The sequence below is a fragment of the Triturus cristatus genome, chromosome 1_1 (genome assembly GCF_964204655.1).
Source record: "Triturus cristatus chromosome 1_1, aTriCri1.1, whole genome shotgun sequence".
In the NCBI taxonomy this organism is placed as follows: Eukaryota; Metazoa; Chordata; class Amphibia; order Caudata; family Salamandridae; genus Triturus; species Triturus cristatus.
Window position 1 is genome coordinate 44,769,631 of NC_140579.1, and position 72,089 is coordinate 44,841,719.

Here is a 72,089-nt window from a genome sequence, read left to right on the forward strand (position 1 = left end):
CTCTAATCTCTTTTCGTCGTTTCAGGTGTAAACCAAGGTTTTGTCCTTAATGAGGCGAATCCTTCTTGAGTCCGACCTCGCACACCTTTGACCTACATCTTTGGCTTCAAATGTGAACTCAGGACACTCACACTGCCATAGCAACGCACCGCACTGACGCCTACTAAGTGTGAGGCATTATTTATACACTAGCCGACCTGTCTCTGGGACCGGTGCGCTGCTTCCACATGCGAGCCAACCCCCAGCGGGAGATCGGCTCGCAATACCACCTTTTCTGTGACCAGTGAACGCATTGTGCAGCAGCGCTTCCCAGGTCAAAGCCCAATTGATTTCTAACATTAAGCTGGCGAGTTTAATGTTAGCGTTGTCAAGCAGCATCTTGCCGCCAGAAAGAGGTAATTCATCGGACTCCCAAACCAACGAGCATGCGCTAAGAGGCAGCACCTGGTCGGGAGCATTAATCAACTGAACAATTCACTTGTAAACAGAAAATAACTCCTATACAATTTAAAATAAAGAGTAACCAGGGAAAAATAACCCATACAAACACAATAAAGACTCACCTGTTAAGAAGAGGCAACAATGCTACTTGGTTGTCCAAAACAATAAACAAAACAAAAGGGATGACGAAGGTTTAAAGGAAATAGAGGTAGGACTTTAGAGGGAAAGTCCTAGGGAACCCCCTGTAGCCATCTTATATGGTTGGACTGATACTATTAATTAGCATAAAACCTCCATTTTGTTAGTCTGGGAGACCAAATTAATTTTGGCAATTGTAGTCTAACCAACTGTCACAACCACCCCTTCAAGAAACGCTGATAGCTACTTACCTGCCGGTGCATCTCTTGAAGCCTCAGTGAGTATTATGGAGGAAAAAATGAAAGGCCTTATAAACAAAGCCATCAATAAAGTTATTGGGTCACTAGAAGACACAATAAATAAAAAATTGAAAGCCCTCTCCCAAACAAACTGGTCAATCACTGCCTGAAGACACCCTGAAGGGAAAGACAGGGCAAATAAGGCCCCAAGGAAAAGGAGCCCTGGGGAGAATACTTCAAAGAGTAAAAAAACAAACAAACGCTCAATCCCTTTAACTTCACACACTTGCGGGGAACTTGACAGTGCCCAGGAAACCTCTGATGAGCAAGAAAAAGGCCCAATTCTTATCCCCATCAACAGTGAAAAGGAGATGGGGGAGGAATTAGAGCTGTCCTGCTCCTCTAAGCTAGATTCGGACATTCAAGAAGAGGAGAGGACACTGAAGTCAATGACGAGGCACAAGGGGCCTCTAGGTCAACGATGGGCATTATTGACCCTCTCTTAATTAAACATACCCTGTCGCCAGAGTGGACCCCTACCGAACACATTGAGGATTACCTCTCCTTTTGGCTCCGCAAATACCCAAGGATGTCAGATCACGTCTGAGATATGATCATGTCCACTTCCTTCCCTACCAGACAAAATAACTGCAACCCCAGAACTTGAGCCCAAAGTTGTAATGTTTATCGCCAAAGGGGAAAAAGACCCAAGAAAAGGCATTGACAAAGGCCTTAAATCATGCCAACATCGACTACTCAATCTATCTGGTCCATTCACCAAAAAGTTTGAAATGGCAGAAGAGGCCTACATGGATGACTCCTTAATCGATCCAATCGAGGTACGCCAATGGGCGCAGAGAGCAATCTGCCTCCTGGGAAATGCCAGCATGGCGCTCTCAAACGAGAGAAGGAAGAGCGTCTTCCTAAAAGTCGACCCAAAACTCGTGGAATTGGCTTCCAAAGAAGGTGGAGCTTCTGCCAAGGGCTCCTTGTCGGGGATGATTTCATCCGAGACATGGCAAAGTATGTGGGGGCTTTCCGCTCCATTCAAAAAATCCCAGAAGGATATTAAAAGAGTTTTTCAGGACAGAATTTTTGGAAGGGACGGGAGAACACAGTGTCAGTTCCCCGGCCGTGGACAAGGTAATTCAAGGCCCTTTTAAGGACGAGGTCAAAGATTCCAGTCAAACTTTGGTTTGTACTCATCCTTCTATACGCAAAGGCAGAGAGCTTGTGGTAGAGGATTCAGAGGAGAAAGGAGACAGAGAGGTTTCTCAGCAGATAAGACTTACCAAAGACCTATCACATACCCTTCTAAAAGTGGAAGGGAGATTAGCCCAATTCTCTGGGAACCGGAATATGGTGAAGGAAGACCCTTGGGTCTTAGAAACAGTGAGGGGATACAAAATAGATTTCACTGGTACCCCAGTACAAAGAAGACTACCCTAAGAAATGTTCTTTTCTCACAAGGACTCAACACTAGTATCACAAGAGGTAAAAAATCTATTGGACAAAGGTTTAATACAAGAAGGGACACAATATGGTTTCATAAGCAATATCTTCCTAGTTAAAAAAAAGACAAAGGACTAAGACCTGTGATAAACCTAAAAGAGTTAAATGAATGGGTGGTCTACAACCACTTAAAAATGGAGGCAATACATATTTTAAGGGATGTGTTAAGGAAAGGGGACTGGCTAACCCGTCTAGACCTCAAAGATGCCTACCTTTCAATCCCAATTTGGCCACCTCATCTAAAATTCCTGTAATTCACCTGGGGCGGGAAACTTTGGCAGTTCTCCAGCCTCCCATTCGGGTTGTCCTCAGCCCCTTGGTGTTTCACTAAAGTTCTTCACCCAGTAGTGGGATGGCTCAGATCAAGGGGAATAAGAATGATTATATATCTAGACAACATTCTTATAATGGCCCAATCCAAAGAGAAAGTTGTTCTTCACACAGACCTGACAACAAAACTACTAGAGCACTTAGGCTTCATCAAAAACAAGAACAGATCCTGCACAATCTCAAGGCAGGAAAAACAGTTCCTGGGTTTTGTTGTAAACACGAGACAAAGAAAACCCTGCAAAGAACTGAGGAAATTATTAGGAAAAAAGACTGCCGTCTGAGAACCTTAGCAAGGATTCTAGGCCTTCTGTCCTCTACATTCCAAGCTATTTACCCAGGCCCCCTATATTACCAAGCTCTTCAAAGACAGAAAGCCAAAGCTCTGAGAACAGACCAATCCCACTCCCAAATTGTAACTCTAGACCACAGGTCTTCAAACTGTGGGGCGCGCCCCCCTGGGGGGCGTGGATGGGTTCCCAGAGGGGCGCAAAGGCCTCTGTCAGCACATGTAAATGAAGACGCCTGGAAGTGCAGCAATGTTTATTCACTGCATTTCCAGGCTGTCTTCATTTACTCCGAAGCCCTAAGAGTGCCGTGGGGCAAGAGGTCAGTGTGTGTGCTGCTGGGGGCTTGGCTGGGCAGTGTCTGGAGTCTTATTAAGACTCCAGCACGCCCACGTTTTTCACCGGTCTTTAAAGACCATTTGCATACCTTAGGAAACAGGTTATGGAGGCCTTGTTTTTTTTCTTTTTCCAGTACCTCCTGGGCCCCAACTCTGCCTATTCCTTACATTTGTATTGCAATTTTACTGCTGTAGTGTGAAAATGCATTTCATGAAATGGAATATAAAAAAGGATTGCCAATGGAAAAAATGTCAGCCATGTATGTTTAAAGAACCTGCAAAGACCTTGCTTTGACACCAAATAGGGTCTTAAATAAAAAAGTATGTATTCATTTGTAATTGGACTTTCTGTCTGTTCCTTTTATTTTCAGTCATGAAACATTCAGGCAGCCCTAGAACACATTTAAAAGTGCTTTATATTTGCTTTTCGAAGTACGCACAGATAAGTGCTGAAAATAGGGCTTTAGGTGACTGTTTATTTTTGTACCGTCTGGGACATCAAAATAATGAGCTGGCAATCCTAATCATAAAACTGGAAGTGTGTTGCAGGATCAGAACATTATTTATTTCCTTCACCCTCGATTCCCTGATTAATGCCATAATAGCAATAGTATAACATATCTGAAACCCTACACCCCGTCAATAACATGCTGATTAACTTCAAGTGTCTGAGAATTCAATCTGCATTCAGACAACTCACTCCTCATTCTCACCTTTCACTTTCACGCTCACCCTGCACTTACAGCGCATAGTTATGGTTTTCCCGCATTTGCCATATAATCCATCGTCTGCTGCATAATTTGCAGATTAAAAAATGCAGCAACACGTTACCTCACAGTGGAAGGCTCTTTCTAAAGACTGACTGGTCACCTTTCTGTTGCTTATTGCTATATGTGGGTGTTAATGTGGTACTTATGAAGGGCAATTAAGGCCAGGACAATGTTAACAAGTGTAAAAATAGCAAAATAGTGCAGTAATGCCATCACAAAATATGCAGCATAATTCGCCATTGCTTGCTGCAAAATGTTGTCAACCATGCTGCATAATTTGGCCTTCTCCTGCCGCATAATTCCAATGGCCCTGTTTTTAGTGCTATGAGGTCCCAGCCTGTGGCAGAAAGCACCGTGAATATGTAAGTCATTATTTTAAAACAGTATTTACATACTCTAAGCTAGGCTGCTGCAAAATGATGCAGTGATTGAGATAAACACGTTCTTACAAAACATACTTTTTAGTAATAAGTAATCAAACTGTATCTAATGCAGACATTTTTGTAAGTGTCTCCACTATTCCAGATCCCAGCTGATAACTCCTTTACATTACATCTTAAAAGAATAGATCTTTGCCACCATAAAGCTTTAAGCAGATCCACTGGAATTATTCAGCAGAAGAGGACAACATTATGCGGGAGGTTTGACTAAATTATGCAGCAAGAAAAGGTAAATTATGCGGCACAATGCACCACATTTTGTGGTTAGCATTACTTCATTATTTTGTCATTTTAACTCACAGGAACGCTGTCAGGGGAAATATTTCACCTCATTAGTACCAGTGTAGCACCCAAATACAGAAGTAAGCAACTAAAAGATTACCAGTCAATCTTTGCAAAAGGCCTTCCAGTGCTCCGGAACACTTAGTCACGCTTAAAGTAACTTTTGTTCCGTTTGAACTTGAATCAAGATTTTTTTGTTGTAATCTGCAGATTATGTAGCAAATGCAGTACACTGATTATTATGTGGAAAACGCTGCTGCAGAAACTCCTAATTCCATGGTTTCTTTTTAATTTTCTGCACTACCACCCACACTTTGATTTCAGGCAGAGGTATCTCAAAGTCAGTATTAAACATTTAGGGGCAGTTTTTTTGTGAAAGCTGAGTCCAAGGGGTGGCAGGTGGAATGCCAGCAGGGATGCATTCAGATGCAGAGCCCTAATGCTCTCTATCCTTGGGGCCTCACAGTAATGTTCTAGGACAGTGGTTCCCAAACTTTTTCAACCCACGGCTCCCTTGACCTATTGGCCGTTGGCCACGGCTCCCCATTATTTTACTTTTTTTGTGGGTCAAGGGATGTAAGCCCAGCTTTGTAACTACTTCCATTTTCCACCCTGAAAATAATTGGGATGAAGCAGATGGATATATAATCATAGATGTAACAAAATAAAAATATGACAGCTGTTTAATGAAAAACTTGAATTGGTTAAGAAAGGCAGAAACAATAATCTGAGGTCTGCATATGGAATTTTTAAAAACTATCTTTTGTTTTAAAAAATTGCCTCTAGAGGCGCTCATTCCAGGGAGCCAAGTGGAACAGGTGATGGACGGGGGAAAAATTAAATATTTCTCATTTACACCTTTTGCAAGATTGCGTTAATGTGCCAATGCAAGCCAGCAGCAGTAGAGTGAATGTAGAGTAGTATACTTATCACATTATTTGTCATCCATTTCAATGCAAGCACTAAAGTGGACATGAATAGATCTACCCAAAAAGCCAATGATGAACACTCCACTGGGCATTCGTTGGCATCTCAGCACGCCGGAGCTAATCGGAACTGTAATTTGAGCTTAAAGTTTACTCGAGACTTTGACTTGGAGGACATACATTTATTAATATTTACAGCATCTGTTCGCGGCGCCCCTGTTTAGTTTTCAAGGCGCACCAGGGTGCCGCGGCTCACAGATTGGGAACCTCTGGTCTAGGAGACAGAGGAAAGGAGCGAGATTCATAGATATTGTCAAAGAGAAGGCCAAGAATAGGGAGCACTGTATGCGGACTCATTTTTATGTTTACAAATGGCCAGAGACAACTTCTTCAGAGAGATACCCCAAAGGAGACAATATAAGTGTTTTTTTTTTTTTTAAAGGGACATTCATTAGTGAAGCTGGTACTGCTGCCAAGTGTGTAAGTGGCCACTGCTGGTTATCATAAAGGAGCAGATGCAGCAGGACTGGGGTCCAGGGATTTGGGGTGCCCACTACATCACAGTTATTTATGACTGTCTACCTTTTAAAAAGGGGCATCAGTGCTTATTGTCCTTTCAAGCATGAGGACAGAGGTGATGATCCATCCTGGAGGGGAAGAGGTAAAAAAGGCAAAGGAGATAGCCTGCTAGTCAGGACTGCAGTTATCATTAGTGCAGCAGGTATAGTTGCATTGGGGTCAAAGAGTGTGAGGGGCTAACAACACCCCAATTATGGGGAGCAGTTTGTTTGTGATATGTGTTTTTGTTTGATGCATTTGCTTTTTTATAAGTCTCATATTTGGTGCAATTCATAAGCTATAGAAAAAGTATTCCTGAAATCATCTCATAAACCCCGCTCCCTGCACGCAGCCATGTCCCTCCCGCTCCCACAATCCTTGTCATAAAGTTTTGGAGGGGGGCCCGACCTCAAAACATTTTGCTTAGGGGGGGCTCAGAGTGAAAAATTTTGAAGACCTCTGCTCTAGACTAAGATTTGGGGAAAGAAATACAATGGTGGTTAAGGAATGCAGAAGCATGGAATGGGAGAGCGATTTTCAGGGAAGAACCAGAGATATTGATATACTCAGATGCGAGCTTGAAGGGACGGGGGGCCAGATGCAGGAACTCAACAACTGGGGGCCGCTGGACAGATCAAGAGAAGGGATTACACATCAACTGTTCAGAGTTACTAGCAGTTACGAGCAGGCTCCTTTGCAATCCGTTGTTTCACCAAAGATTTAATGAAATACTCTGTCATGTTACGAATGGACAAAGTTTCTGCAATTAGATATGTCAACAAGATGGAGGGACCACTGCCTAAGCACGGACATCTCAGTAATAGCAGAACATATTCCAGGCCTGAGCAATGGGGTCGCGGATTAGTTTTCCAGGAATTGTGAATCTTTCTTTCCATCCAATCAATGTGGGGACCTTTCAAGGTAGACCTGTTTGCAGACAGATTGAACACTCAGTTACCCAATTTTTTCAGCTGGAAGCCGGACCCTCAAGCACTGGGAGTGGATGCCTTCCTTCAGACTACTAGTACACACTCGCAGGAACAAAGACATTTTAGTAACAGTAACCCACCTGTGGAGATCCTAGGCATGGTTCTCAATCCTACTAGAAATGAGTATAGACCTTCCAGTTCTAATGCCAACATTCAAAGGAAAATTAACAGGCCCAGAGGGAGAACCACACCCTCTAGAGCAAGGCCTTTTAACACTGAAGGCTTAGAGGATTTCAGGCGACAGTGGCAGATCGCAGGCCTTTCAACAGATGCCCTCCAACTCATATCAGAGTCATGGGCACCAGGCACAAGAAAAGCATATAGACTGGCAAGAGAGAAATGGGTTCGCTTGTGTCTTCAACGGAATTACAATCACGTTTCAACTAATTTAGTTCATATATTAAACTACTTATCCAAGCTTTTCACATCAGGTTTCTCTTACAGAACAGTTAATGTTTATAGGTCTGCCACCGCAGCGGGCCACTGCCTCACAGAGGGAGTATCTGTAGGACAAAACGTACTAACCAAACACATTATGCAAAGTATAGGGTCTTAAACCCTCCTTCCGCAAAATACGCCGCTCTGTGGGACGTAAAGATGTTCTTCAAGTTCTAGTGAATGGGGGTGAGAACTCTAAGTTAGCCCTTAAATAGTTATCCTACAAACTCACTGTCTTACTCTGCCTGGTGTCTTTTAGACGAACCTCAGATGTAAAAGTCTTAGACATTAACAATAGGGCCTACCAACCAGAAGGGGTTTGTTTCTACCTAAAAAGAAGGACAAAAACAAGGTCAACCCACTAACTTTTCATCCTTTTTTCCCTCAAAATGACACTTCTTTGCCTGGTGAGATGCTTGCAAGAATACGAGAGAAAGACTGCACCACTGAGAGGAAACACAAACCAACTGCTTTTATCCTATAGATCACCTCCTAAGGCTGTTTCATCCCCCACTCTAGCTAGATGGTTCAAAGAGGTAATGAAAGAAGTGTGCATAGACTTTACTATATTTGGTGCACACTCTCTAAGGGGGGCCTCAGCATCCAAAGCTTCTTTTCTAGGGGGAGGCCTACAAAATATCCTTAGAACTGCAGATTTGCCCAATTAAACAATGTTTAAAAGCTGTTATTTTAGACCTTTTAGTAGTGCTATTGATAATGTATTAAATGCACTTTAAACTTACATAATGTTAGCCTCCGTGTCATGCAATGAAATGTAGATTTTTCACAGCCTGGTGGGAAGAAAATCTGGATTTTATTAAAGACACAAAGGCTAAGATTATCCCATCGCTGAAACCTTCCCTGGTGGGGAAAAGTTTTTTTCTGACAGCTTTTAATTTTTCTTTCAGAATAGAAAATACTACACTTGGAAAACTAAAGTTCCAGAAGTTTTTTCGGTGCACAACTTCAACAAAGATGGGAGAATGCTTCGTGCTGATGGACTTTATATGTTACTTGAATGTTATTGAAGTTCTAGATTTACGTAATCTTATCCTCCGTGTCTTTAAAAAAATCCAGACTTTCTGCCCTCCACACTGTGAAAAATCTACATTTTCTCCAGCTACATAGTGCTGGAGATGGGCAGCCCTATACCTTTGATCTGGTCTAATCATTTTTTAGTTCCTTTCTCCCTTTCAGGAATCATTACGCTCGCACAAAACTGCAAGCCAAAAGTCATCTCTAATTCCTTTGCCCACTGTTCAATCTCCTTAGAAGGAAACTTGGTAAAAGACACTTCTTCATTCAAGGATAACCTTCTTAGGGCCTTAAACAAAATTGCCCAGAAGAAGGAGCCCGATACGGAGAATGAAACAATCTTCCCCTTGGTTCTAAGAACAGGCAAATAAAACAGCAAATGGTTAGAAATGCGCGCCGGAGGAAAATGATGACTATAAGGCAAAAAATTATATAAAGAGGCTTTGAAGGGCTTCAGGAAGTCCCTTTTGAAAGTCCACGTCGTGGCTTTCTCTGTACAAATTGCATGACCCAAAATAGTGAAAATCTTTCTCACCCTTGTTGCCTGCCAACAGAAAGTGCCTCCAACTAAAGCACTATGAAATAGTTTTGCGGATTACCTTCATGAGAAAGTAGAACATATCTATGGTCCCTTTCGTAACACTCAGAAATATACACAATTGGAGAGGCAAATGATGAGGGTGAAATTAGGCAATCAGCCTCAGTGTTTTTGAAAACAAAATCGCTAAAAGATTATGTCCTGGCAGTATTATCTTATAGCTTTGGTTCTATTATCCTCCCCTTGATCCTAAAATTTGCGGCATCCACTATCAACCCTACGGTTAACACATTAATTAATCAATCTCTAGAAACAGACTGAGGACACAGTTTCTGCTCTTCTTAAAGAGGCTTGATGCTGACCCACAGAATCTAAACAATCTCAGGCTGCCAGGTCTTTCCAAAAGGCTGGAGAAGCTAGTGAAAAGCAGCTGCAGTAATACTTAGAAGACAACTGACTTTTCCATAGGCCTCAGTCAAGTGTCTGTCCAGGTTTTGGAACAGAGGTTACCATGCTGAAAGCAGCTGAATTCATAAACACTAATCTAGACCAGGTCCATAAAGTTATGGTAATCCTTTTGGACCTGTTGGAGGCCTTCATCACCGTGTCTCATTCCATCTTCTTAGAATTTTTGGACAAAGTGGGAGTGAGAGATATGGTTAGACAATGGCTGAAAAGATTTCTGTAAGGCAGACATCAATATGTACTCCTCCCCTTATTACTCTTCCTACAGGGAGTTGAGATTCAGTGCCCCTCAGGGTTTTGCCTTTAGCCCTACCCTATTCAACATCTATTTAGCCCCAAAGGCACAAGTTGCAGAACTTTGAGGTTTCAACATTTTATCATACAAGGATGACACTCAGCTGATGCCGGCTGGCTGGCTAACAAGCAGACAAAATCATAGAATAGATTCCAGAGCTGTAAAAGTGCAGTTGCTAAGTACATGCAGAACAGCTGCTTGCAGCTGAATGCTGGGAAAAAGCTTCTGGTCCCTGAGAATTCACATCCACTAAATTTAAATAGACGGTCTAGTATGGTTGCTGCGATGTCACATGCTGATAGTGCCAGGATGCTTATTTGGGAGCAGCAGATCGCTCCAATCAAATGTAAATTTATTCATTCTGTAGCCCCCATTTTGTGTAAAGGTGCAAATCAGTCAACAATACACTCTCCTGCATTTAAAACCCTCACAAGGCACAACTCTAGACTCTAAAATAGTCTCAATAATAGAGATGAGCCAAAGCAATTGTTTTTCAGTACACTGTTGAAAAATGGTGGATTGTAATAGGTCGCAGACTACTGACTTTTACAGCGGAACAAAGTGATAGAGTGACAGAGTGATAGAGTGACAGAGTGACAGAGTGACAGAGTGATAGAGTGACAGAGTGATACAGTGACAGAATGATAGAGTGACTCAGTATATAGAACCCAATAACTCCAAATTAGCTCCAAACATGTCGCTGGTTCTCTCTAATTCAGTCCAGCATGCACACAACTTAATCCAATAGCATGACTCCTCCCCGGGAAATCTGTGTGCATAAGTGCTCTGAATTAGCAGCAAGTAGACATCTGATTACTCCATGTCAGCATGAAGGCATGTTTCATTTTTGGGGGATTTTCTACAAAAATATACTACAATCTGGAATTGGTAGTTTTTTGTTTTAATTTCCTCAATTGGTCTAATTGGTGTAGGTATTAAGGTAATATTTATTTTCAGAAAAGAAAATCTCATGACTGAAAACATAGTATTCTACCGACATGTCGCAATCTGGCAATTGGCAACTGAGCTATTTTATAAAGTCGTGTAATACAATATACAGAAATATAGAGAAGCTGCAAATTCTCCTATAAAACATCCTATGCCAGTCTGGAACATTGTTATTAGCATAGTGGATAGCCCAATAGAAAAATAAGAATTCCAGCTTTGTTAACAACATAAAGTTTTGTGTTAGGTTTACAAGTTCAGTAAATCCACTTTAGTCCATTCCCGGTACTTGCGCTACAGGTCATTTAAACTGAGTAGATTTCTGCATCAGGTAAACAAGGAAAAGAGCGATTATTCGCTATTTTGGAAACCAGCTCAACAAGGGACTAAGCAATCTAGCTTTACCACAATTAAAATATGAAATTGGGACTAAGGGCTTCATTAGGAAAGTCCGCCCGCCATCCCGGCGTAAAAAGGGACCGCCCGCCATAAGTGCGGCGGTCCCATGGGGGTGATTAGGATGCACCCGCCACACTGGCGAGCGCATCCTGCATTTTTAACATTGCGGCGGGCGGTGTTTTCAGCACCACCCGCCGCAATGCCAAAAATGCATGTTCTGCATTTGCATGCACAACGTGGCAGGCACTGTGCGGTGCCTGCCATGTTGTGCGTGCAAATGCAGGGGGTTCCAATGTAGGTACCCCTCATGTGACCCTTCCCAAAATTCCTGGGGGCCTGCTACGGGCCCCCAATGGCAAGGGCCGCATGCCTTTCCGTGGCGGCAACGAAGCCACGGAAAGGCAAATCCCCGCGTGTATCGTAATATGGATGGCGGTGTCTAACAGACACCGCCACCATATTAAAACCTTTTCCACCCAGTCGACTCATCGCCCGGGCGGAAAACCGGCAGACGGGCTTTCCGTCCGCTGGGGTTCCCCCACCATAGTAATATGGCGGGGGAAATAGCATGCGAGTGGGAGAGAATATCGGGCGGATCGCCACCGCCATGCGGGTGGTGGTGATCCGTCCGACATTCTAATTGACCCCATAGTTGGAGACACAAACACAATGGAAAAAACTTAGGGCCGCATCAAAAATCAATTCAGCATTCCATTACAAAGCTAATTTTAGGTAATCGCTATGTAAGGAATGCAAACTGATATGTAAGAAAATAGCGATTGCTAAAGATCACAATCGCAATTAGGTAATCACTATTAGATAATACTACTGCATTCGCTACTACAAGGCCCATAGATGCAAATAGTTTTGCATTAGCTAATTAGCGATTACCAAATTGGTAATCGCAAATTAGTTAATGCAAAACCAAGTTTGCCCAGGGGCCTGAGATCCCGCTGAAGCACCCCAAAGAGACATGTGTACCTGCAAGTGCACTTATGCTGCAAGGCACTATGAAAAATGCAGTTTTGTGCATTTTCAAATATTGCATATGGTTACCATTGACTCGGATTCGATGGTAATAGCATATCCTAAATCCACAGTTTGCATTTAGAAAATGCTTGCCACATGTGCTTACTGAATCGCGAATTGTGATTCTCTCTTTGCATTCGCTATTTTAAGTAATTGCAAAAAATTGCGATTACCTAAGATTGCGACTGCAAAGCCTTTCATAAATCTTTGATGAGTGTTTGGCATTTGCAAACAGTCAATTTTAGCAATTTGCACGGTTTGCAAAAGCAAAATGGTTTCACTCCAAAGTTTAACTTGTTACTGAAGTGCACTGATTTAGCAATATAAATTGATGACTAGTGGTGACATAATCTGAATTACACTTGAAAATGGATTTACTTTACACCATTGCTGTCCATTTTTGGTGCCAATTGGTGTAAATGTTTATGAATGAGAAAATCTTCTTAAACAAAAGAAAGTAGCATCAGGGCCAGCAAGGCTTTTTAACCGTTTTCCCCCCTACTGAGGTGTGGCGGTGCCCCCTACCTCCCTCTGGATAGGAGGAGGTTAAAAAATACTTGGTCCCAGTTTGGACTGGAGTTTTCGCAACAACTTTGGTGTGCTTACCGATCCTGGGGACAGGACGGCCCTCCTTTTTTTTTTTTTTTGGCTCTCTACAGTGGCCCAAACTGTTCTTTTCAGACCCCCAGAAGATGTTATCACGGGGCGCCTTTTAGGGGCGGCCTTTGCCATTTTACATTACTGTCGGGCATGGAAATAAAGTGATTGCCTAATACTCAAGTGATTTTTCACAAATTTGATAAGGTGAGCACACAGGACGCCTGACTTCAAGGTCCGCAAATTGGCTGCTAGGCACTAGGGGCAGATTTACAAGAACTGACACATCACTGCATATTAGCAGAGATGCGTCAGTTAATTTGCGTCACACAAAAAAACTCTTGCGCCACCATAGATGCGTCACGTTTACAATGCGGCGCACCGTGGCGCAAGGATTGACAGATGCGTGACGCATCTATTGGCATAAAGGCAACGCATTTCTGGAGTCGTGTCGCAAGCACGATGCAACTCCAGCAATGCTTCGGAAGGCCTATTTCAAACATACTGTGCCACTCCTTACGTCTGCTTCAAGCAAGCGTAAGGTTTTGACGCAGTGGTGTCGTAAAAGTGACTCAGGGAAATCTTGTAGATTTCACTGAGTCACTTTTACGAGGCTTTCTTGAGTCGGAACGCCCACCTTGCATACCTGCATCAGGTATAATGTGACACGGGGCTTTACAACGTGACGCATCTCCATAGATGCTTCACGTTGTAAACGTGTCACAACGGGGGGCATTGTTTACGACGCTGCTGCGTCATAAAAGTGACACAACAGCAGCGTAAAAGTGTCGCAGGTGGCTTGTAAATCTGCCCCTAGATACCTATAGCCTTGAGACTAAACCTCGCCCCCTTTATTAACTGTGATTGTTGAGAGGCTATTGAGAACTGGTTCTTAAATGGACAAGAGCCTATACCACCAAGTGTTACAAACTGATTGAATATACGTTTATGTATTCTCTCATTAGTTGGTCTTACATAGTGCTACAAGCCTGCTTTCTGTTACTTCAGAGCACCAACTTGTCATCAACTACAGCACAAAAACTGCAAGAATCTTTCAGCACCCCGGGATGCCTCAATTCAGGGCACTTGTTCTAGATTGATGTGTTAATCTTTTCTAACGCATTTGTCACAACGTGTACACTTGAAAGAGGCTGTTGCCAAGTTCATGTTATTACTCCAGGCGTACAACTGAAGCTATAAGAAATGAGGGGTGCGTAATCCTTAAAAAAAATGTTTATAAAATTACCTAATTAAAGTAAATGCTTACCGTTGCCCCACCCGCTTTGTCTCGTGGGGATGATAGCATGTACCCTGAGGCTTTTCGCAATTTGATGAGAAATGGATCTGCCAAACAAGACTTGAATATTAATTAATTGCACCTATGGTGATGAGAGGGAGAGTCTGGTCTGGAAACAAAACTGTTGATTTAGCAGTTTACTCATAGAAATGAAACACCCACCAGGGTTTGTATATAAAGGCTCAGAAATCCAGCCATTGCACCAGCACCTTCTACTCTCCTCCTCTGTGGCAATTTGAAGGGCAGCAGTTCTTCGGGAGCATCATGTCTTACCTCCATCATAGTGCTAGTTCTAGTCGGGTTTCAATAGGTGGTGGCGGTGGAGCCAGCTTTGGTGGCTTCCAAGGCAGTATTGGAGCAGGCGGAGGTTTCCAAGAGGGCTATGGTGGTGGCTTCGGTGGTGGACCTGGCGGGGGCTATCTCAGCAACGAGGGCCTCCTCTCTGCTGGGGAGAAGCAGACCATGCAAAACCTTAATGACCGCCTTGCTACCTATCTGGAGAAAGTCAAACAATTGGAAAGTGCCAACGTGGAGCTTGAGAACAAAATCAAGGAATGGTATGAAAAGCACCGTGCAGGATTAGTACCTCAAGACTACAGCAGATATTATCCAATAATTGCAGATCTTCAAAAAAAGGTAGGAAAGTCCTGCTAGGCCAGCCATTCTGCCCACCTGCTTTCCACCCATGCAGTCATTAAAACCATTAAAAACTTGGAATAAGGATAAACCCGATTAAATCATTGCTTGGTAGTGCTGCATTGCAGTTGTTAATGCAGAAATTCATATTTACTTTTTAGGTTATTTACTTTTTAAATATGCGGGGGAGTCGTCTCTCATAGTTTCCAGATAGGGCTTTTTCTAGAGTACAGACACTTTCTTCTCCAGATGTGTATAACATGTCACTCTCACTCTTTATTGCGTCACTGCAACTCATGTCAACCACACACCATATGTATGGACCCACACGTTCCTGCAATGAACCTGCGACTAAACGCTGGTAAAGACCGGATTATTAAGATCTTTCCTGCTGTTTGTATAGGGCTGAGCCAAAAGTCTAACGTTATCATATTAATTTGTACATTTGCAGTTATTGTAATTTTTTTTTTAAAATGCAGATACAGTTCCATTGGATTGAGGGTAGGGGGCAGTGCAGTGTAGTTCATTGCATGATTATCTGAGATAAATAGCAAGCAAATGTGTGCGACTGCCTGGCTGTGAGACCATTGAGCCGTTCATTTGCTTCCAGGTGGCTCCATGCATCACTATGTTTAAAGTCCCGGGCTGTCATTTAACACGTTCATGGAATCCACTCTTTCAGTTGTAGTCTTGGTTTTCTTCAATAGAGTCAGTGTCACTGACATTATGTAAAGGGAAGACGAAACACAAATTCCTAGATTTACGAGTCCGCATTGTTTCTACTGATACTGCATGGTGGTGCTTATATTATTAAACAAAAAAAGGAGCGAGGGAACTGGGTACTATGTGCTTGCTCCAAATATCTGCAAAGATACTCCTTGTCATGAACACGTAATCAAAAAATGTAACTCCACTTTCATTATTTTCCAGGAAGATTATTGCATATTTTTTTCTGAAGGTCAAATTCATTGTCCTTTTTGAAATGACCCTTCACCTGATGCTCCATGACCTTCCACTGTGACCATCTATTGTCTTCCAGATCATTGCCGCATCTACTGATAATGCCAGGATTGTCCTGCAGATCGACAATGCCAGACTGGCTGCGGACGACTTCAAACTGAAGTAAGTCTATCAATTCCGAATTCCACAGACAGAGCTGTCCGAGTTGCATCGTATTCTTGCCTGTCCTCACCTCCCTTTCCGCAGCGCCATCCATTATCATAGCCTTATCTACAGTAGATGTGTTTACTGTAACAGCCTTTCGATTGTTGTGTCACAATATGTGTTCTCCCCTTGAGAAGATTATTACCGCTGCCACATGGGCGCTTTCTAACCTTGCCAGACACACCCAGACCTCCCCTTGTCTGGTAACCATGAATAACCGATCCCTGGAAACCTGAGGGCTTGAATTAGACCTCCATAGGTGGCCGTACATCCATCAGGGTGGCAGAGGACATCTCCCCCCCACCCTGACCGGACTACCACCCACCATACTACAAGATCGCGGCCGGTCCAGCAGTGATCCTGCGCCTGCAGAGGAGCCACTGCCACCACATCTTTTAAGCAGCCATGCAGAACACCTTGGTAATTCAGACAGACTCCTAAAGCAGCAGGATTCTGTTTCTAGAAAAACAAAATGCTAATAGGCCAAACACCCTGGGAGAAGAAGTCCCAGGGGTCATTACTTTTTCCCTGTTCATGAAAGCTAGAAACAAGCATTGCTAATGCATCAGTTTCGCCTATGTGAATAATAAAGTGCTGTTTTCATCAATTATCGTCGGGGAGAAGGAAAGAGCTTCCTGACAGATAATATGGGCGTGGAGAGGATGTGGTGCAGTGAGCAGAGCTGCTGACTCGAGAGCTGGGGATCCCGGTTCGAGTCTCGACAGAGCCACTCAACATCCTGTGATTCTATGCAAATCACTTAATTTCTCAGGTGATAAATTGAAATATAAATATGCTGGAAGAGTATACGGCAAAACTAAATGGAAATATAGTTCCACCAAAGCAGAAGTTAACAGTATTTTGGCAGCAGGAAAGTGATATGAGAAGCAGAGGAGGTACAAGCATTGGTAAATGCAAGAAAATATGCTAAAGCTAATACAAATGGAGGAAAGGTAAGTGGCATGCACAGGAACAAATGAGAAGCCAGGAAAGAGAGGAGGCGGGATGTAAGGCCCTTTTAAGTTTACATTAAAAACAATTGATTTCTCAAGCACAGCGCTAACGCTGTGCAGGCGAAACCAAAAAAGGATATTAGACTGTCCACACTAAATAAGAAGTGTGGTATCATACCCTTACCCTGACACCCCTACTCCGTCTGGCAGGTGGAGTAAGTGTTCTGAAAGTGGAGCCAGCAGAGGCACTGATATCGGAAACCTGATAGTAAGACTGACAAAGTAGAGCAGGCAGAACTGTGTTTGGAGGACAAGGCCCTCTGTCATGTTTGCGATGGAGTATCCGATCTGCCATACTCTACATCAGGCCAATAGTATTTAAAATAATCCATGGCTTTGCTCCACTCACATCTTACACACAATCACTAGAGGTACATACTGATGAAATCTGCGATTGGCAAAATGAAAACATTTTTTCTATCCTTAATATACCTTGTGAGTCACAGAGATGTTTGCTCTTGAGATGAGAGCCCTATCACTGGACTCAGCTCTCAAACACCCAAATGACTGATTACCTCACTCCATCCACTCTTTCATCTCACCCTTTTGCCACACAAGGGTCATTTACTCTATGCATGCTTTTTATCTCAATCACCACTAGTCACCTCACTCACCTTCCTCACTATACCACATCCAATCCGTACCATGCTTTGTAAAGCATGTATGTAAGAAATATGACCAATTCAAATACATTTCAAAAGAACAAATAGGGCAATGATGTCGACTTTGAATATCTGTATTTATTTTGCTCGGCATTATCTATAAATTACATTTTCCAGTCGTTCCACTTGTGAAATAAACCTTAGACAAGAAACAAGCACAAGTTTATGATTAGCTCATTGACAAAAGCACAGAGATGGGTGACTTTCTTGAATTAATCTCATCAACTGAGATCTATTGTAAATGCATACTGAGGACTTAGATGAGGGTAGACGGGATGGAATGCTTTGCCCCGTCTTCTCTGGATAGCTAAGCTGTATAATTATATGCTCTAGAAATGTCTTCTGAATGTAGAACAGCTTCCCTTGCGTATAAGATTAACACAATCTCATTACACAACTAACTTGATTCTGCTACATTAAGGCGATTTGTTCTAATACCAGAAGACCAGCATTTAGAGACTTAAACCATTCTGAACAAAGGTGTCAATTTACAGAACATTCCTAAAAATGCACTTGTCCTTGCATATTTGGATTTCAAGCAACATATTGTCACATTGCTCAACCTTAAGAAAATAATATGAAGAGTTTACACAGTGTCTACTACACACTCTATCTAGGGGAAATCACCTGGTTTTACCTAATCAGCCATTCAGTGGTACTGGTTGAGAATGAGGGAAGTCATATGTTAGCCGCAGGTACATTTACCATAGTATCAATCTAAACGGTGTTTCTTTACCTTACTGCAAAAATGAAGAAACTATTATTATTGATCCTGAAGGATTTGGTAGACTTGAATTTCCCACAGTCATGTCTAACTTGCATGTTGGGAGTTTTGTATGAAAATGATCTCGCATTTAAAGACCAAAACCACCAGAAGGGTATTTAGAGAGAAATTCTATAACCCTCCAATAGAGGCATTTTATTTATCAGTCGCTTGTTATAGATGTCACCAACAGTATCGTACTTCTACATCTTTTATTTTAAAAAAGCATATGGATTTAGTTGTACATTTGAAATGCCACAGGGCTTATGGCACTGTGCTGTTGCAATCTTTAATTTACCTGCTTGAAGCCTCAGTTGTAGGAACCTGCTCTTTCAGATGGTTTTTTTTTGCCCGTTACTCACATGCCTACTCATGTTTTTTCTCCAGGTACGAGAATGAGCTGTCCCTGCGCCAGAGTGTGGAGGCGGACATCAACGGGCTTCGTAGGGTGCTGGATGAGTTGACCTTATCCAAGTCTGACCTTGAGGGAGAAGTTGAGAGTCTAAGAGAGGAGCTGGCTGCCCTCAAGAAGAACCATGAAGAGGTAAAAGCAGTTGTTGTACTTCTAAAGAGACATGAAAGTGCTGGTATTGACATAGATGGAGGCTAAAAACTTTTTTTTACATGCCCTTGAAATTTGTTTTCTGATTCATCAGAGTTTTTCCTTAATTGTGGATGTCTGTATTAGAAAAATCTTTGAAAAAAATCTTCGTGATTTGGTTTGGAGCTTTTTTCAAAGGCATGGCACACAATATCATATGATAAACTCGATTTTGCTAACCCCTGACAAGAAATGAGGTCAAGGGATCTTATAAATGTCTTAGGTGGGGAAATGCAGGAGAGTGTGAGTTTGCATTTAAGACAAAAATCTGAGGTGTGCAGGAACTGTGGGAAGCCATGTTAGTTACATTCTCCTGCTGAAATTGGTGCTTTTGAACAAATCCTCCATTCCAGATCTAGCAGTTTACTAAGTGATTCAGAGAATTCTTGTTCGTTATCACAAGGTAAGTTGCAATAGGGATGTAGAGAATATTTGACACATTTCAACTATTTCTTACATTTTGCCTTGAAACAGTATGAATTATTACCATCTCTCAAGGCTGAGTCAACAGATACAAGGGAAAGGTGTGGCAGAAGGTAATTTCTTAAGCAACTATTCACCTAACACCAATGCACTGGCACACAGTTTATCAGATCAGGTGTGCATTGCAAACCTGAGACACCTGCGAAGTGAACAGCATTACATTACTTGCTCCAAGAAGAACATATTGTTATACTCTCAAGAAATGTTGGGCTGGTGGCTCTGTTGTTTCTTAGGCTGTTGTTTCCTTGGACAAGTTACAGGCATTTGTAAATGTGATGATTGGGTGGAGGAGATATCATGAAAGGGAGGACAAGCATTCACTTGAATAATTCAGTAATTTTCAGAACCCATGGTCCTACTGATGAAATCTTTGTTTGGCAGATACACCTTCTTGCTAGACCATAGTCAACCCCTCGCCACATCTTCTGCTTACTAGTGCCCGCATCCCATCACACCGGAGTCAGGCCCGCATCCTGTCACACCGCAGTCAGGCCCACATCCTGTCACACCGAAATCAGGTCCACATCCTGTCACACCGGAGTCAGGTCCACATCCTGTCACACCGGAGCCAGGTCCACATCCCGTCATGCCGGAGTCAGGTCCGCATCCCGTCACACCGGAGTCAGGCCCGCATCCTGTCACACCGGAGTCAGGCCCTCATCCTGTCACACCGGAGTCAGGTCCACATCCCGTCACGCCGGAGTCAGGTCCACATCCTGTCACACCTGAGTCAGGGCTTCATCCCGTCACACCGGAGTCAGGCCCGCATCCTGTCACACCGGAGTCAGACCCACATCCCGTCACACCGGAGTCAGGTCCACATCCTGTCACACCGGAGTCAGGTCCACATCCCGTCACACTGGAGTCAGGTCCACATCCCGTCACACCGGAGTCAGGTCCACATCCTGTCACACCGGAGTCAGGTCTTTTCCTTCACGGACATACCTGTTTCTAATCAAGTATCTGTTCTTCCCCTGCACTACATTATCTTCTCTCACATCACACCTCTAGATGCTCCAGTAGATACCATTTCCACATTTGATGGTACTTAATTTACTAACCTCAAAAGATTAAAAGGAAGAGTTGGGGCTGTAGAGGACTTTGAACCTCTGATTTGACAGTGACACCAGATGTCAGCAGCGGTCAATGAATCTTAGCCGTTTCCCACAACTAGACTGTGTCTCCTCACCAGCACAGCTCACAACCTTCTAACTCAACAATTGCACTTCCTTTTTGTAGTCAATAGCCTTCCCCGCGAAGAACATTCTTAACCCTTAGATGAATTCAAACCATTGCCCTTATGTCAGGCCTCTCTCCCCTACCATTCCTGTTCTTTTTATTCGAGCATTACAATCATTAAGTCAGACAAAATAATTCACAGGCTCCTGTCAAAATGCCAAAAATATGTCCTTAGGGTAATGCCTAGTATGTCACTTAAAAAGGAAAAAGAGAATGCTATAATTTAGAAACAATATATACTCATATCCCCTCTGGAAAAGTAGATGCTGCTACAAACCAGTGACGACACTGTGCTCTATAGGAGTATTTGGTGTCTGGTAATCCAACGATACCAATGATGGGGCTATGGTTATGATTTGTTTTATTGAAAGCAAACATGGATGCGAATTAGTGGCGACTAGGGATGGCAGCTGTAACTACAGAATAACCCTTTGGTACCCCTGGCACTACTCTTGGCATCAGTGGTCTGAGGGATCAAAACTAACGGGAGCAAGAAAGTAAATATAGTTCAAAGAACCATGTTTGTGTTTGAGGTGCACAATCATTGCCCCTTTCATCTCAACTCGCGGGCTAAGACGAGGCTCTTGAGGGGCCCACGGTGGGAAACTGGCGACACTTGAAATGCTGATGGGGATCAAATTATGCATGATGTCACTTCTGTTACGATTGGCATTTTGGTGAATTGACTTCTATGAAAGCAACTATACAAAGAGCACAGAAGGTGACTGTTCCGTGTAGTCTTTCAAACTCATGTATTCCTGCCTGTGATTCCTGCCCTTGATATGTTGCTACTCCTCCTGCAGGAAATGAAGGCACTCATGGGAACCCAAGGGCAACTCAGCGTAGAGATGAACGCAGCGCCAGGCATCAACCTGCTGAAGCTCCTCAGCGACATGCGAAGCCAGTATGAGGACATGGCAGAAAAGAATCGCCGGGATGCCGAAGCAAATTTCCTGGAAGCGGTGAGGAGGGGAGATAAGCTGCTTGGTGCATGTCTTGCGGGTGGTGGGATAGGGCGGACTGAACTATGGGAAACCTAGATATTGCCTGACCAATTAATGTCCCCTGAAATGCCCATAAATGATGTTGCCAAGTAAGTCCCAACCCAGACTCTATGTAAATTATCACCTAGTCTACTCAGGGCTTACCAGCCATTCTGAGTTCCCACAGACTGGTCCATGCTGATGCCTTGGGTTTGGGAGGAGGTGTGTTCTAAATACCAATTAGCATATGGTTGACCCCTGTCTGTAATGACCGAGACAGTTGAAAGATGATGTAATGGAATGCACCACAGATGACTACCACTGGCAGAGGGTGAGTCAAGCAGTTCATCCATCAGTTTTTGTGATGTGTAGACATGTGACTAACACTCACACCCATGCTGTCTCTTAGAGCAATGCCATCAAGCAAGAAATCTCTGCCGGGGTTGAGCAGGTGCAGTCGAGCAAGAGTCAGATTCACGACCTGAAACGCTCCCTCCAGGCCTTGGAAATTGAATTGCAGGCAGCTCTGGCAATGGTAAGTTGTGTCAATTATTCCAGTTCTTTCTAAAGATACTTCAAGGGCGCAAGATCTTTCCAAGCATATAAGGTGCCCCATTTCTCCTGGAAGAGCTTTAAGAACAGGATAATGATGAAAGCACCATTTATATAGCACATAGGTCATTCTCAAGAGAATGAAGGCAAGATACATAAGTGCCATGTTTCCTAGGTCCTTGAGTGGGTAGCTGGTCCAGATATGTTTAGTTCTTTGCATTCTGGAGCTTGTAGTTCTGGTTTTATAATGGGATAAAATGTGCCTACAAGTCATAGAATGTAAAGACAAATTCTGGACTGGAGCAGCTGATCACGCTTGGAAAGGGATATTTGGCAGGGCTGCCCTAGCAGTATTAGTGAGAACACTGTCACTGAATTGGCTTTAAATCTCATTTTTTGCAATCTCAAAAACAAGCCAATTTGTCTCGGAATCAGGTGTTGATCTGCCAATCTGGATGTTACATATAGTAGCCAACTACTGAGTGTTACCGTTAATTGATCGACTGATTGCATTGACAGAGCTCAAGCAGCCACATCCTTAGAAGTGTACCAGCGCTTAAGGTAGATTAGAGAAGCAGGATGCATGAGCTATCTCATCAGGAGAGAGACAGAGTAGCATTACCAACAGATTTCCTAACCTAAGGTCAAGCATATTGGTCTTGACCACTTTCCTAGACGGCATCAGCTCCGATTGTAGCCCAATGATTGGAGGTAGGGAATTCCAAATTCTAGCTGTGAGAACTACCAGACTACGTTGTCCTGGCCCGAGCTGGAAGATCTCAGTGCTCTGCCAAGAATATACAATGAAAAAATGGCATCACGTATGTCTTGGGATTGACCTGATATGGTTTTATGAAAGAGCGAAAGCGCTTTCAATAAACCTCTTTCGTAAACAGGCGGCCAATGTCATTTGTCTAAATATGCAGTAATAGACGCATTGCTTTTCAGGCCTACAACTAGCCTAGCAGCAAGGTACCGCAGGAGTTGGAGGCAATGGATAAGATATTTAGGCCCATCCACTAGAGGAGAATTTCAATAGTACTTGCAAAAGGTGAAAAGTGGCTGCTCATATCTCTTCTAGCAGACTTAGGTATGTAAGGCAAGAACCTATCAAGAACATACAATAATCTGGAACTGGTGGTACATACATTTTCCACACCGGCCTCAAAATTGAAGTCTGTCTATTCCCACACCCCAGTTGCGTGCTGGAGGCACTGGCACAGGAAAATCTCCAAGCTCCTTCAGCCACCATTTGGCGGTCCACTTAGCATCAGGCCCGAACACTACAACCTCAGTTTTACCCTCATTAAGAGAGAAGGAGTCAGTGTGCATCCAATGTGCCACCTTCCTTAGGTACATGTTGAAGGTGTGGGCTGGCTCCTTTATTTACCATCTAGTCTGACAATCAATGACATGTCATCAGCATAGGTCTGAAAAGAGATTCCAAAGAGTTCTAGCAACTGAGTCAAGGGCCATTAACAGCTCCAAAAGGGAAGCTAATAAATGTTTGTAAATTAAGTAAATGTAAGGACTAAGCCCAACTTCCAGGAACAAACAAAACTGTACACATGCATAAACTATAAAGTATACTAACAATCATACAAGAAATCAAAGCATAGATCCAGTGCTTAAACAAAGCTTTCCTAAGTTATGGGACACAACTCGCTCAATAATAGCGTGAGGGTAACGACGAATTGGAGAGTAAGCAAGCAGTCCTTATGGTCAATATTTCAGTGTCTACTGCATGAAAATGCAATATATATGTTCTAAATGATAGGAAATGAGAGTTGGAATCTATTCAACATGCTCCCATGCTGCCTTAATAGCAACTTGGACTCTTCTCGGGCTTAGGCAGTAATCTCTCAGGTCGCAAACGTCTACTGCATGTGTTTCATTGGCATATGCCTGTTTTTCAATCCCAATCCAAGGCAGGCTTGGTGAGTTTTCACACCTCAACATACCTGATTGCAGTATTTTACTCTGAACTTGGGGCAGGGTTATGGGCTGGAACCATTCTTCATCATGCTCAGACATACAACCCAGTGCCACTTAGAACACACTCCATTACCATGTGTCGCCTGTCCTTCTTGTCTTGTTTACCGGCAGAAACAATCCCTTGAAGCCGGCTTGGCAGAAACAGAAGGCAACTACTGTGCCCAGCTGGCACATCTTCAAGTAAAGATCAGTCAAGTAGAGGAGGAGCTCGCGCAAATCAAGGGAGAGATGGAGAACAATATGGCAGAGTACGAGCAACTCCTGGACATCAAGAGCCGGCTGGAGAGGGAGATTGAGACCTACCGGCGCCTGCTGGACGGTCAGGGCAGGTAAGACGATGGCAAATCCTGAACACCTACACTTTAGCAATATTTTGGTTCCAGGCAAATACCTTTACCTGGGGTGCCATTGCAGGGAAGAGAGAAGCCCTATTTCGCCCAAAAAAGTGACATAGGAAAGCTCTTGGCAAAAACCTTACTTGAAACCACTAATGACACCAGACATCAAACATTGCTTATAGAATGATTATAAACCAAGCGCGTTCTCAGTCATGTGTATGTATGTTGTTTCCTTTCAGTGGCTATATCGAGCAACAGCCCAAGAGTTCTGGCTCTCACTCATCTAAAGGTAAGGGTGCCCTCTTTTGCGTTATGATAATGGCTAGATGTGACAGTGGTGGGTTCTGTTGCCATAACCCCACCTGTTTGCAGTTCTGCCTGGTATAATAAAGCCTCACTGCCCAAGGATGTGTGTGGGACACTTAGTTCCACAGTGGCAGCTGTAGTTCTTGCCATCCCACCAGATACCAAAGACTGGTCCTGCACTGCCTAACGTCTCTAGATATAGATTAGAAAGCACAGAGGTGGCATTGCTCAAGCAGGCCTAATCGCATTTTGTGGCTTTAACCCTCCCACGATACAACATGCTGCACTCATCTAGTTGTTTTACCTTTTGCAAGGTAACCTCTGGCCCCTATTACCAACTTTAAAAGCTAAAGTTAACATTGTAAGCGGCCATCTTGTTCTACTTTCCTTTTCACCGACAGTGCTAGAGTCACATGTTACATTGCTGCTTTATGATGATATGTTGGCATGAGTTCTATGCATGAAATGAAAAAGTTATAAATGCCTGTTTAGCACTTGAAATGTGTCACTGAATAAAAAGGATGGAAAAAACAGAAATAATATAATAATTGGATGATCCTGGGATTTTGGTTTGAGGATTATTTACTGCCCCACAAACGTGTTGGAAAAACCTCCTCTTGAAAAGTGAAACATGTATTTTATTACTGCCTGATTAAAATACTCCCTCTTGGAATTATAATTCCCTCTTTCATCATAAATGAATGAATTTACTTGCAACCACCAACTGTTGGCAGAGCTTGGACTCAATCCATCTGATGCAGTAGAGGCCCCACTCTCGCTCCTTCTTTTATCACACACTTTGGTACTTTCTCCCTCAAGCACACACTCACTCACTCCTTTTTGCCATGGAGAGTTGCTTAACTATGGGGTGGAGAAAAGCTGCCTCCGGAGAGGGCCTGATGACCAAGGTATGTAAAGACAGCCATCTTGATCTAGGCATGTTAGAACCAGAGGTCAGTATGGTCACATGACATAAAAGGACCAATGATTGAATGTTCAATGATGGGACACGCAGCAATAACAGGATGCTTACATGAGAAATATTGGTCAGTATTAGAATCTGTACCTGCATGTCTGTAAATATTCTGCACATGTACCAAATAGAATATACAGGCAGCAATGCACATTCAGCAACGATCAAGTTCACATAAAGCTCATTCGCCATCAGGAGAGCCTTCGCGTGAGTTACTTACACCACTGCCTTTATACCTAGCACATTAACACACGGTGCATGCACCAACTAGAACATTTACAGGAATCATATGCATCAATCAGGATGTTCCCATGTGGCACATGCACCAAAGTTCATAGTTACATGATGGAAAAACACCAATGACAATAGTCACATGACATATGTGCACCAACTAGAAAATGACCATGAGGCACTTGCTCTACACGAGACCCTGCATATGAGGCACTTTCACTCACTAGTCCCTTCTCAAGAGGCACATGCATCAGTGTAAACTTATCAACAATGAGGAACATGCACCAATATTAGCATGTTCGAAGGAGTGGCGTGTAGCAATTTTAGAATGATCTGCAGAGGTGCTACATCAGCAAAGCGAGCATTCCAATGTGGCCGGCACATGCACTAGTGCCACGTGAGGTATATGCACCCACTAGATTGTTCACCCAAGACAGATGTATACACATTGTAATTTTCACAAGGGACATATGCACTAAGTAGAATGTTCCCCTCAGGCAGGGTACTGACATTAGCAAGGTTACAAAAAGGAAAAAAACACACATCAAATAATGACATAAAGCATATGCACTGACGTCACTGTGTATAAGATAAATGCACCACCACAAGAACAGCAATAGTGGACAAGCACTATATCACAATTTTCAATACTATCATCACATATGGGACATGCACCAGCCTGAAAGCGCTCACAAATGAGACATATGTGATGGTTCGCGTTAGGGGCTTACGTCTAGAATAAATGTCTCAAATAATACAAATGCCAACGATACGTGAAAATTAAAGTTTAGTCTCATTATTAGAAATGGTGTGTGAAGCACATTTTCAATGTTAAACCATTCACAAGATACAGACACCAAAATTAGGAAATTCACAAAGGCACATTTACATGAGGAACAGACATGATTACTTTTGACCAGTTTAATTCTGAGCTTTTTTTTAAATGAAACCGTTCGGGCGCAATTTAGAAAGCTATTTCCCTACCTATGTTTAATTTAGGTACAAAAATTGATGCAATGGAGATGACAAAATCTAATGCCTGATTTGTGAAATGAGATCAGAATGCCATACTTTATCCAACATGTCCACCACCCTCTCTTACCTTTATGCACTAATCTTTTCCTCTAAAGGTATACTACCTGTATTGCATTGTTCACCTCTTCATTTCTTGTTTCAACCCCAGATCCAGTTAGAAGCCGCGTTGTGAAGACCATCGTCCAGGAAGTGGTTGATGGCAGAGTAGTCTCACAAGAGGAGAAACAAAGTGAACAGAAACTATAGACAGAAGCTGGGTCTCTGCTTATGAAACCGCTGATGTACCAGGAAACCTACAGCAAGATGCCCAGACAGGGAGGAGGACCACCTTCCATAGTACCACCCCTCCCGTTCTTCTGCTTCTCCTAGGGGGGTTCATCAAACATAGCCATAGAATGTGTTGGACAATTCAACACACTGAGCAACACAACACCAGCATCCCGCGTATACAAGCAAGCGAGGAGACGCCCACATTGAATGAGAGGACACCTAAGAAAACCGAGAGGGCGCCCAGAGGGTCATCACGTGGCTTGGCATTGACCAAGGACGAGCGCTCTTACTTTGACAATGAATAGTCAATTTTTGGTTACTAACCTTCAAAACTTAGGTCAATGGAGAGCATTTTATGTGCCATATCCTTTGCAAATGTACCTGTGGAGATAGCACACATTGCCACCTCAGCAGGGGCATCGGCTGGTCACTGTGCCAAGGCTCTTTCTTTGGGTTTTCATCTCTGACCTTTCACCTCTCTTTGCAATAAAATACAAATCTCTGTTTCTGTTCTATTATTATCCAATAAACTATCTTTTTGAATGCTAAATAAAAGGGTGTATTTTCTGTTACTAAATGTGTAGAAAACACTTGCCCAACTTTGCTATTCATTTATTGAAAAGATTTAATTTTATTTTATTCTCTTGAAGTTCGTTTGAATGGGATCTAAGGTGGACTGAACTTAGGTTTAGAAAATTGTTTCCCGAATTTTCTATTGATGAAGCAGTCAAAGAATATATGCTCAGCCTAGGAGGGCATGTGGCAGAGTGTACCTCATCCAGCCACAGGTCTCCTCCCCTTGAGTGCAGTCCATGCACCGCGCGCTCATGTACAGAGTGAGTACACTCAATGCTCTTCAAGGTTTTATGCTTACTGACATACCAAGAACAATTCTGCACAGATTTTACATTCCTAATAGCAACGTTTGCAAGAACTTTTACAACAGTCTACATGGCTAAGGTTTAACCAGCAGAAAAATAATTCTGCATGTCTTTGCCATTTTTAATCAAAATAATCTGCAAAATGGAAAGGGAAAAACTCTGCATACGAATGTGAGTGGTGTTCAGTCTAAAGGAAATAATATGAAATTCAAAAAAATGTCTGTGGTGCCATGACATCTCCTTTTCCTTGTACTCATGTCTGACTACTTTTATTTAAAACAACTGTACCTACAATTTCTAATGGAGTGACCCAGTTCAACTCACCAAGCTCCCTATGACTGCGGTACACATTGAACGGGAGAATTGTATTTGCCAAAACTGCTGCGGAATCTGTTTTGTTTGCCCCCGTTTTGCACTTGCTTCCTTAACTGGTAAAGGGCTGGGTGAATCCTACCTTATTACAGCCTCTTGTAGAACATGAACTCGCCACCTCTACATTTGAGACGGGATATATGCATAGTAAACTTAGATATATGAGAGCTCTGCTTTGTTATGACACAGCCATGAATGTATAATGTGTAAGGCTTTCTTTGATACTAAAATAGATCATAAAAGATGCAAGGCCATTACTTTAACAGTAAGCAGCACTTTAGCACAGGTGCACATTAAAAATGTGAAACAATAATGAATAGCTAATAATAGCAAACAAGAGCCTGTTTTTAATTTCTTTCTCATCAGTTATAGTTGTAATCTTTTGAAAATAGTCACACCTCTCCTTAGCTTAGCGATTTATTTATTTATTTTGGGGTTTTGTATAGTTTGAACAAGAGACCCCTTTGGACGAAAGAGTACTTTACAAATAGTGTAGAAAGAAAAGGGATCCGATAGAAGGAAAAAATAATATGAAATAAAAATACAGTATTTACAGATATATACACATCGACTAATGGCAAATAAGGAAATAGGAACACATAATGTAGCACAAGTCCAGGGCTAGAACATATTACAGCGATATAAGAGGTAGCAGGTAAATACAAAGGAGGGACCAATCTAGGGTAGATGGGTGTGAGTCCTCAGTATGAGAGGAGTTTGATGGCTAGAAAGAGCTTTTGAGGGTAGCCATTTCAGAGATTGAAGGTCAGAAGTGATATAACCATGTTTTTAAACCTGTGATGAGCTTAGCTGCAGCATTCAGTGCAGCCTTGAATGTTGCAAGGGAGGCTTTCAGGAGCCCCACCAGGGAGGTGCTACCGGAATCCAATTTCGATAGCACAAGTGCATGTACCATAGTTGTGAAGTCCGCCACGGGGGGAGGAAAGGTTTTAGTTTCCTAAGAATATGCAACTGATGCTCAGCTCCTCTAGTGATGGTGCTGATGTGTTTCTGCATGGAACGGTCTTTGTCCAGGGTTATACCAAGGGATTTCGCGGAGTTAATGATGTGTGGGGTGCAGTTCAAGGCAGTAAGAAGAGGGAGACAGTCTTTGGCGTTAGGCGTGGAGGTGGGCAGTGCAATCAGAAAGAGTTCAGTCTTAAGGGCATTGAGTTAGAGTCAGCCATTGTTGAGTCTTTATCAGGGTGTTTTTGAGGGTATATTTGTCATCAAGGGAGGTGATTTTCATGTAAAGTTGGGTGTTGTGGGTATACATGTGGTAGGAGATGTAGGACAGTTTGAGGATTTCAGTTAGAGTCACCATGTATAGGTTAAATAGTATTGAGAAGAGAATAGAGCCTTGGAGTATGCCCAATGACAATGGAGATGGACCGGAAAGAGTGTGATTGATTGGAAAGTGCTGGAATCTGTTGTGAAGAAAGGAGGGGAACCAGTTCAGCATGGTGCGGGAGAGGCCCATCCTGTGTTCTAGAAGGTTTATAAGGGTAGCATGATTGATAGTATCAAAGGCCGCTGACAGGTCCAAATGGCTCAAGAGGCAGGATTAGTTCTGGTCGAGTGAGCGGAAGGCATCATCGACAATGTGGACCATGACCATTTCAGTGCTATGATCTGATTAGAAGCCAGATTTACAATGGTTGAGATGTTGGAATTGCTCGTTGTGCTTGAGAAGCTGTGAGTGCACACTTTTTTCTAAGAGTTTGGCTAAAGTAGGGATGTTGGAGATGGGGTGGTAATTGTTGGGGTCGGATTGGTCAGAGTCTGTTTTTTTAGAATAGAGGTGACCTGGCAACTTTTTAGGCTGTTGAGTATGGAGCATCGAGAGTGAAGCATTGGTTACCCTAGTCCACAGTGGGAGTACGAGGTGGATGGACTCCTTTAGGAGATTGGAGGGGAGGGGATCGTAGAAGTGGTTGGAGAATTTCAAGGAGGACAATAGATTTATGAGGCCATTCCCATTGAGGGTTTTGAAGCAAGACCGGGTGGCGTTATTTTTGGTAAAATGGGGGGATGTTACAGGCAAGATGAAGGATCTAGTGGGTAGAGGTATGGGATGGGTTTCTGTGGAAGTAGTTTAATAGCAACCTGGATCTTATTAGAGATGTGTGTAGTTTTATCAGTAAAAAATGAGACAAAGGTTTCACAGATAGGTAGTAATTTGTTGTCAGTTGAAGAGGAATCATTTTTGTGGGGTGATTGTTTTTTTTTGTTGATGATTTCAAACAGTGTTTTGGTCAATTGGTATCAGAGCCTAACTGATTTCGAAAGAAAACTGCTTTGGAGTTCCAGATGTGCCTATTGTAGGTGCTGCGTCTTAGACGTAAGAGTTTGAGGCTGGCCAGGGAGGAGGAATGACTTCATGATCTTTCTTCTAGTCTAAGGGGACTTTGTTCTTCCTTATGGCCATGGTTGATCCAGGGATTGGATCTTTTGATAGGATTCTTTTTAGTTGTTTGGGGGCAAGGGTATCCATGATTTTGGACATGGAGTTGAAGTAGTGATCAGCGAGATCCTGGGCGTCATTTATGGCAGAGGGCAGAAGTAGGATGTTGTTATAGATAGTGGGTATAGTGAGTGAGTTAATGTTACGGGTGTCACAGACCCAGTGTTTGGCTTTCGTTGATTGTCCATTAAAGGTGATTGCCTTTTTATTAAGGAAGGAGGTGATGCAGTGGTGGTCAGTCCAGTTGAAAGGGAGAACACAGTCAATTTGTAAGTTCTTCTATTTTGATTAGATCAAGGGTGGCTCCCTTAAAATGGGTCGGGCTGTTGCAGTCTTGTCCTGGAGAAACTTGCACTGGTCTCTCCCCTGAGGCGGAAGCCGGGGTGTTTTTTACATAGCGTTTTGCAATTTATGCCTGTTTTTAAACATTTGTCTGTTTCTAAACATTGTTTTTAAACATTGATTGTATATTTTGCTGCTAACCTTTTTAAATCACTTATTGCTTACTTGCACGCCTTCTTGCCCTCAATCCTCGCGTGTCCTGATATATCCTCGCGCTGTGGAGGAAGCGTCCGGCCATCTTGGGTGAGGGAGGGGTAGCGCTGCAGCTGCTCCACGCCTCCCGCTCTCCCAGAGTACTTAACTGGCCAAGTAGCGCAGCGCGCTGACTTGCACTGGTCTCTCCCCTGAGGCTGAAGCCGGGGTTTTTTACATAGCGTTTTGCAATTTATGCCTGTTTTTAAACATTTGTCTGTTTCTAAACATTGTTTTTAAACATTGATTGTATATTTTGCTGCTAACCTTTTTAAATCACTTATTGCTTACTTGCACGCCTTCTTGCCCTCAATCCTCGCGTGTCCTGATATATCCTCGCGCTGTGGAGGAAGGGTCCGGCCATCTTGGGTGAGGGAGGGGTAGCACTGCAGCTGCTCCACGCCTCACGCCCTCCTATACGGATATAAGGGAATGAACATCCGTCCGCGCAGCGGGCGAGCGCAGCAGGCGCGCCGGCGGCGCGCCAAAGGCGCGCCAAAGGCAAGCCCGTCTGCGCCCGTCCGCGCCTGGCCCGGGCCTAGGGCCATGACCCCTGACTCATCATCCCCACAAGTCAAGCAAACCTATGCACGCTCAACTTTGATGAGGCTTCAACCCACTCACTCCCCCCAATGCATTAAACACGACCTTCTACAGCTTACTAAGGCTGCCAACCTAACGTTCTAAAACAGTTTCCTGGGGCGATCGCCGCTTTGCGGTAGCAGCCCCCAAGATCTGGAATATGCTGCCACAACAAATTAGATCTAGCAAATCACTACTCCAGTTTCGTAAGAGCCTGAAAACCTGGTTGTTTAACCAATAAATCCCTCCGGCCTATCTATTGTTGGGGAGAATCAGTTGCCAGTCTAGCGCCGAGACGCCCACGGGTATTCGTTCGCGCTTTACAAATGCCAAAAATAAAATAAATAAATAAAGGAGTTGAAACTGTTCATGAACAGGTCATTGGTATTGTTCCAGTGAATGCTGATGTCGCCCGGGTAAAATATGGTTGTTATGTTAATCATTGTTAGAGGAGATAATCTGTAGTGTGTGATTGTTTCATAGAAAGTGATGATCTGTGAATGCAAGCTAGGCTACCACCTGAGCGTTGTGGGTGGTCCAATTTAATTAAGTCATACCTGGGGGGGATTAGAGTGTCCAGAATAGGAGTAGAGGATTCATGCAGCCATGTTTCCATGAGCAGGAGGATGTCGAGGTTCTGGTTAAGTATGAGATCGGCTATGTCAGCTGCGTGTTTCATAACTGAGCGGCAGTTCAGTAATGCGCATTTCAGGGTAATGTTAACAGTAGTAGTGGATGAATGTGAGATGGGAACTTGTGTAAGATTCATTTTATTAATAAACCTAGTACTGGGGTGGGATGTTCTGGAAGGGTGGGTGATAATAGTCTTGATTTTTGAAGAAGGTAAAGTGTGTTGGACCAGTGCTGGGTTGTAGGTGTCAAGGAGGGACAGTATATCCTCCTCTGATAGCTGTCTGACTAACCTATTGGGTCGAGAGGAGTGGTTATTGCTGGGAGTGGAACTCCAACAAAGGTGAGAGACTGGCACTTGGAGATAGGGGTGTTATTGGTCAGGAGGGGAGTAGGGTGTGAGGACCATTTGTGTTTGAGTTTGGTGGTGATGAGAACTAGTTTGACAATAGCAGCTCAGAGCAGTTGCAGCTCAATATAATAGTGCTGAACATTGAGTTGTTCAGTTCAGCTTTAATAGTGTTGAGCACTTAGTTGCTGGGGAGGTTTTTTGGAGGATAACGGTTGTGGGAAGCACTGGAGTATAGGGAAGTAGTCAGGCAGTTGGGGGAGTTGGGGTTGATAAGATTCATCATTGAGATCTTAGTGTTTGTTTGAGAGGAGGTGGTGGATGAGTTGATGCTGTTGATGGGGAGAGTGGTTGGAGGAGGTTCTAATGGAGCACAAAGTGGTGATGTCAGGTTTGTGTAAGAGGGCATGGGAGTTGATGTTGCTTGTGGAGGTGGTGTGTTGGATGACAGTAGTGTCCATGGATAGGTGGGAGACCATCCAGGGGGAGAGGTTGGAATGGAAGGGAATGGGGGACTGGCAGAATGGAGGGAAATTTTTTAAAAGGGAGGAGTCGGGGAAAGTAGGTGGGGGTGATTAAGGGGGTGGTTGAGTCTAGTTTGTTCTTGAGATAGGGGAAAGATCAAAGAAGAGTTTCAAATGATGATCGTAGGATTGAACGAGTTAAGTACCGTTATTATAGATGGAAATGGTGGCATAGTCATTGTATAGCGAGGATGGTGCAATAGTAAGTTTATGGCCCTGAGGTGGTGTTGAGGGAGAAGGAGAGCAATTTCCTCCATTTGGAACGACAATTGGTCAAGAAAATGAGGTCATGCAATAAGGTGCCCTTGTTGGGGCAAAAATAGGGGTCAATGATAAGGGTTTCTTTCTTCTGGTTGAGGATTTTATGTTTGGGATTTCTCCCGGCATTTTTGGAAAGGCGCTGAGGGGGGTCGCTTATTAAAAAAGAGTTGATGGCTGAAGGGGATAGATAGTAAGGCGTTCAGTCTTCCGCCTTCGGTGAGCTCCATGCTGGATGGAGGGGGCCAAGGGAAAACTGGGTAGAATGAGAAGGGGCGTCAATAGGCGGTAAGTCCTTAGGAGCAGAGGTGTCTGCTATTGTTGAAAGGGCCGGACAGATTATTACAGAGATTGTTTCATGGACGAGTTAGTATAGGCCGATGGCGCTACACCGAGATAAATGAGACTACATCATGTATTTTAGCTGTTGGCATGTATGGGCAGAGGGGGTAGGGTTAGGAGGAAAAGTGAGTATAAATTGCAGGAGCAGTGTAGAATAAGTTGGAATAATACTCATAGCAAGGACAACAGCGAAACTCTGTGGGGTAGAAACACATGGAGAGGGTGGAGGAAGAGCAGGACACATCATAGCATACAGTACAACCATATAAGGGGCATAGCGGCGAGAACAGGGAGTGTAAACATTGCAGGAGTAGTGTAGGAAAAGGCGAGGTATTCCTAGAAATGTGGGGGGTAGAAATATAGGGAAAAAAGGGCGAAAAAGGCTGGTCTTAACCTCAGCAGCAGTGTTGCCATAGAGGGGCCCACCAATGTAATGGGGCATGAGAACACACTTAGGGCTAGATGTATGACCTGCTAAATAGCGCCTCGCAAACTGCGTCACATGTGTGACTCGCAATTTGCTTGGCGCTATTTGGCATGTACAAGTGTGTTTAACACTGTTTGCGATTCCCAATAGGGTCGCAAATTGTGAGGCTCATGAATATTAATGAGCCTCTCCCAATTTGCGAGCCTATCGGGAATGACAGGCCCTCCCAGGGATGGGGGTCTGCTGGGCTCTGCAGACCACCATGTCTTGGACTGCTTTTAAATAAAGCAGCTTTTTTTTTTAATGCAGCCCATTTTCCTTAAAGGAAAAGGGAATGCATTTAAAAAAAAAAGAAACTTTTTCGTTTAATTTTTTAAGGGCAGGCAATGGTCCCTGGGACCACTGCCTGCCCTTTAAAAATAATATTGCATGCATTTGCAAAGGGGAAGGGGGCCCCTGGGCCCATTTGCGAATGCATTACCACATGAAGTAGGTGGTAATTTGTGAGTGTTTCGCGACTGCAATTGCGATTGCAAAACATTGGTACATAGCTTTGCGGTCGCGATTAGAAAGGGAACAACCCTTCCTAATAGCGAGTCGCAAAACAGTATTTTGCGAGTCACAATTTATTTGCGAGTCGCAAAATACTGTTTGTACATGGGCCCATGGTTTTTATCGTGCTACGCTAAAAATCGTCATACATCTGACCCCAATAGAGCAAAGAGAGACATCATAGGACGGCAGTATATTACATTCCAGGAAAAAAATAAACTGGTGAATGCATCCTTTGTAGACGTAGTGCTTAGAGGTTAAACAGAGGCTATAGACAGACCATGAAGTCAAAAAACTCCTGCTCGGAGTGACCAAAATTGAAGGGTCTTTAACCCTTTTTCCTTCTATAAATGTGAGAATTCTTATTGCCACATCCTTCATCAGACATCAGGCCACAGAATGAGTTGTTAAATGCATGAGTAGGGAGAAAATTGGTGTATTGAGTGTTCACGTAACAACTAAAGTATACAAAAAGTATACTTTAGAGTTCATGCAACAAGGACAGTTGCAGGCTTTCACAAAAGATGGCTGAATACGAGCAGTGAAATTTTTTATTTAGGATAATATATACATATATTGTGCATTGTAACAAATCAAAATGATAATGAACCAGCACAGTATGAAATTATTTGTACATAATAATTTCAATTTACCGCCTAAGGGAGAAGGGATATAGGTCACAAACATTTATAATTGGTGCTAATTCATGACAATAAAGGGAGTGCATAGAGAAAGATAATTTGAATGGTGATTTTAAGATAAGATGACAAGGCAGTGACAAGCACAGTAAGTGTGCTAGCATCTACCTGGAGGCTTCTGACTTCTTTTGTCCTTTCTCTCTTCAGCTGGCCACCCCACTCATGTTTGATTTTTTTAAAACGTTAACATCTGAATCACAGGGCAGAGATTATCTGGTTGGGAAGATTGGCCTCCCGCAATCTCCAGGAACTTCCACAGTGATTTTGGAGAATCATTACATCTTTCCTTTAAAAAAATGGTTTAACAGTAATCATTGTATAATATACCACATCATACATTTTCCACAGTTTCTTCATGGAGTCAACCATGATATTCAATTTCTCTTACATGATTCTTCTTATAAACCGCAATCTGAAGAAACAAACAAGAAGGGCATCTGGAGTGCTGTCTGAGGAGGTGGCACACACAAACGTACCCTTTCAATGCCGAATGGGCATACGTCATAATGAGTTACACGTTAGCCTCACCACGCGACGAAAATAAATATGAGTTATGTAAATTGAGATTGCCACACTATTAATACATCTGCCAGTGACACTGTCAGATACTAGTTTTCGTTTCCATTCAATTGACATGGTTTGCCCAACTTCACAACATGTTCTTCATCTATGGTATAACATGGAAAACATAATGAAGGAAATACTAAAGTATCCCTGGAGATGCAGAGAAACACTGAGCTCTCAAAGACCAAGATACCACAAGCGTTCATGTAAAGTATAGTACTGGGTGGGTCGGAATTAGGGGTCTGCGTAATTCCAACCCACCCGGTACAATACTTTACATGATTTTCTTTCTCATAATTATGCCAAATTTGGGAAAAATTATGTAAAATGCAAATCCATCATTTTGTGCTATATTTTAGCGCAAAATGTGTTCTTGAGTTAATTCTAACATGGGGACACATTTAAACAAAAGCACCGCAAACCACAGCCGCTCTTTTTCTATTGCTCCCATGTATTGGCTATGAATTTGTAACACGAATAGCGCCATTTCCAGTAACTTTTTAATCTTCATGGCGCCTAATTTTGCAAACCAGTGTAATGGTGGAATTTTGGGAACTTCGTACAAGTGTAACATGAAATTCACAAAGTACAGCAAATTACAACAAGGTAATTAAAATTTCGCCAAGAACTAGTTGGAAAGAATTGAGATTTAGGTTTACTAACATACAAAATAAAAGTCAATCCATATAACGACATAACTAACTTGCAATTTTTCACTTATGATTGTGACTTTTGCCGTCAGCTGGGGATGGACTCTGACCTACTGCGTAATCATATGCTGTCTTAAAATGTGTTTATCTTTTTCAGATGCCAAAAAAGTTGATTATCAAAAAAAAAAAGTCAATCCGTATATTTTGCAACAGGGTTGTCCATTCAGGCCCAGGGGCTTGTGAGAAATGCATTCATGTCTATGTTTTGCCTTGTTAGCTGCTTCAGCCTGTTGAGTTGCACTGTGCACATTATAGAGCAGCACACAGTCAGATTTATTTATGACCCAGGCTGGGGCTGAGGCACAGAGGTGAACAACTGAAGCACTGAGGTATTTAACTCTTACATAAACTTCCTTGCCATCTCAGTGTTGGAGCTGTGAACAAAATGATGTTTTTGAATGCTTTTAAATTGGAGAAAATTTAAATGAAATGTTACCTTAATTATTAAGTTAACTCTGCACTTTAATTTTCTCCTATTTTAAAGTGCATTTACAAACAGCAGGCCTCTTGATCCCAGCGGGCAGGAGACACTGTGCCATAAGTATAACTACAACGACAACCATTTTTAAAAAATGATAGAAATTTAAAGTGCATAAAAATGTTCCATATAAATAATTTTTTTGCAGAACATTTCTCTCCACTTGAAATTTCTTCAAATTAAAAATAAACGATTGTATGTTTGTGTGGTATACATATAACAAACCACAGTATCTGGCTCTATGGACATTAGGCTTAAAGTCAATGAAGCTGGGAGTGGGGGTGTCTGGTAACAATGTGCGAGTTGTTTAGCCTTCAGTAACTCACAATGATGTTCACTGATTAGAAGTAGCTCTCACTACAGAGAAGGTTGGAGACAGTTGATCTGTATTTACTTACCACCTGCAAAAATAATCGTCTTCTCCTGTTGAGTTGCACTGTGCACTTTAATGAACTTTTTGCTTACCACCAGGAAAAATACTACTGTTAACCTCTGTCCTCTCTGGTGACATTAGGGAGGCACTGTAGTTGTTTGAACAAGGAAGATCCTCGGACTGAGGCAGCATTGGATTGAATGTTTTCCATTTTACAAGCAAATAGACCGGTAAGAGTAATATACCTGCAAGGAGTTCCCTGTTGACGCCACACTCTTCCGACTCTATTCTTTCTGCACCGTAAAGGAAAGAAAGAAAGAAAGACTCGTGTCACTCCGGACATTAGAAACAAAGGAAGGAGAAGCAAGTGTCACACCCAGGAGCCAGGGTATACTTCCCTTATGCGTTACTTCGCAAAGCAGAACATGGGAGCTGACTAAGCAAGGGAGCATACAACAGTGAAGACCACAGAGAGCATTCACTACCTGCAGGAGCCAGGACACTGAGCGGGACCCGCTGGAGCTGACAGCCATGAGGAAAAGCGCAGGAGCTGGCAGAAGCCAGAACCCGTGACCTAGATGAGGAGGCAGGATGTGCAGACACACCTCCCCAAGTCCCGGGCCCTCCAAAACTCAGGGGAGGGTCGCGGCTCACCGCGAGTGTGTCTCCCTTACGTGGCCCACCCAGTCACCCCCAAACCTAGCTCAGCCTTGAAATAAGTGCATAAGAAAGTGTGAGAAAGAGGAGTAGGTACAAAAGTGGGGGCTTTGGGGGTTTTATTTTGAGCATTTTAGGGTCTGTTTCCACCAAGTAGTATGGACAAGTTTCATTTCAAGGGCACTGGACTGGACCAATTACCAAAGTACAATCTAGTCTTTACATATATAGTTTTGTAAACAGTGAAGCCGCTAACATTCTTTTTAGCTTAATTTTGAGAAAATGGAGACCCATAAGAACCACTTAGACAGAAAGCCCTATCTTTACACAGACTTAAGTGTTTTAGGCGGGGACAAAGAAGGCAAAACAGGAAGACGTAAAGGTTGAAGCACAACAGAAAAAAAGACACTGAAAGCAAGTGTGTGGGAAGAAGACTTGTTATATTAGCATTTTCTTTTCCGAGGTCTGTTGTGGAAATTGAGGTCCTCCAGCTGGCGTCCTTGTTCTGGTACCCAGAGGGAAGAAAAGAAAGAATTCAGCACAAATGGAGCCAGAGCCTGAGACCACCCAACCCCCAAAACTCCCCAAATATCCTTACAAAAGAACTGAACTTTTTCTTAAGGGACTTTTTGCGACACTGCGAGGATAATAAAGTGTACTTAAGACCTGGTCCACTCCGTCTCAATAGTAGTCTTCTGACCTATATCTCACAAGCCCTCAGAGTTGCATGTTTTGCTGATTGGGCCTGCTGACTTACACCTTGTATGCTAATAATCTGTATTTACTTACCGCCTGCAAAACCGTCTTTTCTCTCCTTTCTCTCCAGTGACAAGACAGAGGTGGTGAAGTTGTTTGAGATAGGAGTCATGTTTGAGACGGGTTTGGATTTTCCACTATCCATTTTAAAACAAGCATTTGCAATGCAATCGGTCTCGCATTTGTTAAAGTTAGAGCTATTGGCGTTGTAAATTTTTTATTATTTTTTTGTTTGTAGTGGAGTAAATGTATGTTGTTTGTAGTGGAATTATGCGGTTTGCATTGGAATTGGTATTTGTGGAATTGTGTGGTGTGTAGTGTATTTGTGTGTTGGAAATATGTGGTATGGTGAATAGATAGGGGCAAGAGCTGTCTAAAATAGAAAGTAAGATTGAGAGCGATAGGTAGTTTGTGTATGAAGTGGTGAATGAACTCTAGATGGAGTAGTAGAAAGAGTATGTGAGAAAGAGAGAATGACGGGGAGAGAAGGCCACGGACACATAAAGAGGCAGAGCTTGTGTATGCAGAACTGACCAAAAGCAGAGGAGAAGAGTGCGTGTTTGCGTTTTACACAGTTATCGTAAATAAACTGTACTGAAAGACCTGAAGTGAACCAATATGAGAAATGCTAGATCAGTGCGTGAGAGAGCGAGAAAGGGGTGTCAGAGAGAGTATAAGAGAGAGAGAGAGAGAGAGAGAGAGAGAGAGAAGGAGTAGTGGGAGAGGCACCGGAGGAAGAGATGAGAGGTGGACCTGTACCCAGTAAAATGATGTATATGAAGGTAGCATGTGTGAGGTGTTAGTAGTAGTGTGAGGGAGAGATGAGTGGGGCAGTGTGTGTGTGTGGGAGAGATGATAGGGTGTTTTGCAATGCGATGTAGAGGTGGGTTTTATTTGTATTTTTTGTTGTGGAACTGGTTGGTGTGGAATTCTGTGGTGTGGAGTTATGTAGTGGAAATATGTTGACTGGTGTGCTGTGGAATTATGTGGATAGTAATTAAATGGTATGAACTGTAGTGGAATTATTTAGGGAGAGATAGTTTGTGGGGTGTGGGACTAAATTGCATTGCAGTATGCTATTAGTGATTCTCAAATCACCAAGGTTGTAAAACGGAGCTTGGGGGAGAAAGGCATGGACTTTTATGTTTTGGGAGTTAAAAGTATGTAAATGTTTCATCTTTTATAACTGTTCACTTGTTTTAAATGTACCAATTGAAATTATAATCTACAATATCTGCTACCACAGTTATATAGTAAACAGTGACATTGTAGGATGCTCTGCTGATACCAGTATGTGAAATGAACCCCAAAAGGACAGCAGTTTGACAGTTTTTGAGACCACTTTTTGATAACTGCAACTCACTGCCTCTAAATAATCGTTTATAAACCAACTTTTGCGAGACAGCTTACAAAAGAATACAGTAGACGTGCTGCCATAGTATGTGTTTATTATAAAATGGCAATTTTTTTTATTTGGGAGACTTTTATTGCATAAATTAAATACCGTAGATGGCAATCCAAGAGCTTTAGGCGTTGTCAATGTCTAATAGCCATGTGTAATTGAGCGGAATGAATGTATATGGTGTGGAGTTGAAATATGTGTAGTGTCAATATGTGACAGGTGCACAATGGAATTATATAGAGTGTAATTATGTTGCATGGTGTGGATTTATGTGGAGTCACATTGTTTGGCATGCAGAAGCATGTAGTGTAGTTGAATTCTGCGGCACAATGTTAAATTAGATTGCAAATATGGGGTGTGAAATTATATGGGTTGGAGTGGAATTGTTTGTTGTGGAATTGTGTGGAGTTGAGTGGAGTGATGTGGAGTGGAATTATGCAGCATGGTGTGCAATGGAATTATGTGGGTAGTAATTATGTTGTATTAAGAGTAGTGGACCTATGTGTAGTGGCATGTATTGGGTGGAATTATGTGGCATGGTGTTTAATTATGTGGCATGATGTGGAATTCTTTGGTGTGTATTGGATGTATGTGGTGAGTAGTGTAATTATGTGTAGCAGAGTGGAATTGTGTGCAGTGCAAGGGAATTGAGTGTAGTTGAATTGTGTTTCATGGTGAGGAGTGTATTTATGTGGAGTGTTGCTATGTGGCATAGAGTAGATTCTTTGTGGAATGTAATTATGTGATATGGAGTGGAATGTAATTATGGTGTGTAGTATGGAATTGTATGGTGTTGAATTGTGTGGTGTGGAATCATGTGGAGTGAAATATGGGGAACGTTGCTGAGTTTCATTTTGTTGAGTGTAATTATGTGTTTTGGAGCTGAGCTGATATACATAGAGTGTAGATTTGTGGCATGAAGTGTAATTATATATGTTACAGTATAATTATATGTAGTGGAATTAATTGGAGTTTGTGTTGCATGGAGTGTAATGGAATTATGTTGCATGGAGTGGTATGGTGTGAAGTGGAAATATGTGGCATGGAGTGGAGTTGAATTTGGTGGCATGGAAATATGAGATGTTAAAATGTGTTGTTTAGTGGAATTATGCGGTGTGCATTTGCATGGCACTTAATTATGTGGCGTTGTGTTGAATTATGTGGAGTTGAAGGCAGCTGAGCACAGGGTGCAGTCTGCACCAGTTGGCTAATTGTCCAGTGATCTCGGCGGGCCTAAGATTGACTTGGAATGAGCTAGAGCTAGAGTTACCAACTTTGGCACTCTGGAACCAGGTGCGAGACTCAGTGCCAGCTCAACAACCTGGTATCCTGCACAATTCACTGTGTAAAAGAAACTAATATGACCTTGTGTAAAGTAGCTGGTGCTCATGTAAAGCACTACAACCACTTTGGGTTGTGGCTTGCACTTCTGCACTGCAGTCGCTGGCTCACAGCACAGCATGTAGGCTAAAAGAGGAGTCGACATTTTGTGAAACGTTTGTGACTTATGGTTAAAACAGAAACCAAATAATGATCTTTGTTTACGCTGCATGTGACATAGGGAAATCACGGTTGTTGAATATACAGGATCTGTAAGGAAGGAGGCCAGTTTGTCTTGGTGGCACGTAATGTGTACTTATTGACTTGCCGGATGTTCACCATGCAGGAGTATGCCTCGGCTTAAGAGTTATCCATTCCCACCGGGGAATCCCTCATGCATCATAATTAAGTACAGATACATTCATCATTTATCCAGTCAACTAATTAGGGAACTTATGAAAATTGACCTCTTCAAGCTGATTGAAAAGAGTACAGAGATATGGGGTAAAACTAAGTTGGAAAAGTCTCAGGAGAAGAGCAATCGGTCCCCTGTTCCATCTCGATTCCATGTCGAAAAGCTGTCATTATTTTGTTGTGTCTGATACTAAAAATAATCGAAAAAATTATAAACGAAGGGTCAGATTTACAACTTCTGGCGCATCTCTGCAAATCAGCAGTGATGCGCCAGAACAGATTTGTCACGTATTCCCCCCCTTGCGCCACCACAGATGCGTCGCATTTACAATGCGGCGCACCATGGTGCAAGGAGGGGAAGATGTGTGATGCATCTTGTGGCGTACGGGTGGCACATTGCTGGAGTCGCGTTGCAAGCACGACGCAACTCCTGCAATGCACAGGGGCCGCCCATACTTAACATGGTGCGTCACTCCTTACGCCTGTTTCAAGCAGGCGTAAGGATTTGACGCAGCAGCGTCGTAAAACTGACTCAGTGAAATCTTGCAGATTTCACTGCGTTAGTTTTATGGGGCTTTCCTGCGAGGGAACGCCCACCGTGCGACAGAACGCCCACATGAAACCTGATGCAGGTTTCATGTGGCGCAGGGCTGTACAACATGACGCATCTGCCTAGATGCGTCACGTTGTAAATAAGCCGCAACGTGGTGCATGGTTTACGCCGCCGCTGCATCACAAAAGTGACGCAACGGTGGCGTAAAAGTGCCGCAAGGGGCTTGTAAATCTGCCCCCCTGACTGCAAATTAGGAGTACAAGAGAGGACTTGTACTTTAACTCCCAGTGCCAGATCCTTAAAGTGGCCACAGTGTGCATGTTCTCTATTTGCATGTCTGTTCCACTGCAGTTCTATAAATTATGTAAATCGGCTTAAACAAGGCATGTTTGCTTTGATGAGTCACACAGAATAGACACAGGAAATATTTTAGCCAATTTAAACAGAAATGCCACTGAATGTTATGGCGGAAAAACGCCGTTATGGATGTGCAAAAACATTTTTTTACCAGACATATTTTGTGAAAATCCTAAAATCTGCACCCTTTTTAGAGTTTGCATAGTATCCTAGTTTAAGCTGGTCTTCGCACACACAAATATTTTCAGAAAATTATCTGGTACTTTTCAGCCTACTTATATCAAATCAAGATGGAAAATGCATGCAGACAATAGGTTAAACGTTTGCATTTTTTCTTCTACACATAATCACAAATGGATTCAGAATTGTTCTGCAAGCTGATCTTCTATTACCGAAACTGTAGCAAATGTCACACTTTTTACATCAATATGGGAAGATGAGAAGTTTTAAATAGAACATGTCAAAGTTTCAGGTAGAACATTGCAAATATTACAAAAAAGCATTAAAACTGCACGGTCATACTCCGTGTGGCCAAAGGAATCTAGGGCTTCATGCTCTACCTCCAGCAGGTATATCTCTAGATGGATATGAAGCACTGTTGTCACATGTCCTCCGGTGATGATGAGCATGTGCTGCTCTACCTCCAGCAGGTATATCTCTAGATGGATATGAAGCACTGTTGTCACATGTGCTCCAGTGACGATGAGCATGTGCTGCTCTACCTCCAGCAGGTATATCTCCAGGTGGATATGAAGCACTGTTGTCACATGTCCTCAGGTGAGGATAAGCATGTGCTGCTCTACCTCCAGCAGGTATATCTCTAGATGGATATGAAGCACGGTTGTCACATGTGCTCCAGTGATAAGCATGTGCTGCTCTACCTCCAGCAGGTATATCTCTAGATGGATATGAAGCATGGTTGTCACATGTGCTCCAGTGACGATGAGCATGTGCTGCTCTACCTCCATCAGGTATATCTCTAGATGGTTATGAAGCAGTGTTGTCACATGTCCTCCGGTGATGAGCATGTGCTGCTCTACCTCCAGCAGGTATATCTCCAGATGGATATGAAGCATGGTTGTCACATGTGCTCCAGTGATGAGCATGTGCTGCTCTACCTCCAGCAGGTATATCTCCAGATGGATATGAAGCATGGTTGTCACATGTGCTCCAGTGATGAGCATGTGCTGCTCTACCTCCAGCAGGTATATCTCTAGATGGATATGAAGCAGTGTTGTCACATGTCCTCTAGTGATGAGCATGTGCTGCTCTACCTCCAGCAAGTATCTCTCTAGATGGATATGAAGCACTGTTGTCACATGTCCTCCGGTGATAAGCATGTGCTGCTCTACCTCCAGCAGGTATATCTCTAGATGGATATGAAGCACTGTTGTCACATGTTCTCCGGTGATGATGAGCATGTGCTGCTCTACCTCCAGCAGGTATATCTCTAGATGGATATGAAGCACTGTTGTCACATGTCCTCCGGTGATGAGCATGTGCTGCTCTACCTCCAGCAAGTATATCTCTAGATGGATATGAAGCACTGTTGTCACATGTCCTCCAGTGATGAGCATGTGCTGCTCTACCTCCAGCAAGTATATCTCTAGATGGATATGAAGCACTGTTGTCACATGTCCTCCAGTGATGAGCATGTGCTGCTCTACCTCCAGCAAGTATATCTCTAGATGGGTATGAAGCACTGTTGTCACATGTCCTCCGGTGATGATAAGCATGTGCTTCTCTACCTCCAGCAGGTACATCTCTAGATGGATATGAAGCACTGTTGTGACATGTCCTCCAGTGATGATAAGCATGTGCTGCTCTACCTCCAGCAGGTATATCTCTAGATGGACATGAAGCACTGTTGTCACATGTCCTCCGGCGATAAGCATGTGCTGCTCTACCTCCAGTAGGTATATCTCCAGATGGATATGAAGCACTGTTGTCACACGTCCTCCGGTGATGAGCATGTGCTTCTCTACCTCCAGCAGGTATATCTCTAGATGGATATGAAGCACTGTTGTCACATGTCCTCCGGTGATGATGAGCATGTGCTGCTCTACCTCCAGCAAGTATATCTCTAGATGGATATGAAGCACTGTTGTCACATGTCCTCCGGTGATGAGCATGTGCTTCTCTACCTCCAGCAGGTATATCTCTAGATGGATATGAAGCACTGTTGTGATATGTCCCCCAGTCATAATAAGCATGTGCTGCTCTACCTCCAGCAGGAATATCTTTAGATGGACATGAAGCACTGTTGTCACACGTCCTCCGGTGATGAGCATGTGCTGCTCTACCTCCAGCAGGTATATCTCCAGATGGATATGAAGCACTGTGTTATATCCTGCTAATGCTAATGCATTGCCAGTCTACCACCAGTGGAATGTTAATATGATGATGCTGTCAGAATGTTGGGAATCTGCAGTGAGTAATGACAGTTGACTGGGCTGAGCTGCCTGCTGGCTGCTCCTGGTGGGGTCTTTATCTGATCTACTTATGGTCTCCTTGTGATCTTGTACCATCCTCTAATACACCTCCTAAAATCATCTCAACTGAGTGGACTTGATCACTACACACTGTTGTCACATGTCCTCAGGTGATGATAAGCATGTGCTGCTCTACCTCCAGCAGGTATATCTAGATGGATATGAAGCACTGTCATCACATGTCCTCCGGTGATAAGCATGTGCTGCTCTACCTCCAGCAGGTAGATCTCCAGATGGATATGAAGCACTGTTGTCACATGTCCCACGGTGATGAGCATGTGCTGCTCTACCTCCAGCAGGTATATCTCTAAATGCATATGAAGCACTGTTGTCACATGTCCTCAGGTGATAAGCATGTGCTGCTCTACCTCCAGCAGGTATATCTCTAGATGGATATGAAGCACTGTCATCACATGTCCTCCGGTGATAAGCATGTGCTGCTTTACCTCCAGCAGGTATATCTCCAGATGGATATGATGCACTGTTGTCACATGTCCTCAGGTGAGGATAAGCATGTGCTGCTCTACCTCCAGCAGGTATATCTCTAGATGGATATGAAGCAGTGTTATCACATGTCCTCCAGTGATAAGCATGTGCTGCTCTACCTCCAGCGGGTATATCACTTGATGGATATGAAGCACTGTTGTCACATGTCCTCCGGTGATGAGCATGTGCTTCTCTACCTCCAGCAGGTACATCTCTAGATGGATATGAAGCACTGTTGTCACATGTCCTCAGGTGAGGATAAGCATGTGCTGCTCTACCTCCAGCAGGTATATCTCTAGATAGATATGAAGCAGTGTTATCACATGTCCTCCAGTGATAAGCATGTACTGCTCTACCTCCAGCGGGTATATCACTTGATGGATATAAAGCACTGTTGTCACATGTCCTCCAGTGATAAGCATGTGCTGCTCTACCTCAAGCAGGTATATCTCTAGATGGATATGAAGCACTGTTGTCACATGTGCTCCAGTGAAAAGCATGTGCTGCTCTACCCCCAGCAGGTATATCTCTAGATGGGTATGAAGCACTGTTGTCACATGTTCTCCGTGGATGAGCATGTGCTGCTCTACCTCCAGCAGGTATATCTCTAGATGGATATGAAGCACTGTTGTCACATGTCCTCCGGTGATGAGCATGTGCTGCTCTACCTTCAGAGGTATATCTCTAGATGGATATGAAGCACTGTTGTCACATGTCCTCTAGTGATGAGCATGTGCTGCTCTACCTCCAACAGGTATACCTCTAGATGGATATGAAGCACGGTTGTCACATGTCCTCCAGTGATGAGCATGTGCTGCTCTGCCTCCAGCAGGTATACCTCTAGATGGATATGAAGCACTGTTGTCACATGTCCTCTAGTGATGAGCAGGTGCTGCTCTACCTCCAGCAGGTATATCTCTAGATGGATATGAAGCACGGTTGTCACATGTCCTCCAGTGATGAGCATGTGCTGCTCTACCTCCAGCAGGTATATCACTAGATGGATATGAAGCACGGTTGTCACATGTCCTCCAGTGATAAGCATGTGCTGCTCTACCTCCAGCAGGTATATCACTAGATGGATATGAAGCACGGTTGTCACATGTCCTCCAGTGATAAGCATGTGCTGCTCTACCTCCAGCAGGTATATCTCTAGATGAACATGAAGCACTGTTGTCACATGTCCTCCGGTGATGAGCATGTGCTGCTCTACCTCCAGCAGGTATATCTCTAGATGGATATGAAGCACGGTTGTCACATGTCCTCCAGTGATAAGCATGTGCTGCTCTACCTCCAGCAGGTATATCACTAGATGGATATGAAGCACGGTTATCACATGTCCTCCAGTGATAAGCATGTGCTGCTCTACCTCCAGCAGGTATATCTCCAGATGGATATGAAGCACTGTTGTCACATGTCCTCCGGTGATGAGCATGTGCTTCTCTACCTCCAGCAGGTACATCTCTAGATGGATATGAAGCACTGTTGTCACATGTCCTCAGGTGAGGATAAGCATGTGCTGCTCTACCTCCAGCAGGTATATCTCTAGATGGTTATGAAGCACTGTTGTCACATGTCCTCCAGTGATGATAAGCATGTGCTGCTCTACCCCCAGCAGGTATATCTCTAGATGAATATGAAGCACTGTTGTCACATGTGCTCCAGTGATGAGCATGCGCTGCTTTACCTCCAGCAGGTATATCACTAGATGGATATGAAGCACGTTTGTCACATGTCCTCCATGGATGAGCATGTGCTGCTCTACCTCCAGCAGGTATACCACTAGATGGATATGAAGCACGGTTGTCACATGTCCTACAGTGATAAGCATGTGCTGCTCTACCTCCAGCAGGTATATCACTAGATGGATATGAAGCACAGTTGTCACATGTCCTCCTGTGATAAGCATGTGCTGCTCTACCTCCAGCAGGTATATTTCTAGATGGATATGAAGCACTGTTGTCACATGTCCCACGGTGATGAGCATGTGCTGCTCTACCTCCAGCAGGTATATCTCTAGATGGCTATGAAGCACTGTTGTCACATGTCCTCAGGTGATAAGCATGTGCTGCTCTACCTCCAGCAGGTATATCTCTAGATGGATATGAAGCACTGTCATCACATGTCCTCCGGTGATAAGCATGTGCTGCTCTACCTCCAGCAGGTATATCTCTAGATGGATATGAAGCAGTGTTGTCATATGTGCTCCAGTGATGAGCATGTGCTGCTCTACCTCCAGCAGGTATATCTCTAGATGGATAGGAAGCACTGTTGTCACTTGTCCTCCAGTGATAAGCATGTGCTGCTCTACCTCCAGCAGGTATATCTCCAGATGGATGTGAAGCACTGTTGTCACATGTCCTCCGGTGATGAGCATGTGCTTCTCTACCTCCAGCAGGTACATCTCTAGATGGATATGAAGCACTGTTGTCACTTGTCCTCAGGTGAGGATAAGCATGTGCTGCTCTACCTCCAGCAGGTATATCTCTAGATGGACATGAAGCACTATTGTCACATGTCCTCCGGTGATGAGCATGTGCTGCTCTACCTCCAGCAGGTATATCTCTAGATGGATATGAAGCACTGTTGTCACATGTCCTCAGGTGATAAGCATGTGCTGCTCTACCTCCAGCAGGTATATCTCTAGATGGATATGAAGCACTGTCATCACATGTTCTCCGGTGATAAGCATGTGCTGCTCTACCTCCAGCAGGTATATCTCCAGATGGATATGAAGCACTGTTGTCACATGTCCTCCGGTGATGAGCATGTGCTTCTCTACCTCCAGCAGGTACATCTCTAGATGGATATGAAGCACTGTTGTCACATGTCCTCAGGTGAGGATAAGCATGTGCTGCTCTACCTCCAGCAGGTATATCTCTAGATGGATATGAAGCAGTGTTATCACATGTCCTCCAGTGATAAGCATGTGCTGCTCTACCTCCAGCGGGTATATCACTTGATGGATATGAAGCACTGTTGTCACATGTCCTCGAGTGATAAGCATGTGCTGCTCTACCTCCAGCAGGTATATCTCTAGATGGATATGAAGCACTGTTGTCTCATGTGCTCCAGTGATAAGCATGTGCTGCTCTACCCCCAGCAGGTATATCTCTAGATGGGTATGAAGCACTGTTGTCACATGTTCTCCAGTGATGAGCATGTGCTGCTCTACCTCCAGCAGGTATATCTCTAGATGGATATGAAGCACTGTTGTCACATGTCCTCCGGTGATGAGCATGTGCTGCTCTACCTCCAGAGGTATATCTCTAGATGGATATGAAGCACTGTTGTCACATGTCCTCTAGTGATGAGCATGTGCTGCTCTACCTCCAACAGGTATACCTCTAGATGGATATGAAGCACGGTTGTCACATGTCCTCCAGTGATGAGCATGTGCTGCTCTGCCTCCAGCAGGTATATCACTAGATGGATATGAAGCATAGTTGTCACATGTCCTCCAGCGATAAGCATGTGCTGCTCTACCTCCAGCAGGTATATCTCTAGATGGACATGAAGCACTGTTGTCACATGTCCTCCGGTGATGACCATGTGCTGCTCTACCTCCAGCAGGTATATGTCTAGATGGATATGAAGCACGGTTGTCACATGTCCTCCAGTGATGAGCATGTGCTGCTCTACCTCCAGCAGGTATATCACTAGATGGATACGAAGCACTGTTGTCACATGTGCTCCAGTGATGATAAGCATGTGCTGCTCTACCTCCAGCAGGTATATCACTAGATGGATATGAAGCACGGTTGTCACTTGTCCTCCAGTGATAAGCATGTGCTGCTCTACCTCCAGCAGGTATATCTCTAGATGGACATGAAGCACTGTTGTCACATGTCCTCCGGTGATGAGCATGTGCTGCTCTACCTCCAGCAGGTATATCTCTAGATGGATATGAAGCACAGTTGTCACATGTTCTCCAGTGATAAGCATGTGCTGCTCTACCTCCAGCAGGTATATCACTAGATGGATATGAAGCACGGTTATCACATGTCCTCCAGTGATAAGCATGTGCTGCTCTCCCTCCAGCAGGTATATCTCTATATGGACATGAAGCACTGTTGTCACATGTCCTCCGGTGATGAGCATGTGCTGCTCTACCTCCAGCAGGTACATCCCTAGATGGATATGAAGCACTGTCGTCACATGTCCTCCAGTGATGAGCATGTGCTGCTCTACCTCCAGCAGGTATATCTCTAGATGGATATGAAGCACTGTTGTCACATGTCCTCTAATGATGAGCATGTGCTGCTCTACCTCCAACAGGTATACCTCTAGATGGATATGAAGCACGGTTGTCACATTACCTCCAGCAGGTATATCTCTAGATGGATATGAAGCACTGTTGTCACATTTCCTCCAGTGATGATAAGCATGTGCTGCTCTACCCCCAGCAGGTATATCTCTAGATGAATATGAAGCACTGTTGTCACATGTGCTCCAGTGATGAGCATGCGCTGCTTTACCTCCAGCAGGTATATCACTAGATGAATATGAAGCACGGTTGTCACATGTCCTCCATGGATGAGCATGTGCTGCTCTACCTCCAGCAGGTATACCACTAGATGGATATGAAGCAGTGTTATCACATGTCCTCCAGTGATAAGCATGTGCTGCTCTACCTCCAGCAGGTATATCACTAGATGGATATGAAGCACGGTTATCACATGTCCTCCAGTGATAAGCATGTGCTGCTCTACCTCCAGCAGGTATATCTCCAGATGGATATGAAGCACTGTTGTCACATGTCCTCCGGTGATGAGCATGTGCTTCTCTACCTCCAGCAGGTACATCTCTAGATGGATATGAAGCACTGTTGTCACATGTCCTCAGGTGAGGATAAGCATGTGCTGCTCTACCTCCAGCAGGTATATCTCTAGATGGATATGAAGCAGTGTTATCACATGTCCTCCCGTGATAACCATGTGCTGCTCTACCTCCAGCGGGTATATCAATTGATGGATATGAAGCACTATTGTCACATGTCCTCCAGTGATAAGCATGTGCTGCTCTACCTCCAGCAGGTATATCTCTAAATGGATATGAAGCACTGTTGTCACATGTGCTCCAGTGATAAGCACGTGCTGCTCCACCCCCAGCAGAGACATCTCTAGATGGGTATGAAGCACTGTTGTCACATGTCCTCCGGTGATGAGCATGTGCTTGTCTACCTCCAGCAGGTACATCTCTAGATGGATATGAAGCACTGTTGTCACATGTCCTCAGGTGAGGATAAGCATGTGCTGCTCTACCTCCAGCAGGTATATCTCTAGATGGATATGAAGCAGTGTTATCACATGTTCTCCAGTGATGAGCATGTGCTGCTCTACCTCCAGCAGGTATATCTCTAGATGGATATGAAGCACTGTTGTCACATGTCCTCCGGTGATGAGCATGTGCTTGTCTACCTCCAGCAGGTATAGCTCTAGATGGATATGAAGCAGTGTTATCACATGTCCTCCAGTGATAACCATGTGCTGCTCTACCTCCAGCGGGTATATCAATTGATGGATATGAAGCACTATTGTCACATGTCCTCCAGTGATAAGCATGTGCTGCTCTACCTCCAGCAGGTATATCTCTAAATGGATATGAAGCACTGTTGTCACATGTTCTCCAGTGATGAGCATGTGCTGCTCTACCTCCAGCAGGTATATCTCTAGATGGATATGAAGCACTGTTGTCACATGTCCTCCGGTGATGAGCATGTGCTTGTCTACCTCCAGCAGGTACATCTCTAGATGGATATGAAGCACTGTTGTCACATGTCCTCAGGTGAGGATAAGCATGTGCTGCTCTACCTCCAGCAGGTATATCTCTAGATGGATATGAAGCAGTGTTATCACATGTCCTCCAGTGATAAGCATGTGCTGCTCTACCTCCAGCGGGTATATCAATTGATGGATATGAAGCACTGTTGTCACATGTCCTCCAGTGATAAGCATGTGCTGCTCTACCTCCAGCAGGTATATCTCCAGATGGATATGAAGCACTGTTGTCACATGTCCTCCGGTGATGAGCATGTACTTCTCTACCTCCAGCAGGTACATCTCTAGATGGATATGAAGCACTGTTGTCACATGTCCTCAGGTGAGGATAAGTATGTGCTGCTCTACCTCCAGCAGGTATATCTCTAGATGGATATGAAGCAGTGTTGTCATATGTGCTCCAGTGATGAGCATGTGCTGCTCTACCTCCAGCAGGTATATCTCTAGATGGATATGAAGCACTCTTGTCACATGTCCTCCAGTGATGAGCATGTGCTGCTCTACCTCCAGCAAGTATATCTCTAGATGGGTATGAAGCACTGTTGTCACATATCCTCCGGTAATGATAAGCATGTGCTTCTCTACCTCCAGCAGGTACATCTCTAGATGGATATGAAGCACTGTTGTGACATGTCCTCCAGTGATGATAAGCATGTGCTGCTCTACCTCCAGCAGGTATATCTCTAGATGGACATGAAGCACTGTTGTCACATGTCCTCCGGCGATAAGCATGTGCTGCTCTACCTCCAGCAGGTATATCTCCAGATGGATATGAAGCACAGTTGTCACACGTCCTCCGGTGATGAGCATGTGCTTCTCTACCTCCAGCAGGTATATCTCTAGATGGATATGAAGCACTGTTGTCACATGTCCTCCGGTGATGATGAGCATGTGCTGCTCTACCTCCAGCAAGTATATCTCTAGATGGATATGAAGCACTGTTGTCACATGTCCTCCGGTGATGAGCATGTGCTTCTCTACCTCCAGCAGGTATATCTCTAGATGGATATGAAGCACTGTTGTGATATGTCCCCCAGTCATAATAAGCACGTGCTGCTCTACCTCCAGCAGGAATATCTTTAGATGGACATGAAGCACTGTTGTCACACGTCCTCCGGTGATGAGCATGTGCTGCTCTACCTCCAGCAGGTATATCTCCAGATGGATATGAAGCACTGTGTTATATCCTGCTAATGCTAATGCATTGCCAGTCTACCACCAGTGGAATGTTAATATGATGATGCTGTCAGAATGTTGGGAATCTGCAGTGAGTAATGACAGTTGACTGGGCTGAGCTGCCTGCTGGCTGCTCCTGGTGGGGTCTTTATCTGATCCACTTATGGTCTCCTTGTGATCTTGTACCATCCTCTAATAAACCTCCTAAAATCATCTCAACTGAGTGGACTTGATCACTACACACTGTTGTCACATGTCCTCAGGTGATGATAAGCATGTGCTGCTCTACCTCCAGCAGGTATATCTAGATGGATATGAAGCACTGTCATCACATGTCCTCCGGTGATAAGCATGTGCTGCTCTACCTCCAGCAGGTAGATCTCCAGATGGATATGAAGCACTGTTGTCACATGTCCCACGGTGATGAGCATGTGCTGCTCTACCTCCAGCAGGTATATCTCTAAATGGATATGAAGCACTGTTGTCACATGTCCTCAGGTGATAAGCATGTGCTGCTCTACCTCCAGCAGGTATATCTCTAGATGGATATGAAGCACTGTCATCACATGTCCTCCGGTGATAAGCATGTGCTGCTTTACCTCCAGCAGGTATATCTCCAGATGGATATGAAGCACTGTTGTCACATGTCCTCAGGTGAGGATAAGCATGTGCTGCTCTACCTCCAGCAGGTATATCTCTAGATGGATATGAAGCAGTGTTATCCCATGTCCTCCAGTGATAAGCATGTGCTGCTCTACCTCCAGCGGGTATATCACTTGATGGATATGAAGCACTGTTGTCACATGTCCTCCGGTGATGAGCATGTGCTTCTCTACCTCCAGCAGGTACATCTCTAGATGGATATGAAGCGCTGTTGTCACATGTCCTCAGGTGAGGATAAGCATGTGCTGCTCTACCTCCAGCAGGTATATCTCTAGATAGATATGAAGCAGTGTTATCACATGTCCTCCAGTGATAAGCATGTACTGCTCTACCTCCAGCGGGTATATCACTTGATGGATATAAAGCACTGTTGTCACATGTCCTCCAGTGATAAGCATGTGCTGCTCTACCTCCAGCAGGTATATCTCTAGATGGATATGAAGCACTGTTGTCACATGTGCTCCAGTGATAAGCATGTGCTGCTCTACCCCCAGCAGGTATATCTCTAGATGGGTATGAAGCACTGTTGTCACATGTTCTCCAGTGATGAGCATGTGCTGCTCTACCTCCAGCAGGTATATCTCTAGATGGATATGAAGCACTGTTGTCACATGTCCTCCGGTGATGAGCATGTGCTGCTCTGCCTCCAGCAGGTATACCTCTAGATGGATATGAAGCACTGTTGTCACATGTCCTCTAGTGATGAGCAGGTGCTGCTCTACCTCCAGCAGGTATATCTCTAGATGGATATGAAGCACGGTTGTCACATGTCCTCCAGTGATAAGCATGTGCTGCTCTACCTCCAGCAGGTATATCACTAGATGGATATGAAGCACGGTTGTCACATGTCCTCCTGTGATAAGCATGTGCTGCTCTACCTCCAGCAGGTATATTTCTAGATGGATATGAAGCACTGTTGTCACATGTCCCACGGTGATGAGCATGTGCTGCTCTACCTCCAGCAGGTATATCTCTAGATGGCTATGAAGCACTGTTGTCACATGTCCTCAGGTGATAAGCATGTGCTGCTCTACCTCCAGCAGGTATATCTCTAGATGGATATGAAGCACTGTCATCACATGTCCTCCGGTGATAAGCATGTGCTGCTCTACCTCCAGCAGGTATATCTTCAGATGGATATGAAGCACTGTTGTCACATGTGCTCCAGTGATGATAACCATGTGCTGCTCTACCTCCAGCAGGTATATCTCTAGATGAATATGAAGTACTTTTGTCACATGTCCTCCAGTGATAAGCATGTGCTGCTCTACCTCCAGCAGGTATATCTCCAGATGGATATGAAGCACTGTTGTCACATGTCCTCAGGTGAGGATAAGTATGTGCTGCTCTACCTCCAGCAGGTATATCTCTAGATGGATATGAAGCACTGTTGTCACATGTCCTCAGGTGAGGATAAGTATGTGCTGCTCTACCTCCAGCAGGTATATCTCTAGATGGATATGAAGCAGTGTTGTCATATGTGCTCCAGTGATGAGCATGTGCTGCTCTACCTCCAGCAGGTATATCTCTAGATGGATAGGAAGCACTGTTGTCACTTGTCCTCCAGTGATAAGCATGTGCTGCTCTACCTCCAGCAGGTATATCTCCAGATGGATATGAAGCACTGTTGTCACATGTCCTCCGGTGATGAGCATGTGCTTCTCTACCTCCAGCAGGTACATCTCTAGATGGATATGAAGCACTGTTGTCACTTGTCCTCAGGTGAGGATAAGCATGTGCTGCTCTACCTCCAGCAGGTATATCTCTAGATGGACATGAAGCACTATTGTCACATGTCCTCCGGTGATGAGCATGTGCTGCTCTACCTCCAGCAGGTATATCTCTAGATGGATATGAAGCACTGTTGTCACATGTCCTCAGGTGATAAGCATGTGCTGCTCTACCTCCAGCAGGTATATCTCTAGATGGATATGAAGCACTGTCATCACATGTCCTCCGGTGATAAGCATGTGCTGCTCTACCTCCAGCAGGTATATCTCCAGATGGATATGAAGCACTGTTGTCACATGTCCTCCGGTGATGAGCATGTGCTTCTCTACCTCCAGCAGGTACATCTCTAGATGGATATGAAGCACTGTTGTCACATGTCCTCAGGTGAGGATAAGCATGTGCTGCTCTACCTCCAGCAGGTATATCTCTAGATGGATATGAAGCAGTGTTATCACATGTCCTCCAGTGATAAGCATGTGCTGCTCTACCTCCAGCGGGTATATCACTTGATGGATATGAAGCACTGTTGTCACATGTTCTCCAGTGATAAGCATGTGCTGCTCTACCTCCAGCAGGTATATCTCTAGATGGATATGAAGCACTGTTGTCACATGTCCTCCGGTGATGAGCATGTGCTGCTCTACCTCCAGAGGTATATCTCTAGATGGATATGAAGCACTGTTGTCACATGTCCTCTAGTGATGAGCATGTGCTGCTCTACCTCCAACAGGTATACCTCTAGATGGATATGAAGCACGGTTGTCACATGTCCTCCAGTGATGAGCATGTGCTGCTCTGCCTCCAGCAGGTATATCACTAGATGGATATGAAGCATGGTTGTCATATGTCCTCCAGCGATAAGCATGTGCTGCTCTACCTCCAGCAGGTATATCTCTAGATGGACATGAAGCACTGTTGTCACATGTCCTCCGGTGATGAGCATGTGCTGCTCTACCTCCAGCAGGTATATCTCTAGATGGATATGAAGCACGGTTGTCACATGTCCTCCAGTGATGAGCATGTGCTGCTCTACCTCCAGCAGGTATATCACTAGATGGATACGAAGCACTGTTGTCACATGTCCTCCAGTGATGATAAGCATGTGCTGCTCTACCTCCAGCAGGTATATCACTAGATGGATATGAAGCACGGTTGTCACATGTCCTCCAGTGATAAGCATGTGCTGCTCTACCTCCAGCAGGTATATCTCTAGATGGACATGAAGCACTGTTGTCACATGTCCTCCGGTGATGAGCATGTGCTGCTCTACCTCCAGCAGCTATATCTCTAGATGGATATGAAGCACGGTTGTCACATGTCCTCCAGTGATAAGCATGTGCTGCTCTACCTCCAGCAGGTATATCACTAGATGGATATGAAGCACGGTTATCACATGTCCTCCAGTGATAAGCATGTGCTGCTCTACCTCCAGCAGGTATATCTCTATATGGACATGAAGCACTGTTGTCACATGTCCTCCGGTGATGAGCATGTGCTGCTCTACCTCCAGCAGGTACATCCCTAGATGGATATGAAGCACTGTCGTCACATGTCCTCCAGTGATGAGCATGTGCTGCTCTACCTCCAGCAGGTATATCTCTAGATGGATATGAAAGACTGTTGTCACATGTCCTCTAATGATGAGCATGTGCTGCTCTACCTCCAACAGGTATACCTCTAGATGGATATGAAGCACGGTTGTCACATTACCTCCAGCAGGTATATCTCTAGATGGATATGAAGCACGGTTGTCACATGTCCTCCAGTGATGAGCATGTGCTGCTCTACCTCCAGCAGGTATATCTCTAGATGAATATGAAGCACTGTTGTCACATGTGCTCCAGTGATGAGCATGCGCTGCTTTACCTCCAGCAGGTATATCACTAGATGGATATGAAGCACGGTTGTCACATGTCCTCCATGGATGAGCATGTGCTGCTCTACCTCCAGCAGGTATACCACTAGATGGATATGAAGCAGTGTTATCACATGTCCTCCAGTGAGAAGCATGTGCTGCTCTACCTCCAGCAGGTATGTCACTAGATGGATATGAAGCATGGTTATCACATGTCCTCCAGTGATAAGCATGTGCTGCTCTACCTCCAGCAGGTATATCTCCAGATGGATATGAAGCACTGTTGTCACATGTCCTCCGGTGATGAGCATGTGCTTCTCTACCTCCAGCAGGTACATCTCTAGATGGATATGAAGCACTGTTGTCACATGTCCTCAGGTGAGGATAAGCATGTGCTGCTCTACCTCCAGCAGGTATATCTCTAGATGGATATGAAGCAGTGTTATCACATGTCCTCCAGTGATAAGCATGTACTGCTCTACCTCCAGCGGGTATATCACTTGATGGATATAAAGCACTGTTGTCACATGTCCTCCAGTGATAAGCATGTGCTGCTCTACCTCCAGCAGGTATATCTCTAGATGGATATGAAGCACTGTTGTCACATGTGCTCCAGTGATAAGCATGTGCTGCTCTACCCCCAGCAGGTATATCTCTAGATGGGTATGAAGCACTGTTGTCACATGTTCTCCAGTGATGAGCATGTGCTGCTCTACCTCCAGCAGGTATATCTCTAGATGGATATGAAGCACTGTTGTCACATGTCCTCCGGTGATGAGCATGTGCTGCTCTACCTTCAGAGGTATATCTCTAGATGGATATGAAGCACTGTTGTCACATGTCCTCTAGTGATGAGCATGTGCTGCTCTACCTCCAACAGGTATACCTCTAGATGGATATGAAGCACGGTTGTCACATGTCCTCCAGTGATGAGCATGTGCTGCTCTGCCTCCAGCAGGTATACCTCTAGATGGATATGAAGCACTGTTGTCACATGTCCTCTAGTGATGAGCAGGTGCTGCTCTACCTCCAGCAGGTATATCTCTAGATGGATATGAAGCACGGTTGTCACATGTCCTCCAGTGATGAGCATGTGCTGCTCTACCTCCAGCAGGTATATCACTAGATGGATATGAAGCACGGTTGTCACATGTCCTCCAGTGATAAGCATGTGCTGCTCTACCTCCAGCAGGTATATCACTAGATGGATATGAAGCACGGTTGTCACATGTCCTCCAGTGATAAGCATGTGCTGCTCTACCTCCAGCAGGTATATCTCTAGATGGACATGAAGCACTGTTGTCACATGTCCTCCGGTGATGAGCATGTGCTGCTCTACCTCCAGCAGGTATATCTCTAGATGGATATGAAGCACGGTTGTCACATGTCCTCCAGTGATAAGCATGTGCTGCTCTACCTCCAGCAGGTATATCACTAGATGGATATGAAGCACGGTTATCACATGTCCTCCAGTGATAAGCATGTGCTGCTCTACCTCCAGCAGGTATATCTCCAGATGGATATGAAGCACTGTTGTCACATGTCCTCCCGTGATGAGCATGTGCTTCTCTACCTCCAGCAGGTACATCTCTAGATGGATATGAAGCACTGTTGTCACATGTCCTCAGGTGAGGATAAGCATGTGCTGCTCTACCTCCAGCAGGTATATCTCTAGATGGTTATGAAGCACTGTTGTCACATGTCCTCCAGTGATGATAAGCATGTGCTGCTCTACCCCCAGCAGGTATATCTCTAGATGAATATGAAGCACTGTTGTCACATGTGCTCCAGTGATGAGCATGCGCTGCTTTACCTCCAGCAGGTATATCACTAGATGGATATGAAGCACGTTTGTCACATGTCCTCCATGGATGAGCATGTGCTGCTCTACCTCCAGCAGGTATACCACTAGATGGATATGAAACACGGTTGTCACATGTCCTCCAGTGATAAGCATGTGCTGCTCTACCTCCAGCAGGTATATCACTAGATGGATATGAAGCACGGTTGTCACATGTCCTCCTGTGATAAGCATGTGCTGCTCTACCTCCAGCAGGTATATTTCTAGATGGATATGAAGCACTGTTGTCACATGTCCCACGGTGATGAGCATGTGCTGCTCTACCTCCAGCAGGTATATCTCTAGATGGCTATGAAGCACTGTTGTCACATGTCCTCAGGTGATAAGCATGTGCTGCTCTACCTCCAGCAGGTATATCTCTAGATGGATATGAAGCACTGTCATCACATGTCCTCCGGTGATAAGCATGTGCTGCTCTACCTCCAGCAGGTATATCTTCAGATGGATATGAAGCACTGTTGTCACATGTGCTCCAGTGATGATAACCATGTGCTGCTCTACCTCCAGCAGGTATATCTCTAGATGAATATGAAGTACTTTTGTCACATGTCCTCCAGTGATAAGCATGTGCTGCTCTACCTCCAGCAGGTATATCTCCAGATGGATATGAAGCACTGTTGTCACATGTCCTCAGGTGAGGATAAGTATGTGCTGCTCTACCTTCAGCAGGTATATCTCTAGATGGATATGAAGCACTGTTGTCACATGTCCTCAGGTGAGGATAAGTATGTGCTGCTCTACCTCCAGCAGGTATATCTCTAGATGGATATGAAGCAGTGTTGTCATATGTGCTCCAGTGATGAGCATGTGCTGCTCTACCTCCAGCAGGTATATCTCTAGATGGATAGGAAGCACTGTTGTCACTTGTCCTCCAGTGATAAGCATGTGCTGCTCTACCTCCAGCAGGTATATCTCCAGATGGATATGAAGCACTGTTGTCACATGTCCTCCGGTGATGAGCATGTGCTTCTCTACCTCCAGCAGGTACATCTCTAGATGGATATGAAGCACTGTTGTCACTTGTCCTCAGGTGAGGATAAGCATGTGCTGCTCTACCTCCAGCAGGTATATCTCTAGATGGACATGAAGCACTATTGTCACATGTCCTCCGGTGATGAGCATGTGCTGCTCTACCTCCAGCAGGTATATCTCTAGATGGATATGAAGCACTGTTGTCACATGTCCTCAGGTGATAAGCATGTGCTGCTCTACCTCCAGCAGGTATATCTCTAGATGTATATGAAGCACTGTCATCACATGTCCTCCGGTGATAAGCATGTGCTGCTCTACCTCCAGCAGGTATATCTCCAGATGGATATGAAGCACTGTTGTCACATGTCCTCCGGTGATGAGCATGTGCTTCTCTACCTCCAGCAGGTACATCTCTAGATGGATATGAAGCACTGTTGTCACATGTCCTCAGGTGAGGATAAGCATGTGCTGCTCTACCTCCAGCAGGTATATCTCTAGATGGATATGAAGCAGTGTTATCACATGTCCTCCAGTGATAAGCATGTGCTGCTCTACCTCCAGCGGGTATATCACTTGATGGATATGAAGCACTGTTGTCACATGTCCTCGAGTGATAAGCATGTGCTGCTCTACCTCCAGCAGGTATATCTCTAGATGGATATGAAGCACTGTTGTCTCATGTGCTCCAGTGATAAGCATGTGCTGCTCTACCCCCAGCAGGTATATCTCTGGATGGGTATGAAGCACTGTTGTCACATGTTCTCCAGTGATAAGCATGTGCTGCTCTACCTCCAGCAGGTATATCTCTAGATGGATATGAAGCACTGTTGTCACATGTCCTCCGGTGATGAGCATGTGCTGCTCTACCTCCAGAGGTATATCTCTAGATGGATATGAAGCACTGTTGTCACATGTCCTCTAGTGATGAGCATGTGCTGCTCTACCTCCAACAGGTATACCTCTAGATGGATATGAAGCACGGTTGTCACATGTCCTCCAGTGATGAGCATGTGCTGCTCTGCCTCCAGCAGGTATATCACTAGATGGATATGAAGCACGGTTGTCATATGTCCTCCAGCGATAAGCATGTGCTGCTCTACCTCCAGCAGGTATATCTCTAGATGGACATGAAGCACTGTTGTCACATGTCCTCCGGTGATGAGCATGTGCTGCTCTACCTCCAGCAGGTATATCTCTAGATGGATATGAAGCACGGTTGTCACATGTCCTCCAGTGATGAGCATGTGCTGCTCTACCTCCAGCAGGTATATCACTAGATGGATACGAAGCACTGTTGTCACATGTCCTCCAGTGATGATAAGCATGTGCTGCTCTACCTCCAGCAGGTATATCACTAGATGGATATGAAGCACGGTTGTCACATGTCCTCCAGTGATAAGCATGTGCTGCTCTACCTCCAGCAGGTATATCTCTAGATGGACATGAAGCACTGTTGTCACATGTCCTCCGGTGATGAGCATGTGCTGCTCTACCTCCAGCAGCTATATCTCTAGATGGATATGAAGCACGGTTGTCACATGTCCTCCAGTGATAAGCATGTGCTGCTCTACCTCCAGCAGGTATATCACTAGATGGATATGAAGCACGGTTATCACATGTCCTCCAGTGATAAGCATGTGCTGCTCTACCTCCAGCAGGTATATCTCTATATGGACATGAAGCACTGTTGTCACATGTCCTCCGGTGATGAGCATGTGCTGCTCTACCTCCAGCAGGTACATCCCTAGATGGATATGAAGCACTGTCGTCACATGTCCTCCAGTGATGAGCATGTGCTGCTCTACCTCCAGCAGGTATATCTCTAGATGGATATGAAGCACTGTTGTCACATGTCCTCTAATGATGAGCATGTGCTGCTCTACCTCCAACAGGTATACCTCTAGATGGATATGAAGCACGGTTGTCACATTACCTCCAGCAGGTATATCTCTAGATGGATATGAAGCACGGTTGTCACATGTCCTCCAGTGATGAGCATGTGCTGCTCTACCTCCAGCAGGTATATCTCTAGATGAATATGAAGCACTGTTGTCACATGTGCTCCAGTGATGAGCATGCGCTGCTTTACCTCCAGCAGGTATATCACTAGATGGATATGAAGCACGGTTGTCACATGTCCTCCTTGGATGAGCATGTGCTGCTCTACCTCCAGCAGGTATACCACTAGATGGATATGAAGCAGTGTTATCACATGTCCTCCAGTGAGAAGCATGTGCTGCTCTACCTCCAGCAGGTATGTCACTAGATGGATATGAAGCATGGTTATCACATGTCCTCCAGTGATAAGCATGTGCTGCTCTACCTCCAGCAGGTATATCTCCAGATGGATATGAAGCACTGTTGTCACATGTCCTCCGGTGATGAGCATGTGCTTCTCTACCTCCAGCAGGTACATCTCTAGATGGATATGAAGCACTGTTGTCACATGTCCTCAGGTGAGGATAAGCATGTGCTGCTCTACCTCCAGCAGGTATATCTCTAGATGGATATGAAGCAGTGTTATCACATGTCCTCCAGTGATAAGCATGTACTGCTCTACCTCCAGCGGGTATATCACTTGATGGATATAAAGCACTGTTGTCACATGTCCTCCAGTGATAAGCATGTGCTGCTCTACCTCCAGCAGGTATATCTCTAGATGGATATGAAGCACTGTTGTCACATGTGCTCCAGTGATAAGCATGTGCTGCTCTACCCCCAGCAGGTATATCTCTAGATGGGTATGAAGCACTGTTGTCACATGTTCTCCAGTGATGAGCATGTGCTGCTCTACCTCCAGCAGGTATATCTCTAGATGGATATGAAGCACTGTTGTCACATGTCCTCCGGTGATGAGCATGTGCTGCTCTACCTTCAGAGGTATATCTCTAGATGGATATGAAGCACTGTTGTCACATGTCCTCTAGTGATGAGCATGTGCTGCTCTACCTCCAACAGGTATACCTCTAGATGGATATGAAGCACGGTTGTCACATGTCCTCCAGTGATGAGCATGTGCTGCTCTGCCTCCAGCAGGTATACCTCTAGATGGATATGAAGCACTGTTGTCACATGTCCTCTAGTGATGAGCAGGTGCTGCTCTACCTCCAGCAGGTATATCTCTAGATGGATATGAAGCACAGTTGTCACATGTCCTCCAGTGATGAGCATGTGCTGCTCTACCTCCAGCAGGTATATCACTAGATGGATATGAAGCACGGTTGTCACATGTCCTCCAGTGATAAGCATGTGCTGCTCTACCTCCAGCAGGTATATCACTAGATGGATATGAAGCACGGTTGTCACATGTCCTCCAGTGATAAGCATGTGCTGCTCTACCTCCAGCAGGTATATCTCTAGATGGACATGAAGCACTGTTGTCACATGTCCTCCGGTGATGAGCATGTGCTGCTCTACCTCCAGCAGGTATATCTCTAGATGGATATGAAGCACGGTTGTCACATGTCCTCCAGTGATAAGCATGTGCTGCTCTACCTCCAGCAGGTATATCACTAGATGGATATGAAGCACGGTTATCACATGTCCTCCAGTGATAAGCATGTGCTGCTCTACCTCCAGCAGGTATATCTCCAGATGGATATGAAGCACTGTTGTCACATGTCCTCCCGTGATGAGCATGTGCTTCTCTACCTCCAGCAGGTACATCTCTAGATGGATATGAAGCACTGTTGTCACATGTCCTCAGGTGAGGATAAGCATGTGCTGCTCTACCTCCAGCAGGTATATCTCTAGATGGTTATGAAGCACTGTTGTCACATGTCCTCCAGTGATGATAAGCATGTGCTGCTCTACCCCCAGCAGGTATATCTCTAGATGAATATGAAGCACTGTTGTCACATGTGCTCCAGTGATGAGCATGCGCTGCTTTACCTCCAGCAGGTATATCACTAGATGGATATGAAGCACGTTTGTCACATGTCCTCCATGGATGAGCATGTGCTGCTCTACCTCCAGCAGGTATACCACTAGATGGATATGAAGCACGGTTGTCACATGTCCTCCAGTGATAAGCATGTGCTGCTCTACCTCCAGCAGGTATATCACTAGATGGATATGAAGCACGGTTGTCACATGTCCTCCTGTGATAAGCATGTGCTGCTCTACCTCCAGCAGGTATATTTCTAGATGGATATGAAGCACTGTTGTCACATGTCCCACGGTGATGAGCATGTGCTGCTCTACCTCCAGCAGGTATATCTCTAGATGGCTATGAAGCACTGTTGTCACATGTCCTCAGGTGATAAGCATGTGCTGCTCTACCTCCAGCAGGTATATCTCTAGATGGATATGAAGCACTGTCATCACATGTCCTCCGGTGATAAGCATGTGCTGCTCTACCTCCAGCAGGTATATCTTCAGATGGATATGAAGCACTGTTGTCACATGTGCTCCAGTGATGATAACCATGTGCTGCTCTACCTCCAGCAGGTATATCTCTAGATGAATATGAAGTACTTTTGTCACATGTCCTCCAGTGATAAGCATGTGCTGCTCTACCTCCAGCAGGTATATCTCCAGATGGATATGAAGCACTGTTGTCACATGTCCTCAGGTGAGGATAAGTATGTGCTGCTCTACCTCCAGCAGGTATATCTCTAGATGGATATGAAGCACTGTTGTCACATGTCCTCAGGTGAGGATAAGTATGTGCTGCTCTACCTCCAGCAGGTATATCTCTAGATGGATATGAAGCAGTGTTGTCATATGTGCTCCAGTGATGAGCATGTGCTGCTCTACCTCCAGCAGGTATATCTCTAGATGGATAGGAAGCACTGTTGTCACTTGTCCTCCAGTGATAAGCATGTGCTGCTCTACCTCCAGTAGGTATATCTCCAGATGGATATGAAGCACTGTTGTCACATGTCCTCCGGTGATGAGCATGTGCTTCTCTACCTCCAGCAGGTACATCTCTAGATGGATATGAAGCACTGTTGTCACTTGTCCTCAGGTGAGGATAAGCATGTGCTGCTCTACCTCCAGCAGGTATATCTCTAGATGGACATGAAGCACTATTGTCACATGTCCTCCGGTGATGAGCATGTGCTGCTCTACCTCCAGCAGGTATATCTCTAGATGGATATGAAGCACTGTTGTCACATGTCCTCAGGTGATAAGCATGTGCTGCTCTACCTCCAGCAGGTATATCTCTAGATGGATATGAAGCACTGTCATCACATGTCCTCCGGTGATAAGCATGTGCTGCTCTACCTCCAGCAGGTATATCTCCAGATGGATATGAAGCACTGTTGTCACATGTCCTCCGGTGATGAGCATGTGCTTCTCTACCTCCAGCAGGTACATCTCTAGATGGATATGAAGCACTGTTGTCACATGTCCTCAGGTGAGGATAAGCATGTGCTGCTCTACCTCCAGCAGGTATATCTCTAGATGGATATGAAGCAGTGTTATCACATGTCCTCCAGTGATAAGCATGTGCTGCTCTACCTCCAGCGGGTATATCACTTGATGGATATGAAGCACTGTTGTCACATGTCCTCGAGTGATAAGCATGTGCTGCTCTACCTCCAGCAGGTATATCTCTAGATGGATATGAAGCACTGTTGTCTCATGTGCTCCAGTGATAAGCATGTGCTGCTCTACCCCCAGCAGGTATATCTCTAGATGGGTATGAAGCACTGTTGTCACATGTTCTCCAGTGATAAGCATGTGCTGCTCTACCTCCAGCAGGTATATCTCTAGATGGATATGAAGCACTGTTGTCACATGTCCTCCGGTGATGAGCATGTGCTGCTCTACCTCCAGAGGTATATCTCTAGATGGATATGAAGCACTGTTGTCACATGTCCTCTAGTGATGAGCATGTGCTGCTCTACCTCCAACAGGTATACCTCTAGATGGATATGAAGCACGGTTGTCACATGTCCTCCAGTGATGAGCATGTGCTGCTCTGCCTCCAGCAGGTATATCACTAGATGGATATGAAGCACGGTTGTCATATGTCCTCCAGCGATAAGCATGTGCTGCTCTACCTCCAGCAGGTATATCTCTAGATGGACATGAAGCACTGTTGTCACATGTCCTCCGGTGATGAGCATGTGCTGCTCTACCTCCAGCAGGTATATCTCTAGATGGATATGAAGCACGGTTGTCACATGTCCTCCAGTGATGAGAATGTGCTGCTCTACCTCCAGCAGGTATATCACTAGATGGATACGAAGCACTGTTGTCACATGTCCTCCAGTGATGATAAGCATGTGCTGCTCTACCTCCAGCAGGTATATCACTAGATGGATATGAAGCACGGTTGTCACATGTCCTCCAGTGATAAGCATGTGCTGCTCTACCTCCAGCAGGTATATCTCTAGATGGACATGAAGCACTGTTGTCAGATGTCCTCCGGTGATGAGCATGTGCTGCTCTACCTCCAGCAGCTATATCTCTAGATGGATATGAAGCACGGTTGTCACATGTCCTCCAGTGATAAGCATGTGCTGCTCTACCTCCAGCAGGTATATCACTAGATGGATATGAAGCACGGTTATCACATGTCCTCCAGTGATAAGCATGTGCTGCTCTACCTCCAGCAGGTATATCTCTATATGGACATGAAGCACTGTTGTCACATGTCCTCCGGTGATGAGCATGTGCTGCGCTACCTCCAGCAGGTACATCCCTAGATGGATATGAAGCACTGTCGTCGCATGTCCTCCAGTGATGAGCATGTGCTGCTCTACCTCCAGCAGGTATATCTCTAGATGGATATGAAGCACTGTTGTCACATGTCCTCTAATGATGAGCATGTGCTGCTCTACCTCCAACAGGTATACCTCTAGATGGATATGAAGCACGGTTGTCACATTACCTCCAGCAGGTATATCTCTAGATGGATATGAAGCACGGTTGTCACATGTCCTCCAGTGATGAGCATGTGCTGCTCTACCTCCAGCAGGTATATCTCTAGATGAATATGAAGCACTGTTGTCACATGTGCTCCAGTGATGAGCATGCGCTGCTTTACCTCCAGCAGGTATATCACTAGATGGATATGAAGCACGGTTGTCACATGTCCTCCATGGATGAGCATGTGCTGCTCTACCTCCAGCAGGTATACCACTAGATGGATATGAAGCAGTGTTATCACATGTCCTCCAGTGAGAAGCATGTGCTTCTCTACCTCCAGCAGGTATGTCACTAGATGGATATGAAGCACGGTTATCACATGTCCTCCAGTGATAAGCATGTGCTGCTCTACCTCCAGCAGGTATATCTCCAGATGGATATGAAGCACTGTTGTCACATGTCCTCCGGTGATGAGCATGTGCTTCTCTACCTCCAGCAGGTACATCTCTAGATGGATATGAAGCACTGTTGTCACATGTCCTCAGGTGAGGATAAGCATGTGCTGCTCTACCTCCAGCAGGTATATCTCTAGATGGATATGAAGCAGTGTTATCACATGTCCTCCAGTGATAAGCATGTGCTGCTCTACCACCAGCGGGTATATCAATTGATGGATATGAAGCACTATTGTCACATGTCCTCCAGTGATAAGCATGTGCTGCTCTACCTCCAGCAGGTATATCTCTAAATGGATATGAAGCACTGTTGTCACATGTGCTCCAGTGATAAGCACGTGCTGCTCCACCCCCAGCAGAGACATCTCTAGATGGGTATGAAGCACTGTTGTCACATGTTCTCCAGTGATGAGCATGTGCTGCTCTACCTCCAGCAGGTATATCTCTAGATGGATATGAAGCACTGTTGTCACATGTCCTCCGGTGATGAGCATGTGCTTGTCTACCTCCAGCAGGTACATCTCTAGATGGATATGAAGCACTGTTGTCACATGTCCTCAGGTGAGGATAAGCATGTGCTGCTCTACCTCCAGCAGGTATATCTCTAGATGGATATGAAGCAGTGTTATCACATGTCCTCCAGTGATAAGCATGTGCTGCTCTACCTCCAGCGGGTATATCAATTGATGGATATGAAGCACTGTTGTCACATGTCCTCCAGTGATAAGCATGTGCTGCTCTACCTCCAGCAGGTATATCTCCAGATGGATATGAAACACTGTTGTCACATGTCCTCCGGTGATGAGCATGTGCTTCTCTACCTCCAGCAGGTACATCTCTAGATGGATATGAAGCACTGTTGTCACATGTCCTCAGGTGAGGATAAGTATGTGCTGCTCTACCTCCAGCAGGTATATCTCTAGATGGATGTGAAGCAGTGTTGTCATATGTGCTCCAGTGATGAGCATGTGCTGCTCTACCTCCAGCAGGTATATCTCTAGATGGATATGAAGCACTGTTGTCACATGTCCTCCAGTGATAAGCATGTGCTGCTCTACCTCCAGCAGGTATATCTCCAGATGGATATGAAGCACTGTTGTCACATGTCCTCGGGTGATGAGCATGTGCTTCTCTACCTCCAGCAGGTACATCTCTAGATGGATATGAAGCACTGTTGTCACATGTCCTCAGGTGAGGATAAGTATGTGCTGCTCTACCTCCAGCAGGTATATCTCTAGATGGATATGAAGCAGTGTTGTCATATGTGCTCCAGTGATGAGCATGTGCTGCTCTACCTCCAGCAGGTATATCTCTAGATGGATATGAAGCACTGTTGTCACTTGTCCTCCAGTGATAAGCATGTGCTGCTCTACCTCCAGCAGGTATATCTCCAGATGGATATGAAGCACTGTTGTCACATGTCCTCCGGTGATGAGCATGTGCTTCTCTACCTCCAGCAGGTACATCTCTAGATGGATATGAAGCACTGTTGTCACTTGTCCTCAGGTGAGGATAAGCATGTGCTGCTCTACCTCCAGCAGGTATATCTCTAGATGGACATAAAGCACTATTGTCACATGTCCTCCGGTGATGACCATGTGCTGCTCTACCTCCAGCAGGTATATCTCTAGATGGATATGAAGCACTGTTGTCACATGTCCTCAGGTGATAAGCATGTGCTGCTCTACCTCCAGCAGGTATATCTCTAGATGGATATGAAGCACTGTCATCACATGTCCTCCGGTGATAAGCATGTGCTGCTCTACCTCCAGCAGGTATATCACTAGATGGATATGAAGCACGGTTATCACATGTCCTCCGGTGATAAGCATGTGCTGCTCTACCTCCAGCAGGTATATCTCTATATGGACATGAAGCACTGTTGTCACATGTCCTCCGGTGATGAGCATGTGCTGCTCTACCTCCAGCAGGTACATCCCTAGATGGATATGAAGCACTGTCGTCACATGTCCTCCAGTGATGAGCATGTGCTGCTCTACCTCCAGCAGGTATATCTCTAGATGGATATGAAGCACTGTTGTCACATGTCCTCTAATGATGAGCATGTGCTGCTCTACCTCCAACAGGTATACCTCTAGATGGATATGAAGCACGGTTGTCACATTACCTCCAGCAGGTATATCTCTAGATGGATATGAAGCACTGTTGTCACATGTCCTCCAGTGATGATAAGCATGTGCTGCTCTACCCCCAGCAGGTATATCTCTAGATGAATATGAAGCACTGTTGTCACATGTGCTCCAGTGATGAGCATGCGCTGCTTTACCTCCAGCAGGTATATCACTAGATGGATATGAAGCACGGTTATCACATGTCCTCCATGGATGAGCATGTGCAGCTCTACCTCCAGCAGGTATACCACTAGATGGATATGAAGCAGTGTTATCACATGTCCTCCAGTGATAAGCATGTGCTGCTCTACCTCCAGCAGGTATATCTCTAGATGGATATGAAGCACGGTTATCACATGTCCTCCAGTGATAAGCATGTGCTGCTCTACCTCCAGCAGGTATATCTCCAGATGGATATGAAGCACTGTTGTCACATGTCCTCCGGTGATGAGCATGTGCTTCTCTACCTCCAGCAGGTACATCTCTAGATGGATATGAAGCACTGTCGTCACAGTTCCTCAGGTGAGGATAAGCATGTGCTGCTCTACCTCCAGCAGGTATATCTCTAGATGGATATGAAGCAGTATTATCACATGTCCTCCAGTGATAAGCATGTGCTGCTCTACCTCCAGCGGGTATATCAATTGATGGATATAAAGCACTGTTGTCACATGTCCTCCAGTGATAAGCATGTGCTGCTCTACCTCCAGCAGGTATATCTCTAAATGGATATGAAGCACTGTTGTCACATGTGCTCCAGTGATAAGCATGTGCTGCTCCACCCCCAGCAGAGACATCTCTAGATGGGTATGAAGCACTGTTGTCACATGTTCTGCAGTGATGAGCATGTGCTGCTCTACCTCCAGCAGGTATATCTCTAGATGGATATGAAGCACTGTTGTCACATGTCCTCCGGTGATGAGCATGTGCTTGTCTACCTCCAGCAGGTACATCTCTAGATGGATATGAAGCACTGTTGTCACATGTCCTCAGGTGAGGATAAGCATGTGCTGCTCTACCTCCAGCTGGTATATCTCTAGATGGATATGAAGCAGTGTTATCACATGTCCTCCAGTGATAAGCATGTGCTGCTTTACCTCCAGCAGGTATATCTCTAGATGAATATGAAGTACTTTTGTCACATGTCCTCCAGTGATAAGCATGTGCTGCTCTACCTCCAGCAGGTATATCTCCAGATGGATATGAAGCACTGTTGTCACATGTCCTCCGGTGATGAGCATCTGCTTCTCTACCTCCAGCAGGTACATCTCTAGATGGATATGAAGCACTGTTGTCACATGTCCTCAGGTGAGGATAAGTATGTGCTGCTCTAAATCCAGCAGGTATATCTCTAGATGGATATGAAGCAGTGTTGTCATATGTGCTCCAGTGATGAGCATGTGCTGCTCTACCTCCAGCAGGTATATCTCTAGATGGATATGAAGCACTGTTGTCACTTGTCCTCCAGTGATAAACATGTGCTGCTCTACCTCCAGCAGGTATATCTCCAGATGGATATGAAGCACTGTTGTCACATGTCCTCCGGTGATGAGCATGTGCTTCTCTACCTCCAGCAGGTACATCTCTAGATGGATATGAAGCACTGTTGTCACTTGTCCTCAGGTGAGGATAAGCATGTGCTGCTCTACCTCCAGCAGGTATATCTCTAGATGGACATGAAGCACTATTGTCACATGTCCTCCGGTGATGAGCATGTGCTGCTCTACCTCCAGCAGGTATATCTCTAGATGGATATGAAGCACTGTTGTCACATGTCCTCAGGTGATAAGCATGTGCTGCTCTACCTCCAGCAGGTATATCTCTAGATGGATATGAAGCACTGTCATCACATGTCCTCCGGTGATAAGCATGTGCTGCTATACCTCCAGCAGGTATATCTCCAGATGGATATGAAGCACTGTTGTCACATGTCCTCCG

At 44.5% G+C, this 72,089-nt stretch overlaps 1 protein-coding gene across 1 annotated transcript; it reads left to right on the forward strand.

The window, feature by feature from the left end:
* Window positions 1–14,473: 14,473 nt before the first annotated feature.
* LOC146869318 (keratin, type I cytoskeletal 12-like) lies at window positions 14,474–28,084 on the forward strand. The gene is made up of 8 exons (XM_085648578.1): window positions 14,474–14,921; window positions 15,961–16,043; window positions 18,911–19,067; window positions 21,650–21,808; window positions 22,239–22,364; window positions 24,488–24,705; window positions 24,954–25,003; window positions 27,408–28,084. Exons 1-8 carry the CDS (start codon window positions 14,550–14,552, stop codon window positions 27,503–27,505), a joined length of 1,263 nt encoding a protein of 420 aa, XP_085504704.1. The 5' UTR covers window positions 14,474–14,549; the 3' UTR covers window positions 27,506–28,084.
* Window positions 28,085–72,089: the final 44,005 nt, after the last annotated feature.

Bases quoted from the DNA above. Each gene is read 5' to 3' on its own strand.
- LOC146869318 (XM_085648578.1), top strand. From the start codon at position 14,550: ATGTCTTACCTCCATCATAGTGCTAGTTCTAGTCGGGTTTCAATAGGT. The intron at 21,809-22,238 runs GTGAGGAGGGGA...GCTGTCTCTTAG, and splicing joins AAGCAAATTTCCTGGAAGCG to AGCAATGCCATCAAGCAAGA. The intron at 25,004-27,407 runs GTAAGGGTGCCC...TTTCAACCCCAG, and splicing joins TGGCTCTCACTCATCTAAAG to ATCCAGTTAGAAGCCGCGTT.